Source organism: Nuphar pumila, chromosome 8, assembly GCF_984573655.1.
Source record: "Nuphar pumila chromosome 8, dmNupPumi1.hap1.1, whole genome shotgun sequence".
NCBI lineage: Eukaryota > Viridiplantae > Streptophyta > Magnoliopsida > Nymphaeales > Nymphaeaceae > Nuphar > Nuphar pumila.
The window spans coordinates 126,011,305-126,083,393 of record NC_143256.1 but is presented as its reverse complement, the minus strand read 5'-3'; the positions used below and the strand labels follow the sequence as shown (position 1 = coordinate 126,083,393).

Here is a 72,089-nt window from a genome sequence, read left to right as displayed (position 1 = left end):
TGTCCTCATTTCTTATAATTGGATGGAGATAAACCTTTCTGATGTGAACCCTTAGCAAGATGCCAAAGATCAACCAGATTTGGACAAATATTGATGCTATTTAAGATGCCATGGGTGAAAGAAGTTACTCACCATTTGGTGTCTTGCCAATTTATCTGTCCATTTTCTTGGAAGATGAATGCATTTACTTTGATTGGTTCAGTGCTTTGGTAAATTTTGGGAATATATAACCTTCTAGAATCTACCTAGTAATAAGATGACTTTTTTAAAATAAGGGTTGCCACAAAAAACATAATTCACCATCTAACACAAGTGATTATCCATAGCTTTTATTTCTTTTTTTTGGACTATCCTATTGCTGAAAGATTTTTACACAGATAAATACCACTATTTCTTTTCTTTTCTTTTAGATAAACAGATAAATACTACTCTTTTCTTTTCTTTTCCTTTTGTGTGTACGCAATGTCTTCTTGTCTGTCATCAATAATTCAAGCAGTTCATAGGTGCCCCACTTGGGGTCCATACTTTGGAGACATCAACCCTTTTCCAAAATAGGTGGTTGCCCATGAGATCATCATGTTAACTTGTGACATATAAAAGGTTTACTAGCTTTTATTGGGATGCCATGGAGCCAAGAACATAAACTATAACCCCCTTAATGACATTCGACTATTTAATAACATAAACTGTAACCTTGCTCATATTTCAAGGTTTAAAGGAGATAAATACTTTTATAAAGCCAAAAAAACATTTATGCTATCTTACAAATGTTTCTGCCCTAAATTGCAGTGCTTCTTATATATATATATATATATATATATATATATATATATATATATATATATATATATATATATATATATATATATATATATATATATATAACCTACCACCAGCCTATTAGACTTTGAAAGAGTTTCTTTTATTTTTCTAAAATCTGACTATACAAATGTGATCTACATGCTTGATTTCATAGGAATTGACTCTTGGATTCTCGCATCCGACACCAGGTACATTTTTATAAGATTTAAAATTTGACAGTCTATAATTTTAAAAAATGTTCAATGCTTAAAAAGTCATGGCTTTTATCCAAGAATCATGATCCAAGTATCATTTCTTAGCAAATCAACCCTGTCGAACACATCTTCAGGGTCAGATTTGTTGAAAACAAGTTACTACTTTTCCAGTATATATAAAACTAATTTTATTCATGTTTATACACACGAGCAGACGATTTCATGAGTATTTCTGTTATTAATTTAGTTTCTTCATAGTTTTAAAAACATGGAGGTTATTGTCGTAAATATGGAAACGAATGTATTCAAAATAAAGTAATATTTTGATATTCCACTCACTTAAATGTTGCAAAAAGCAGGTACATGTGCCATTCTTTCAAATATATTTCTCTGAATGACAAAAGAGGATTTGTTAGCATTTTATATGAAGGACTTATTATTTATCTTCCTGCCTTTGTGAAGTATTCTTGCTTTTGTTTGTTTGTTTGCTTGTGTGTGAGCTCTTAGGGTATGTTTGATCCACACTCTTTCGCCCAATTTGGGACGGTGCAAACGCTTGTTGAAACAAGCATTGGATGTTACGGATGTGTAGAACGCGTGTCCACCACGTCTTTGGAATGCTTTTTAACCGTTCTTCCCCTTTGTTACAAAAGGAACAGAACAGTAAAGTTTAAAAAAAACACGGGGGAGGGGTCTCTCTCTCTCTCTCTCTCTCTCTCCTGTGCAGCAGCCAGCCGAGGCCACCAGCGGAGAGGACATCGCCGGCCGGCAGCGATGTCTTCTTTCTTCTTTTTTTCTTTGTTCTTCTTTCTCTCTTTTTCTCCCTGGATAGGGCGCTCTCCAAGTGGATTCAGGTGTTCTTCACCGAAAAAGAAATCCTCTCGACGGTGCGGGATTCATCGGGGTGAAAGGCTCCAGGATTTGATGGGTATCCGGTGGATTTCTTTCGCATATTCTGGCAATGCGTTAAGAATGACATTATTAATGTCTTCGGTGAGTTTCATCGCAACGGTCGATTGCCGATTCATTCTCACATAGCCATTGTGTCGCTTATTCCTAAGGAGGAAGCTGCATCGGACATCTCGCGGTTCCACCCTATATCAGTGTTAGGGGGTTTATATCGTATTATCGTCAAGGTCTTGGCTAATAGGATGCGATCAGTCGCTCCTAAGATTTTTTCGGAGACTCAGTTCGCCTTCATTCCTAATAGAAGGATTCAACATTCCTTCATTTTGGTTACTGAAGTGTTGCATTCTTTCAAGATCAGTGGGGGGGCTTTTTTCACTCTTAAGCTTGACTTGCATAAAACCTACGACTCAGTTCATTGGCCGTTCCTTTTCAACATATTGGCGAACTTGGAGTTCGGTAGGCGCTTCTCTAGCTGGGTGCATGAGCTGGTAACCAATACCCAATCACAGATTCAGATCAATGGGGTGAAGGGAAAACAATTCGAACTTGGTCGTGGTCTTCGGCAAGGATGTTCCCTGTCTTCTTTACTCTTCAACGTCGTCTCTGAAGGCCATGTGGTTTTGGTTAAGAGGGCAGTGGAGTGTGGTCTAATTGAGCCTCTCGGTATACAGGAATGTCGTAGTCAGATCCTGACCTATGCCGATGACATAATTATCTTTGGAAGGGCTTCCATCCAACCAATGTTAAGATTCAAGCTTGTACTTCTTTTTTTCCTATCGATGTCAAGTCTATCAATAAACTATGATAAGTGTTGTCTGTCCATGGTAAATGCCCCTCCGTCAATGTCGGCCATGGGCCAACGGATATTCGGGTGCTCGGTATCGAAAAACTCTTTTTCTTATCTAGGTCTGCCGCTTCAGATCAATCGTGTAACAACGACAGCCTGGAGTGCTACTCTTCAAAGGGTTCAGAATAAAATATCGGGCTGACAAGCTTCCTACCTTTCCATCCCTAGTAGACTGACTCTCATCAAGCACATTCTAAATGTTATGCCAGAATTTTTTATGTCTATGTTTCTGATGCCTATGGGGGTTAGTAAGAAGCTAGCTCGGGTAGTGGCGAACTTCCTGTGGTCTGGGCGAGGCCCCAACAACAAGTGCCACCTGATCGAGTAGGGCACCCTTCGACTTCCTCTATATAGGGGGGTTTGGGAATCAAGGATCCCAGACTGAGGAGTATGATGCTCGTCGTGAAGTAGAGCTGGCTTGTGCACCAACTTGGGTCCACGTGTGCAAGAGTTCTTCTAGCTAAATACGAGGGTGTGGAATCATTGGTGGGGGCTACAAGCGTGCGTCAGTGAATAATGTCAAAGCTTCATCGATCATGGATCCAAGCATGGTTTGCAGTTTTTTCAAATAATGGAAATGTTGACTCACAGTCACAGCTTTTTCAATGCAACTTTGCTCCGAACAGATCTTTTCGCTCAAAATAATGTTGCCTCGCTCTCCTTCCTTCAGGGGTGGACCGGTTCCCGGCAAGCCTGATCTGGGGCAAGGAACAGACTCCTCGATCACGTTTCCTGGCATGGCTAATCTTACACCATCGGATGCAAACTAACAACTTCCTCAAATCAATCAGATTCCATCTGCTGAGTAAATGTGTGTTGTGCGAGGCGGTTGAAGAATCTACATTTCACCTTTTTGGGGAATGCACTGTTTTTCAAAACATCTTTAAGGTGACCTGGAATAAGCTGGAGGTCAGCGTGCACCAGGAATCATTCACCAGCGACTTGCTGTGGGGTCCCTAGCCAGTTCGTCATTGCAACAAATGACAGATTATTTGGCAAACTTGGCTTCTCTCATCCTGGTGGGCCGTATGGATGACCTGCAACAACGCTATTTTCCTGCATATTCTGGCAGTATTCAATAAACTGGTGAACCTTATTCTGGCAAACGTGTATGCCATTCTGCGCATCAGCATCCCTGATTTTCAGCGCAATCTGCCTCCATGGCCCCCTCATGATCCAGGGTGATGCTCGTCGACTAACTGTATCTGTATCTTGTTTTTCTTTTCTTTTTTGGGCTCCTTGGCATGTCTTGGGCTGTTTTTGACTTTTCGGCAAGTTCAATGTTGGTTGAACCTATTTCGTAATGTTGATGGTTATAGTTCGACTCTCTCTTTCTCTCCCTTCTTCTTCGTTCTTCTCTCTCCCTCCTTCTAAGTTTTTCATTCTTCGTTCTTCGTTTTTCTTCTTTTTAGGGCTTTGATTAGATTTTTCTTTATTAATTAAGGTTTTTTTTTCTTTGATTTTCATTGATTAAAGGTTTTTTCTTTGATTTTCATTGATTAAGGTTTTGAATCAAATTTCTTAAATTAGGTTATTCTATAGTTAATTTGATTAGGGTTAGGGATTTAAACCATTTTTTTTAAATTATGGCTCTTTGTAGTTAATTTGTTTAGGTTTTTTTTTATGATTAGGGCTTTGACTCAATTTTTTTTAAATTAGAGATTTTTGTAGTTAATTTGATTAGGGCTTTTATTTGTTTTTTATGATTAGAGTTTTGAATAAATTTTTTTAATTAAAGCTTTTTATAGTTAATTTGATTAGGGCTTTTCTTGTATTTAATTATGGTTGTTTTTTTATTAGGGTTTGAATTAGAAAATTTTTATTTAATTTTATAGTTTATTTTTCTTATAGTTTTGGATTTTTGATTTATTTATTATTTATTTTCTTGCATTTTAAGGTTTTATGATTTAATAGGGTTTGATAATTTTATTTTTGTAGTTAATTTGATTTTAGGGTGATATTTTTATGATAAACTTTCATAATTAGGTGTAATATGACATTGATTAAATCATTTATATATATCAAAAATATTAATTTTTATTTTTCTCAAAATGTTTTAGTTTTTAAATCCAATGTGAGATCTATATTTGGGGCTAAAATCCATAATGAACATGTTAAAATACTTAAAGTTGGGCCGATCCAGTTGTCCAATCCATAATAAAGTTATCTGACCCATTATCTATATGTGTTTATGTTGTTTGCACACTACATAAAACAAACATTGGACAAAAAAGCACAATTTCTTGTACAGTCCAATCTTGGATGAGGCATCAAACAAGCCCTTAAGAAACCATATACAAGGTGTTTTTCTCCTGTTCAATATACTTGAATTTCTCTTCAAGTAAAATAGTTCATGAAAGCTCCAAAGAGGGCAGGTGTCACCTAACTATTTATGGACTATGAATCTCACTTAACTTGAAAGGTGAACTAGATCTATGGTATGCTTGGCTAAGTTGAACTCAGACATGAAATTGGTGTTGCATGAAACTTAACCAATTCATCATGCTACATTCGTGTCCTAGTTGTCCACAAGGGTTCCATCTTCGGCCTAGGCGACCATGGTCAGTCACCCAACATGGGATGATCACTTATTGAAATCCATACGAGACATATCTCGCCATAAGGTTGAAGCTGGGTGTACTCTTTCGATGGGCAAAGGAAACCTTAAGAGTTTTACGAACCGAAGATCTGCCATTGTGTGGTTGGTGATGGGGCTTTCTCCTTGGCCTAGGACCCCCCCAAAAAATAAGCATTTAATGATCTATAAACTAAAGATTTTTTTTCCACTGACTTTGTTTTTCGGTATTTACATGGAGAAATCGCCATCAAAATCAAAGACTTAGCCACACTGGATCTGCCTGCCATACTTATGATCACTGTTCTGACTCGTGAGCTTATCCCTTGCCCCCGAGGGAGTCGGCTTGCACAAGGAGTGATGTCCATGGGATTTGAACCTACAACGCCTCCCTAGCGGCCTAGGCCCCATCCCACTATGCCAAACCCCTTTGGGGATCCTCTTACCTGAAATTGCGAAAAGAGTACGATGTTTAGGTCCGAGCATCACATAAAGTATGACCAAGTTCATGAACTACACGTGATTGCCATCATGTGAGACAAAATCAAACTCATAAACTCCAATGATTCCGCCAGTATGGAACAGTCGGGAGGGCAGGATATATAACTTGGTCATGTTTCTCATCATGGCTTATGTACCATAGTTGGTTTGTAGTATTATGAAAAAGTAGGGTAGAAAAAGAAAAGTAAAAAAAGAACCTACTTTTGAGCCTGAGCCTAATGGTGGCAATCTTTAAAGTTGTAGCCTTGTAGGGTACTTCTCAAATTTGAACAAGATGAAGAGGAAATATGATGGAGATTTGACAAAAAAGAACTGGATATTTTGTCATTAGTGTTATACTTTTAACATATTGTGATAAATTCAAAATATTGTGTTAATACAATTTAGACAAACACACCGTGGTCACATGATGCTATTTGCATTTTATTGACAAAAAATCCCAAAAAGAAAAAATTAGGGTGCTTTTGTATAGGAGGCAAAATCAATGGTAAAAATGATCATATTTAATGAGGGATTTTAGAAATCTAGGAGATGATTAACAAACCCTTTATGCTCACAAGGGCTCCGCTCATCTCTAGTATTGAGGATTTGTGAGTGTCACCAAGTTCATGGGAGATCACAATTTCGAAATCCATGGGTGGCGTCCCTTGCCGCAAGGTTGTTGGCTGTTGTAACCGATGGGCAGAGGGGACCTCAAGGGTTTTACCAACCGGAGGTCAGCCAATGTGCAGTCGTCCATGGGGAGGTTGGTTCCCTTGAATTATCCACAAAAAAAATTAATTTATGACATTTATAGGTGGTAACTCTAAACATGGTCAAGAGAACCTGAACTTGTTTGCCTTTTTAAGAAATCATAGATCTCTCATACCACCTATCATTTTCTATTTTCCTTCAAACATTTGAATTGTGGCCCACTGGAATTTCTATTGCCGAGATTTCTCACCTGGAGTATTCAAACACAATTATTTTATTTCACATATTTTAGATTATTTTTTATACTTTTAAATTTCCAAATTGGTTTATTTTTGCTAAGGTTTCAACAATAATAATTGAGAAAATGAAAATTTCAAAACTCTCCTAATAAATTCACAGCCGAAAATTGCCATTGTACAATTTGTCACTATGAACTCTTCAATATAAATAGATTGTTTTGGTCAGTATTTCATGTCCTTTAATCTTGAAATGGGAGTGAAAATGAGAATCTGTCGGCCATCTGCTAAGGAAACTCTTCAAGTACAGACTCAAATAACCTATATTTTGTTCTCTGATTCCAGAAAATAGTAGGTCTACCTTAGCAGTAAGTATGTAAATGGGTCAGATGCAAATGGTCTCGGATCGGTGTGACTCCAAATAACCAGATTTTTTGTTTTGAAAGGTAAGCTGGGGTTAGGCAGACCCCCTACCAGTTATACAATGATAACCATTGGGATTCAAACTTGCAACGTCCCAACACAAGGTGATGTGCACTAGCTGCTCCTACCAGACAAGCCGAACCCCCTTTGGTCAAAGAACCAGGTTTAACATAAAGAAAATAGGCAAGAACCGTGTCTGACTTCAAAGTTGTATAGGCATGTTTGGAATACCTTGTGATTCTTCAAGAGACTATGATTGCAAATCACAATAAACCACTTTCTCAAGTTTCCTGAAATGTAAAAGGGTGCAAACTATGATTGCGATTCTCGCTTGAGAATGTTCATTCTTTGAAACCTGTGATTCTTGGTTATATGACTGACATTGTGACCAACAATCACAGCTTCTACTTTCTCAGCTGTAATTCTTCCTACCCGCATGCGATCGAAGCAATTCACTATTTTCAAACAACTAAAGGCTAATTACCATAACACCTTGATTTTTCCAGAACAAGAGAGTTGATTAGGGTAGGTCTGGTAAATGAACTGAGCAGCTCGTGACTCGGCTATGTTCGGCTCATCACAAACTTATTTATAATTGGTTTGTATGGCTGGTGAGTCGAGCCACAAGCAGCTCATGTAGTCTAAATGAGTCGAGCATGAATACAAGGTATTTATATAGGTGCTCCCGGAGTATCTACTTCCACCTAATAGAAGCTTTAGATTGAAATTTCTTAATCTTCTTTTATTAATAGGACCCTATAGATATGGTCTATAAGCATTATTTAGTAGAAAACAAGTTTTAGATCATGTTATTATAGCATAAATGTATGTTTTTTAAGAACTTAAAAAATCAATGGCTCACAATGTATCAAAATTTCATGACTTACAAAATCTTATTTTTTTGTCCAAAAAACACGATCCAAAGCATGATTCCTATCAAATAAACTATGTTGAGTATATCCAAAAGGTTTAATTGAGATACAATATACAACCATGATTTCTACTATGTGGGAGTAGGTACCCCGGAGCATTAAAGCATTACTCATATATATAACTGTGGTAAATGTGGAAACATTCTATTGGATTTTCAGGTATTTTTTTCAAAATTTTGTCTATGCAGATGTGATCTGTATGTTTGTTTTATAGGAAACGTTTCTGAAAGTATTTGATTTCAATGCATGAATAGGTTTTTATAAGGTTTCAAAAATCAATATCTTACAATTTTTATAAAACTTCAAGGCTCAAAATACCATTTTTTCATCAGAATTTTGAAGAAACACCAGAAATCCAATAAAATGATTTATTTAGCACTGTGACATATGTAGCACACATATGTATTACCCATATATACATATATGTAATATTAAGTTTAATATAAAAAGAAAAGAATGCATAGAACACACACACACACACACACACACACACATATATATATATATATATATATATATATATATATATATATATATATATATATATATATATATATATATATATATATACACACAAAGAGAAGGATGAATGGAAAATATATACATAAAATATGGACCATTAAGAATAATATATATACTTTAAGTGTAATATAAAAATAATTATTTATATATATAAATAATATGAAATTTTTTATAAGAGTCAGCTCGTGGCTGGTCTCATTCAAGGATGAGCCGAGCTCTCGGCTCACCTAAACATGAGCAAGAGCCAAGCCATGAACTCCATTCATTGGTACATAACTTGTTCAGTTCATTCGGATCATTTAGCAGCCCTAGATTAGGGCATTACAGGGGAATTCGGTATTTGGCTAGGAAAGGGATTCACAATATATGGGAAAAATGTGGGTAGTGTCTGTTTCCAAGAAAACATGCAAAATCTCAAATTCTCTAACTTGTCACATCTAACCGTCATGCACCAAGGAAGGATATGGGGCTAATTAACCCGGCCACAGCGGACTCTACCAACTTCCAGATCTATTAAGACCAATATCCCTAATGTTAGGGGATCCATCAGGGAGGTCCCAACAGAGTTACTAGATTTGGTGCACAGTTATGAAAGGGTTAAAGTGATACATACATGTTGTAAATTCCAGTTTTTGGTTAAAAACTTAGCTCAGCTTGCTAGGGTGGATTGACCAACTATTGGAAAGACCACTCCCAAGATTGACACCCCTATTAAAAGAGTGCTTTTGTACAATTTACGTTATTGATCAATGTACTGGTAGGGGTTTGCCTGACCCGAGCTTGCCTTTCAAAAAAAAAAAAAAATTTGTCCTAGACGTACTGTACCCTTCACAGTAAAAACCACACCTAGCTTTATGTGTCTTTGATAACGTAAACAAAGGGTGGATTAAGTGTAATCACATTTCACACTTTGAGCATATACCGCTGCACCCTACTGCCCTCCTTCTATGAGATAGTACATCATGTCAGTTGTAAGGCCCATCAAAGGTGCAGTGGAACACAAAACTGAGCAATGCGATTGCACCTGATCTGCCGTCCATTTCAGGGAAGATCATGTGCAATGTGATTGCACACTCTTAGTGAACACTAAAAGTGTGCAATCACATTAGATCCAAGGGGTTTGGTGTAGTGGATGGGGCCTAGACTGTTTGACAATCTAGATTCAAATCCCATGGGCATCACTCTCCTGCCTAAGCCGAAGCTTGGCAACTCCCAGGGGTTGAGGGGTAAACCCTCGAAGTCTTACGTCGACGTGAATATAGACCGTAGTACGGCAGGCTGAGCCAGTGCGGCTAGGTCTCTAGGGCGGTTTCTCCATGTAAAAAAAAAAAAAAAGTATGCAATCACAATGCACTGAACTTGGTGGTGAAGTTTCAAACTAATCATAACTCACATAGGCTATGTCAAAGTCCATTGGAAAACACCACCTGAATCAAGTAGACTCAGGCAGAAAACACCATAAGACTGAGCCAACTAAGTTCAGCTACCCTTACACGTAAGTCAGGGTGGTCGTTGCCCAAGCCAATAAGTAGCATAGGCCCCGGGGGCAGGGGTCCTAGCCTCAGAGTTCTACGCTGCCCATACGACAACTGTATGTATAGCAGGCTGAGCCAGCGCGACCAGGTTTTAGTGCCAAGGGAGGTTTCTTCGGGTTATAAATAAAAAAAAAAAGTCAGGGTGGTCGTGGGGTTTCACCTGGGTAGGGATGGCAGTGGGGCGGGGTGGGGCGGGGGACAAGGTCTCCACCCCCGCCTCCATCCCCGGCGGGGAATGGATTTTATCCTCCATCCCCGCCTTCATCCCCGTTTCATGTCCTCCATCCCCGGTTCAAACGGGGATGAGGCGGGGTGGGGCGGGGCGGGGATATTGCGGGGAAAAGTGGTCGGGGCGGGGATCGTGGCGGGGAAGGGGCGGAGCGGGGAAAAGTGGACGTCCATCCCCGCCTCCACCCCCGGACGGGGATGGATTTTAACCTTCGTCCCCGCCTCCATCCCCATTTCATACCCTTCATCCCCGGTCCAAACGGGGCGAGGCGGGGCAGGGCCCCGCTTTCCCCCGGTCCACTGCCATCCCTACACCTGGGGTTTTGCTCGTTTGGGCGAGGGTTCCTCATTATCATAAAAAAAAAAAAAAACGTTCAGCTCCCCTTGACTGAAGTGGGCACAGACTCAACCCTGGGAACCAACGAGGGATCCAGCTGATCCGGATCATCTGGTGCCATCTGGACCCTCGAAATGAGAAATATCTATCCGTATTGGTTACATGTCACTTATCCCAATAAATTTTTTTGTGGCAAGGGAATACTACACGTAAGTGTTTTTTTAATCACAAGAAATATGATCATATATTACATTTTAAAATTTTAAGAAATTCTTTAAAAAAATAACAAAAAGAGATTTTTACATTTAACCGCCTATATTGTAAAACTTTTGGAATAGGCGCCTGTATTTTCAGCATACGGCTCGTATATCTGCTTGTATCACACTTTTCTTGCTTACATTACATTACTACTGACTTGTACACTTCAACAAAGCTACAAGCATAAGCATACGTCTTGTTAATCAAAATGTACAAACAGCCAACTTGCTGTCTTGGCTCTGACCCAGACCAAAGCCTGACCCAACCTGGACCTCACAAAAGCAGATCATGGCCTTGCTTGGCGGTTTTGACCCGCCCGAGTTATGGTCGCCAATACAAAACCGGATCCAGATCATCCATACCCAATCCGTTAGAGAGAAATGGGTTGCGACTAATTTCTTGAGAAACAAAGAGAGAGAAAGAGCCCATTGACTCATGGTGGCTGCCCAAAAGAGACCGTCAGGTTCAAAACCTAACCTAATCAAAACATTACGAGAACTCTTAACTTAAAAATATGAAAATATATGCTGAAATTCAGTGATGATAACGTAACAATGAAACATCAGGCAAAATACAATCTATACTAAAGTTGTTGGAAGATGCACAAAGTGAAGATTGTAATACGAACTTGTTGATAAAAAAAAATACTGTAAACTTCAAGTTGGTGAAGCCGTGTTAAAAAATAAAGAATAGATTGAATAGAAAGCAAATAAAAATAAATAAAAAAGAGAAAAAAAAAGTGTGCAAGCTTTTCTCATGGACGTAGGCCTTTGGTCGAACCAGTGTTATTTATCTATTTCTCCTTCCTAATCTTTTATTTCATTTTTATTCAATGTGGATTTTTTTTTTTAACATTCATCTGGATCGGCGCATGTAATAAGGGAGCCCACAGACCACGCACCTCCATAAATTGGATCACATCATATGGCATATGATGGGTCATGTGCCCTGACCCTTGATATCGATACCCCATATTATATCGCCCTAGCTACCAAATTCTGTACGCCACAGTTTAACAAATTTCATTTTTTTTTAGAATAATGAAAATGTATTTCCATTTATATGGGAAGAATTAGCGAGTCATATCACATAGGGCTGGTAAACGTGCAGAATGAACCGAACACACGCTGTATTTGGGCTTGGCTCATTTACCATAGAACCCAGCTCGGGCTCGGACTCATGTTTGCCCAAGCCGATAAAAAAGTTTACATTGAATATTTAAGATGAGAACAGTAGGATTTGAACATTACACCTCCGACGAATTAGACAAACAAGCATTTTGCGACAAATATTGCAACTATATTTCATATATTCATGTTTCACGAGCATACACGAGTTGGTTATACTCCCGGCTCAGCATCTATACATGCAACCCAGTCACGAACCAGTCTTCAACAAGCCAAACCTAGTCGATCCACGAGCTGCTCTCACGGTTCGTTTACCAGCCCTGTAGTTCGTCTGGCCTTTGGAACTCTATTTCTTGATAACCTGTTTTTTTTTTTTTGACAGAGAAAGCTGGGGTTAGGCAGACCCCTACAAGTTATACAACCATACCATTTGGGATTCGAACTTGCAACTTCCCAACACAAGCTGACGTGCACTAATAGCTCCTGCCAGACAAGCAGAGATCCCTTTGGTCCTATTTAGTGCTAACCTTGAAAGCATAGTCAAGGCTCACCCTCAGGAAAATATTAGCAAGGAAAAATCTCGTGATATGTGTGGATCAAGAAATTTACCCTGACCAAATCGGAATCCATGTTATGGACTGGAATATGAAACTGGATCCAGATCGTCCATACACGATCCATTACGCTGTTCGATCATGACACCCTCCGCGAGAATACTGAAGATGACCACGTCTCTGACCTTACCTTTCAAAACCATATATTTAATCAACAGCCCCTCCCTAACGAAGTCACATTTCTCCAAAACCCTCTGGGACACAATATTCTCGGAGACGACCAGCACCTGGCACTACAAGAAAATCATGGATTAGCGACGGCTTATATCCATCGTTAATCCATCGCTAAGCCGTCGCTAAACAGTTTAGCTACGGATTAACGACGGATTAGCGATGGATAGAGGCCATCGCGAATTTTTGCTCGCTAATTAGCGAAAAAACTTATTTGTCGTTAATTCCGTCGCTAATTTGCGACAGATTAGCGACGGACATTATCCGTCGCTAAATTTAAAAAAAAAATAAAAAAAAATGATCCCTGTCGGGCGGTATTCCGGCAGCAATAAGCCGGACTTATACCGCACCCGACAGGCATCGTCGTCCTCTGTGAACCAGCGTCGTCGTCCTCCGTGAACCGGAGGACGACGACGCCGAAGGCAGACCTTGCGTGGCACCGCCTTCGGGGGCAAGGGCTCGCACCCCTTGATCATCAGCCGCTGCGCAAAGATGTCGTCCGTCGGGCACGTCCCCCCGATGTCGTATGACATGTACTGCTTCAGCTCCTCCTGGAACCGTCGGCAGGCGTGACCCACCGGTGGGTAGATCTCCTCGGAGCCGAAGGTGGGCGAGAAACCCAGCGGCAGCTTGTGCGGACCCACCACGTTCCTCACCTCGTCGGGGACATCGGGGCCCCAACCAGCCAAGTGATCTGTCTTGGCACCATCATATTGTTCAAGGACCACGGGGTCGTTCTGGCCGCTATTGCTCCCCCGTTCCGGCAGCGACTCCTTCAGCCGAGCCAGCTCCGTGAGCAGGTTCTCGAGGAGGGTGTTGGAGGAGTGAAGCTGGTTCTGCACCTCGGAGAGATGGGCCTCGGTCGTGACGAGGCGATTTTGCGTGGTGTTGAGCTCATGGAGAAGCTCGTGGGCGTCAAGCACGATTTCCTTCCCTTTCCTGCTTTTCAACACCGCGGCCTGCTTCGTTGAATGCAACACGCCGATGAGTCCGCCCTCGTTCACTTCACAAAAAGGAAAGCGATCTGTTGAATAATAATAATAAAGAAAGAGATCGAGTGCGATCGATTTAAATCGAGTGTGATCGATTTAAATTTCGAAAGGGAGAGAGGGAAAATTTCGCGCTCGGTTTAAATCGAAAATTAGCGAGGGATTTAGCGACGGAATTTTTCCGTCGCTAATTAGCGACGGAAAAATTCCGTCGCTAAATCCCTCGCTAAAATGTTTTTCGGTATTGAGAATTAGCGACGAAACAATTGTTGTCGTTAATCCGTCGCTAATTAGCGACGGATTAGCTAGAGAAAACTTTCATCGCTAATCCGTCGCTACTTAGCGACGGATTCATGAAGAAAGTTTTCTCTAGCTAATCCGTCGCTAATTTGCGACGGAAAAAATCCGTCGCAAATTTCCGTCGCTAATTAACATTTTTCTTGTAGTGTGGATCCGCTCCAGACCCGGGAACTCCCGACGGTGGAGACAGACATCCTCACCGTTGACGTGGTGAAGCCCTTACTCCAGTAGGGTTGGGTGAGCATGTACCCTATCTCTCCCCGATAGCTGTCGAAGTCGCCCCCGCCGATCGAGATGGAGATGGAGCCGATCGAACAGCCGGCGAGGCAGATGGTGTGGCACCAAGGGTGGGGCATGTCGAAGTCCCTGATGAATGATACAACATCATCTCGGCATGTGTAGGTGTCCCATAGGTCAAACTCTGATATGCGGAGGTCGGTGCCCCACGTCATCACATTGTCGGCGTCCGTAAGTTCCAATGAACGGACAGAAATTGAGAGTTCTCTCTCCACCTTCTCCTCCATCTTCATTTCAATTTAGAGAGAAAGAAAGAGGATAAACGAAGGGGGGTGTGGAGGACGAAACAAAGGCATGCTTTGAGAGAGAGTGTGTGTGTGATTTATTGAAAAACAAAGAGAGTGGTGTTAGATGAATCGTGTGGGCCTACATATGTTTAATTACATATTATATGTTGTCCAAGGTTAAGGCCCATATAAAGTGATCACATAGGGTTGGACCATATGATATATCTCATATGGTATGGTTATATTACCTAGAGACCTCATGTGCCTTCATTTGTCAATTTTTTATTTTTTGATGAGTTAAATTGGAAATAGATTATAAGGTGATTACAACTAGGTTATAGTTTTCAAAACCATATATAGTGGACGTTCTCTTTTGCTTTTCCATCAAGAAAGACAATTACCACTCTCTCATTAGGTTCAGAAAAGAAGGCAAGACCACGTATAGAGGTTCTAAAAGATTATACCCATAAAATATCTACCGAAGCACCAATGGATTTAGGTACACTTCTGCTTAAAGTTTAGTTTCTGATATTTGCAATGATTTAGCATGAACAAGTTAACGATCAAATAAAGCATTTTCGCGTTGTGTTCAATGATCTGTTGTTATTGGTTTTCAACGCAGACACTGTTGGGTGCCTGTTAGGGGTGGCAAAATCTGACCCGACCCGCCAACCCGCTTCTTAGCCGGGTTCGGGTTTGGATTAAACGGGTTCATGTCATAAATGGGTCGACCCGCCTAACCCGTTTATTAAACGGGTCGGGTTCGTGTTAGGGGTATGCTAACCCGCCAACCCGTTTGACCCATTTAATAAACAGGTTAGGCGGACAGGTCAACCTGTTTACACGAACCCGCAACCCATTTATATATATATATATATATATATTATGTATTATATGTATTTTTTTTGTTGGGTTGGTTATCGTGTCTATGTTATCGGGTCGACCCGTTTAATAAATGGGTCACTGTGTCGTGTAATCGGGTCGTGTTGACTTGACCCGTTTATCAATCAGGTTAATCGTGTCGTGTCGGGTTACCCGTTTAATAAATGGGCCATGTTCGTGTTTGCCACATCCGACCATTTAATAAACGGGTCATGTTCAGGTTGAGGTATTCTGACCCGCCAATCCGACCCGATTGCCACCCTTAGTGCCTGCACCATTCTCAAGGAAAGGGGAAAGATTGAATCCCCTTTTCCAAGTTTTTTTAAGATCAATGGTTGGGCACGAGCAGAGGAGGGCCGATTGGCACTCCTCGCATCGTTCGGAAGTGCCCAAATGCAAGGAAGGGCCGATCGGCCCTCCCCTTAGGGTTATCAGACAGGCGGGAGGGTCGATCGACCCTCCCCCTTCTGTCTGTCATATCGTCGAACGACGAAGGGCCCTTCCCTTTTTTTGGATCACCAGAATCGACATGCTGGAGGGCCGATTGACCCTCCCTCCCTTTCAGTAAGTCGGACGGGGGGGGGGGGGGATGTCGCCCACTCAGATCGCCGGACGATGAGGGTGGACACCCATTCAAACCGAATTTTTATTCACTAGATGGGGATATCGCTTTCTCAGACAGTCTCTAGATCAAATCGTCGGACGGTGGGGGTGGATGCCCATTCAGACCAGATGATTCTAGGTTCGGCGACAACCCAGGGCCATTTTCGGCCTGCACCGGGTATTTCGAGGGTCGGCGGTAATCGGCATCCAGTTTTGCCATCCGTCGGTGGCAATCAGAATCCAATTCGGCCCTCCACCGGGGGCATTCGAGATCTAGTTCTACCTTCCCTCGCAGCATTCGGGTGAGCCGATTCGACCTTCAGCCGATCCGGCGACCTGGGTGATTCATTTTTTTTAGCCTGTGTATCGCAGTGCAGGGCTGACTCCGGCTTTAGCTGATACGACAACTCAGGCTGGTTCAGCCATTAGGCCTAGTTTCGGTTCAGTTATCAGTCGACCGAGCTAGGGCCGATCCGGTCTTCAGCCGATCGAGTTGGGGCCGATTCGGCCTTCAGCTGACAGACCTGGGACCGGTTCGACCCTCAGCAAAGCCAGGTTCAGCCTCCAATTGGGGCCGAGCCGATTTTTTGTTTCTTTCGTGGGGGCGGCTGACCCAGTTCGGTTCTTATTTAGTTGTGGGGATTAAATTGAGTTAGCTGATGCCTTTGTGCATTGGGCCAGACCAAGTTTGACCTTCTGCGCTGTTCGGTCCCCATCAGGTTAAGGGTACTAAACTGGCTTGTATGGGGGCCAGACCCGTGCTGGGTCTGGTTTGACCTGACCCGCAGGTCGGGCCTGGTCAGACATATTTGATGGCTCAGCTACCTCTTCGACTGTGGTGTATTAGGGTCTGACCCGAATCAAGTCAGGCCTATTTTGACCCACCAGTTGGGTTGGCCCGATCCTCGTGGGTCGGACCCTCGCACGTGCCCTGAAACTCATAATAAATAAAAAAATTTGGATTTTATTATTGAATTCAGGGCCGTTAAGTATGCATATTGGGTCCCTTTAGAGGGTTGTTTTCGGTTACTTTTCGATCCTATACGGATTATGGTTATATATATTTTTTGTTCATATGCATGTATTGACATATTTGAACTATGATATTCTTTTCAGAATAAGGGTATAATATTCTAAAATGAGTTGATTGAAACATGTTACCAAAGTAACCTCTCTTGTGTATATTGACTTATTTGGAATATTGTGATGTTTATATATTTGAGTTTCATGCGAATACTGATCAGCCCAAAGGAAGATTACTATTTAGCCGAGCCCAAATATATATATTTTTAGTAATAAATATAGGATGATTGTATGGTTTTTTATGTGAATAACGAGTCAGTCTAAAGAAAGACTCATTATTTGACAAGATTAATTATACATGTTTGATTACTGTGATGAGATTACCACTTACAAGTTGACATTTGTGTCAAAAGACTAAATGTCAATGTTGTAGTGGGTATCTTGTGATGGGTTCACCATAGTTTAAATATGTTAGTTTATGTTAACGCATGTAAATATGTATGTTAATTGTGAGCTTGTTTTGTTCTTAATTTAGTTAATACTTTTGTTTCTACGATATCTGCAAATATAAATTCAATTTCGATTTTGAATAGCTCTAACTTCAAAAACTAAAAAAAGAACGTTATGATTATTCTCAGATGCATGAATTTGGACCTTGCACTTTGAGAGAATCAACTACCTGCTCTTACAGATAAGAGTTTGGCTGAAGATAAAAGGAACCATGAGCGGTAGGATCGATTCAATTGCATGAGTCATATGATAATGAAACGTGCAATTCTAAAAACCTTAAGGGGCACTATGTCTGAAGAGGTTAATGCCAAGAGGTTTAATGAGAAAAATAAAAATCATTTTCTAAAAATGAAAAGGGTGAGACAAACACTCTCCTTTCGAGTTTTGTTTCAATGAGGTATAAAGGTAAAAAGAACATTAGAGAGTACATTATGAAAATGTCCTATTTTGCTTCAAAACTAAAGGCACTAAATTTAGAATTGTCTGAAGACTTATTTGTGCACTTAGTTTTGATATCTCTTAATGCACAATACAGTCAGTTTAAGGTCAATTATAATTGCCAAAAGACCAAATAGACTCTTAATGCGCTCATTTATCACTGTGTGCAAGAAAAGAAAATGATGAAGCAAGAAAAGACAAAAAGTGTTCACTTGGTAGTAGTCTCTAAGGATAATTTTAAGAAAAAAAAAGAATAAAAAAGTTGCAATGGATTCTCAATCGTAGAAGAAACAGAAGAGACATAAGAATCCAAAGTTCAGTTGCTTCTTTTACAAATGAGAGGGTCACATGAAGAAGAATTGTACCAAATATCATGCTTGACATGAAAAGAAATGTACGCTCCTTGCTTTGGTTTGTTCTGAGGTTAATTTAACTTCTGTACCCAAACACACTTGGTGGATGAATTATGGTGCTATCACTCACATAAGTGTATCCATGCAATGTTGCCTAACTTGTCGAACGCTAATTGATACTAAAATATTTATCTGTGTGGGTGATGGCAAATTAGTTAAAGTTGAGGCAATATGGACATTTAGGTTATTATTAATGACTGATAGTTATTTAGATTTAAAAGAAACATACATTATACCGTCATTTAAACAGAATTTTGTTTTTATTTTTGTATTAAACAAAATTGGTTATTCTTGTTTATTTAAAAATAGTCAATGTAAATAGCAGATGGAGCTATTTCTTGGAAGAGTGTCAAGCAGATACTCATTACATCTTCTGCTATAGCAGTAGAGTTCATAGCCTGTTATGAGGCATTCAATTATGGAATATGGTTATGCAATTTTGTCACTGGGCTGTGGATTTTGAATAATGTTGAAAGACTGCTAAAGTTATTTTATAATAATAATTCGATAGTGCTATATTCCAACAACAATAAGGGCTCGTCGAAGTTAAAATATATTGACATTAAGTTCCTTGTTGTTAAAAAAAGAGTTCAGAATGGTCAGATATCTATAGAATATATTGGCATAAACTCCATGATTACATATCCGCTTAACAAAGGTTTGCCACCCAAGGTCTTTCACGAGCATACTGCTCGAATGGGTGTTTTATCATTTAATGATATGCTGGTTTAGTGAAAGTTTGTATTTGGATATTCTATGATATAATAAAGTTTTATTTTACTGCTTTAGTATAAAGTTAAGGTTTCAGTTTCATTTTATGCTCATTTGTTGTGATCTCACTAAAGATTAAGGTAGGACTAGTTGGAAATAAGCATGTTTGGATCACATTACATGTAATTTTCATGCTTCACATCCATTCTTAATCAATGTCATTTGGTTACGTTAATATATGTGGTCATTGATGGGTTTAATTACAATTATTGTAATGAAGACCGCTTTGGTTCTATATTGACATAATCAATGAACCAGATTGTTAGACATGCCATATGATATGGCAGTGCTTTTTAGCTCATAAGGTTATAATACATGATTGCAAGGTGACATATGCGGCCAAGGTTTTATAGACAAGATGATTAAGGATGACCATAATTTGACGGAAAGTAGTATCATTGCGTGCCATTCAAACAAACTACCAAGTAGTAAGCAACCATGTCTTCCAGATCAGTCTCCACTGCTTGCATCGTCTAATTTCAATAGGGCCCAGGAGCAGACCAAGCGCAAAAGACTCCTCTTTGACAATTACGTTCGGAGATCTCTTTCTCTCTTTGACAAAGAGAGAGAGAGAGTCGGTTGTCTCGTAGAGGCTGCCTTGTGTACGAAGCAAAGGCAGGAGGAAAAGAGATACCAAGACTTTGACCGAGTCAAACATGAATTGTGATCAGGTGCAATTATATTGCATAAAAATACGATATGCTGCTGCACCTCAGTGTCCTCCATCTGCCTGCTCCGTAAGAATTTATATGTTCTAGAAGGGTTTGCCTTGTTCGGCGTGTGCAATAAGAGAGTCCGCCTCCATAAAATGGATCGGGTCACATAACGTATGATTAAACATATGTGCCATCCCTGACCCTTGATACTGATACCCAGATTACATCGCTTCCATCCCCACCCATAAAGTTTTTCAACCACCAGGGATGGGAATTATACAACAGCTTCTTATGTTACAGCTAGGGGTGTCAACGGGTTGGGTTTGACCCAGACCCAACCCATACTAAACCGTGATAAATAAGATGACCCAAATAGAATCGGGGTTGGACCTGAAGGATCCAATTAATACATAGAGCCGGGTATGGTTTATGAAATTTTATACCAGACCTGGGCCTGATCCGAGTTCTGTTTAAGATCTGCAAATTTTCATTGTAAAAATGATAAAAAAATATTATTTTACTGGGTCTGGTTCATATAGTCCTTATAAGATTTGGGTATAGTTCCGGTTATAGCAGGTCCAATTAAACATGGGTCCAGACCCGGTACCATAATCTCAAATCAGGTTTGAGTTTGGTTCCACCAGGGGTCAAACCAAACCCTACTGGTTGCCGCCCCTAGTAACAGCATTTGGCCAGCAGGGGTGAATCCTTTTCCCAAATCTGCTTTATACGTAGGGGTGGCAAAATCTGACACGACCCGCCAACCCACTTCTTAGGCGGGTTCAGGTTTGGCTTAAATGGGTTCGTATCATAAACGGGTCGACCTGCCTAACCCGTTTATTAAACGGGTCAGGTTCGTGTCAGGGGTATGCCAACCTGCCAACCCCGCTGACCCATTTAATAAACGAGTTAGGCGGGCGGGTCAACCCGTTTACCCAAACCCAACCCGCCAACCCGCCCACCAACCCATTTACCCGACCCGACCTGCCAACCCGCTCACTAACACGAACCCGACCCGCCAACCCGCCCGCTAACCCGTTTATCCGACCCGTTTATTAAACGGGTTAACCGTGTCGTGTTGAGTTATCCGTTTAATAAATGGGTCAGGTTCGTGTTTGCCACAGCCGACCCGTTTAATAAACAGGTCGGGTTCGTGTTGAGGTATGCTGACCCACCAACCAGCCGACACGACCCGCCAACCCAACCCGATTGCCACCGCTATTTATATGGAGTTTTGATACCTCTCCACCAGCACGAGTTTTTGCTTAGTTGGTGTCAGTTTTTCTCGCCGAAGCAAGGAAAACCCCAGGTGGAGCTGCATGATCACCCTGCCTTACGTGGCTCACCTATAATAGCTACGGACACACCCGTGTGCCCACAGGGTTTGATCTGTTGCCTTCGTCTCAGCACCCTCACAGCCATGCTGTTGGCTACCACGGGTTGAGATGCAAAAAAAACATGAAAAAATTTTAATTTCAAAAATCATGTTTTTTCATTGAAAAAACACAATCCAAGAGTCGATTCCTATTAAATTGATCTTGTAGAATCCATTTATAGGGTCATATTTAACAAAAAAACAACTTGCATCAATTAGATCCAAGAGGGTCGAGACGAAAGGGGATGAGTGACATTTTGTGCATCACACTATAGCATATTTCTTTTTTGATGATGCAAATAATTTTCACTAATATGGGAAGAATTAGCGTACAATATACAGCAAATTTCATGTGGCCTTTTGCACCCTACCTGTTATAGGGTTGGCAGTGGACTTGGGGAAAATGGGGCCTCGCCCCACCTTGCCCCGTTTGAACTTGGGGTGAAGGACATGAAACGGGGATGGACTTACGCTTTCGCCCACCCCCTGCCTCGTCTCTGTCATGGATCTCCGCTTTGCCTTGCCCTGGCCCCTCCCCCCCCATCCCTGATCCTTTTTTAGAGATGACAATTGACCGAGGAGAAACGGGGCCCCACCCCACCTCGCCTTGTTTGGACCGGGGATGGAGGGCATGAAACGGGGATGTAGGTTAAAATCAAAACCCGTGCGGGGATGGAGGGTAGGATTTTGAGAAGGGGCGAGGGTGCAGACCTTGTCCCCCGCCGCGTGCACTGATAGTCACGGCTCTTTTTCGGGAAAATATTATTATGGAAAAATCAAATAATATTTTGAAAAATCTACTTCTGGTGGTAAAAAAACGTAAGACTATATACGAATACAAAATATAAGTAAAAAAATATGGATGATAAATGAACTTCACCACGATTTTTTTTATCACAATAAAAGCATGATATTTTCATAATAATTGATATTTTGAACAATGCATAAAATCACAATAGCTCCATGGCACAAAGACTTCAGAAAAAATAAATAATGCATTCTATATTATCACTCTTCCCCCTTCCATGCCCACACCATGAACTTTGTGCTCCAAGTAATATATAACATACAACTAAACAAGACCAATTACATCATTTACATTACTGACTTGGACACATCAACGAACCCTCACTTAAATAGAAATCCAACTTCCTATCTTGGCTTGGATCTAGACCATAGCCAGACCCAACCTGTACCCGACATGACCAGATCAAGGCCTTCCTCGGTGGGTTTGACAGACGAACTTATTGGGTCAACCAATATATTATCTAATCTAAAGCCAACTCGGACCTGTTTTTTATTTATGGACCATGAAATTTAGCGGAATCCAAAACACGGTCTCGAATATGAAACCAGATCCAGATAGTCCATACCCGATCCATCTGGACTATTCATGCATGACATCCTCCGAGAGAATACTGAAGACGACCATATCTCTGACCCTGCCCTTCAAAATCATATATTTTCTCAGTAGCCCCTCCCTGACGAAACCACATTTCTCCAAAACCCTCTGTGACGCGATGTTCTCCGAATCGACCAGCCCCTCGATCCGATCCAGACCCGGGAAATCCCTGAAGACGGTGGGGACCGCCAACCTCACCGCGGACGTGGCGACGCCCTTACCCCAGTAGCGCTGCGCGAGCACGTACCCCATCTCTCCCCGGCACGCGTCTTCGGCTTTGCCTATCGTTACGGAGATGGATCCGATCGGACGGCCGGCGACGCAGATGGCGCGGCACCAAGGGTGCGGGATCGCGAAGTCCCTGATGAACGATACGGCGTCGTCTCGCGACGTGTAGGGTTCCCACCGGCAGAACTCCGCAACGCGGCGGTCTGTGCCCCACGCCATCACATCGTCGGCGTCCGTCAAGTCCATCGGACGGAGAGAAATCGAGAGTTCTCCCTCTACCTCCCCCTCCATCGGCCCTTTTGTCTGGAGAGAGAGGATGTGATTTATTCAGAAGCAAGGGGGGTGCTGATGAAAGAGAGGGTCCGATATATATATATATATATATATATATATATATATATATATATATATATATATAGAGAGAGAGAGAGAGAGAGAGAGAGAGAGAGAGAGGTGTCTTTTGACCGTTGGGCATAATGGCTAGCTTGTGTGACAAGCAAAATGAGGCCGTCAACTTCAAAATTGGCGTTCAGTCAAACATGACAGATCCGATAGGAAACTTTTTTTTTTTTTAAAGGCAAACTGGGGTTAGGCAGACTGTTACCAGAACAACAGCCGCCCCATATGGCAGATGGATTCCGATCCTGTGCCTGTGTTCATTTACTAACAACTCATGATTTTTATCCCACCCCTCTCTCTCTCTCTCTCTCAAGCTTTTAGGGAGTGGATCCAGATTTGGATAAGCAAGCCTGTGTTCAGCTTGTCTCATTCAGAAATGAGCCAAGCCAGGAACTCGGTTCACAGGTAAAAAAGACGAGCTTGAACATGCCCTGTTCAGTTCCTTTGGCTTGTTAATAAGCAGAATTTATCATGATTGTGTCACGACAAATCCAACAAAATTTAATATCTCAAATCCGACCTGTTGACTCGACCAGTTCAGGCAGTTTGGGTTTGGCTCATTTAAGGAAAACCTCCTATTTGGACACGACGTGAGCACTCCAGCAGATTACCAGCTTACTCATTCTTTAAAAAAGTTTGTTTTATAAGTATGTTTTAAACTTTGAATATATATAATCCATGCCTTATATAAGAGTAATGCGCTCTTTCTGCCTACCTTCTGGTTTTACACTCCTAAAAAAATCATTGTTTTTTGGCATTTTTTCTCATATCTAACACCATAGATGTGATTTATAGGTTTTGTTGAGTGGAAACCGGCTTTTGGATCACTAGAATCTGACCTATATACAAGATTTTTTCGGTGATCCAAAATCAATGGCCATGAAGGTACCTGTTTTTTCCGGCTAATAAAACATGGTTTTTCGTCGAAAAACATGATTCAAGAATCAATTGCCACTAAATCGAGCATGATAAACATATCTAACGGTTCAAATCTATCATAAAATACTTCAAAACTATACTTGAGTATACAAGAATGGTAATACACTAGCATTTTTTGGCCACTGGCCACATTACACCATGAGATTGGCTGCAACTGTCAGGGTCATACCAACCAGCATGGACCCTGCTACCTGATGGTTTTCGAACAATCTGATGCCGAAAGGATGCAAGTCAAAGAGTGAAATGTTTAATGTCAATTTGGGTCTAAAATTGTCTCAATTATAGTAGTAAAGGGCATTCATAAAACTAAACTTTTTATGACCAATTACGGGCTGTGATAAGACCAAATATGGGCAGAGGACATCACACTCTTTAAGATGGTATTCACTTCGCCAATTTCCAGCAACACAATGACCCAAAAATAGTAGAGTACATAGGGCTGCCTATACACAAGAGTATACAGAATCATCCCCTTATTTATATATATATATATATATATGGGGTACCTTTGTCAGTTTTGAAGGATTAACCTTTCAAAGATGCTATAAAGAGTTTTTCTGGTCTCAAGTTGATCCAAATGTACGGTAAGATCCAATCACAGTACAAATTCAACGGCTAGGATGCGATGCGGTGATGCCTTGGAGGTCAAAGACACGAAAGAGGGACCAGGCAAGAGTTTATGGTAGAGGTTAGGCTACCTTTACCACCGAGGTGGTATCCCGTGTGGTAAACGGGGTCCTGTGCCGAGCTGAAGGCCCAGGATCGAATCCCTCTACCACAGGGGGCGGCAGTTGTTCTGGTAGGGTCAGCCTAACTCCAGCTTGCCTTTCAAAAAAAAAAAAAAAGGTTAGGCCACCTTTAATAAAGGTAGTAGAAAGAAACACATGATGAAAAGAAAGTCATATTTGTGTTCTATTGCCACGTGTCTCAAGTTAATGCTTATGCACACGTGGCAGCATGATCGAATTGGATTCATTTTTGGGCACTATCGGCTGTTATAATCGCGTCACCACTCAGGGAACGGCCTGTGGGGGTCAAACCACGGACAAATTATTTGATAAGGTTCAATTGAAACTTGGATCCGGTGTATATAGATCTGGATTCTGATTGGCAGGATCGAAGTCTAACTTTATTTGCAAACGAGCAGGGTTGGTCGGAGCTTGAACACCTGATGTCGTCTCCAGGTCAGAAGGTTGTGATGGTATGAATCATGCCTTGCCTTAGCTGGACCTAGGGTTGTCAACAGGTCAGACCTTTACCAAACAAGGTCAGTCTGGATCCAGATCTAACTTTGAGGTGTTGGTATCGGGTTGGGACCTAGCATAGAAAAAATCAACCCCAGGACTTATAGGGACTACATAAAATAGACACAGTCTTTACCTGTTGATATAATAATTTTTATGTTTTTACATTGAAAATTTGCGGATCTTAATTAGAACTCCAGTCAAAATTGGATTTGGTATGAAGTTTTATACACCATGCTCGGTTCCATATGCTAATCAGATCCTATTGGTCTGACCCAAATTCTTAATCCGACCTCTTTCTTTATTGCCAAACTGGATCCTAGATCCAATACGGGTCGGGACCAGGTCATGCCTCCTTTGACACCCGAAGTCGGACCTGTTTTTATCTAACATGTACAATGCCACAAATATCAGTGCCGAGATTTTCTTGAGAAGAAAAATCTCACAAATTTAAAAATGTATTTTTCAAGAATATATCAAACAAAAATATTGGCATGCATTACATTTAAAAAATAGAGAATTATTAATGTAAAAGCTTAAGGGTTTTATTGCATTAATATTGTGATAAAATAGTGATATTTTCAAAATATCACCAACCTTTGTTACACAGATCCAACATAGCCTTAAGGAAAGCCCAAAAATAAAAACTAAAAGGAAATTGAAAGAACAAAATACAACAATAGATTTACTCAGGTACATGATCACTTACGATAAAACTATAAATGATCAAATCTCTAGTACTACCCCTAAGTATCATGTAATTTCTCAAAAGACCCTCCCTAACAAACCCTGCTTTCTCCAAAACCCTCTGAGATGCATAATTTTCAGCGTCCACTAAACCTTCGACCCTCTTCAAGCTCGGAAATTCTTTAAAAATGGTTTTGAGCATCATCTTCACAGCCATGGTGGCTACGCCCTTACCCCAGTACTGATAGGCTACAGCATACCCTAGGCTTCCCCGGCATCGGTTGCTATCTTCGCCGATCGTGACCGATATCTTTCCGATCAGGCGTCCATCAAGGCATATAGCTTGATACCATGGATGGGGGACGATGAAGTTTTGAAGGTAAGATTGGGCAGCTTCTCTTGATGCATAGGGGTCCCTACGTAAGAATTTACAGACACGATCATCCATCGTCCATGTCATGTAATCTTCAAGATCCGAGAGCTCCATTGGCCTAAGGGTGATAGCCAATTCTCTTTCATCCACCTTCGAACCCATGAGAGAGAGAGAGAGAGAGAGAGAGAGAGAGAGAGAGAAGGGTGTGTGTGTGTATATATATATATATATAGAGAGAGAGAGAGAGAGAGAGAGAAGGGTGTGTGTGTATATATATATATATATATATAGAGAGAGAGAGAGAGAGAGAGAGAGAGAGAGAGTTGCAATTCAGTTTTATATTCAAAGTCTTGCAAATTAATGACAGATTTAGCAGCCTTTTGTTGAACAAATTTCATGGAATTGGACCAACATGGGTCACCACTAGACCTACTCACTACAAGGCCACCAATGGTAGGTCATAGGTGCACAAAACTGGATGCTGTAGGTCTTTAATGCTTCTAGAACTTGATGATGTGCTGTGGGTTTGACCTTTGAAAGAACCTGAACCGTGGGCGGGCATTGGTGATTCACTCACAGGTTATGGTTGAGAGAGAGAGTTTATTTCTAGAATGCAATGTCACAAGTACACGGGCAAAAAGACACGAGACACGCTAAGCAATTTTCTATTCAAAATACAGGGGGTCAGGACACGAGGGCAAGTTGAAGAATCCCTGTGACACAGCTATTGGTACCCTTGAATAATATGTGCTATAACTCAGTGTCCACTCATCCCCCATGTCATCCCCATAGTCCACCCAATTCGGGATATCAGTGATAACGGGTCGGGTTTACCCAGATCCAACCCGTATCAAACCCTATAGGGTTTGTGTTTGGTGATAAATAAGAAGACCCGATTAAGACTTGGGTCCGGACCCGATTTCCATTAATACATGGAGCAGGGTATATAGCTTGTGAAATTTTATACCAGACCCAGGCTAGACCCAAGTTCCGATTAATACCTGAAATTTTCAATGTAAAAATGATAACAAATATTATTTTACCGAGTATGGCCTGGTCTGGTTCGTGTAGTTCATATTGGGTTTGGGTATGATTTCTCTTATGTTGGGTCCAATTAAACCTAAGTCAGGACCCGATACCATACTCGAAAATTGATGCCAGGTCTGGTTCCACTTGGGTCCGAACCAAACCTGACCCATTGACACCCAACCAGTGATTCTAGTTGTTTTGAACAAATCTGACTTCATATGTCAGATGATAAGATCTTTTCTGTTTTCAGTATATGCTAGAGAGACCGCAAGCTAGTGCACGTCACCTTGTGTTGGGATATTGCAAGTTCGAACCCCAAATGGTATGGTTGTATAACTGGTAGAGAGGTCTGCGCTTTCTCTGTAGAAAAGAAAAAAAGAGAACTGCATTCGCTTAATGAGTCGGCCCCATTGCAAAGTAAATATTGGTATTAATTTCTGATAACGGGGGAGAAAATATAAATTACCATTGTGATTCGGAAGTCGTAGGTCATGTTGGCCATGACTTATTTTGATGCCCAAGGTGGGTTTCGAACTTCTGATGTCCTGTCAACATTTACAAGTCACCCCTGACAGATGAGCAGAGCGCTTACGGTCACAAACACTGTTTTTTTTTTTTCTAAGGCAAGCTGAGTTAGTCAGACCCCTACTAGTTATGCCACTATACCATTGGGATTTGAACTTGCAACAACCCAACACAAGGTGACGTGCACAAGCTGCTCCTACCAGGCAAGTGGAGGCCCCGAACACTTTCTACTACTCGTAGAGAAAAGTTTTTCATCGACTTCAACCTTCTAACGGAAGACATGCACCCTGTGTATCGAACCTGCAACATCCTTTGACTTGAAGGCTTTAGTTTAAATCAATCTACCTGTCCAGGTGAGTGGAGTTCTTGTGAACTCAACCCAAGAGGTGTTAACTCCCAACCTTATTTGCAAAAGCCATATTTAGATCCATATTAGGGATGCAAATGGGTCAGATCCAAGTTGAAAGTTTTGCAATTTTTGGCTGCTCCGAGTCTAACTCCCTCAGGTATTTAGCTGCTCCGAATCTGAGTTTTACCTTGTAGGGAGGTGGGGCCATTAAGTGACCCGGTTCTTGGTGAGGGTTTTCCTTTGTCATAAAAATAAATAAATCCATGTAAATGTTTTGGATTAGGATTGAATATGGTCAATAACAGATCCGACTACTAATACAATGTTGCCTAAACAGGTTTAGATTCTGATTCGGATTCAGATTCAGACTCAGACTCAAACGGTGAAATGCTCATACCAAATTCGCCTTTTTACATGTAATCGGGCTCGGTTATCCATAAAACTGCATACTCATCGGATTCGGTAGCAAGCAACCAAAGCCATATCTTCATCCCTTGGCATCCCTAATTGCAAGTTCTATTCACGAGCATCGAATCAAGAAAATGGATAAAAGAACCTGTATCCAATGCCCCTTGCTCCAGATCCAAACGATCTGAAATCGCATAACCAAATTTAAGTCTAGAGTGAGCAAACAAATCGACGGCTTAAATACCCTCATCATTCCACCGATCTCTCTCTCTCTCTCTCTCTCTCTCTCTGCGATCCGGACTCCGGAGGAAGAGTTTTTCCTGATTCTTTGGGCACTCAGGTACCCCTAATCTCTATTACCCTCAATTTTCCTTGTTCTTGTCTCTATCTTTTTATGTTGGTCTGTTAAAGTTTCGTGTTTCTGCCCACACCGAATGGTTTTCATTTTGATATTTCTTTGGTTTCCTTCATGTTTGTGTGGGTGTGTTTTGATTGGCAGGCTGGAGGATAACCCCTGTGGGATTGGAATTGGAGACCCCTTGGTTGTGATAATTGGACCTAACCATCCAGCTACCTCATTCGATCCCAAAAGAAGTTTCTCAGGTAGTTGATTTTTTCTTTTCTTTGGAATTTGCCTTCATCTGTTTTGCTTTTTTCATGGAATTGGACGGTTCGAGAGTTTTTGTTGTTTCTTCTTAGGCAATTATCAGTTTCGGTTCTTTGTTGATAAGTGTTTTTTTCTCCCAGGAAGTTTTATTAAGTACTTGGGCGTGCACTTGGGAACCGCCTATTTTCCAATATTATTGTTGGCTATTTACAAGCCTTATATCTTTAAGAAAATCTATAGTTTCTCTTTTCATTTCAAGAAAATTTTTGCCTAAGAGAAAATGAAAGAGAATCGATGTTTGTTTCCATAGATGCAAATAGAAAATCAAGACCTAATTTGAAAATTACCATTCAACTGGATGCCCCGATTTGGAGCCAGTATCTTAAAGGCAATTGTGGTGCTCATTTGGTTCTATCATTATGAATCAAACAGTGGCTGGCAAGCTTTTTTTTTCCAAAATATAGTCAGTCCTTGCGTTTGTGTGTTTTTCTCTCACCTAGTTTGGAGCTCTACAAGAGGATTTGGTGCATAATAAAGCTATTTGTGGTTGAGGTGTAAAACAGGAGGTTTCGATTTTTCTCTCTCTTGGTCTGGTGGTCTAGATGTAGACTGATGATATTCTTAGTTGCTAGATTGTGCCATCACCTTTTCTCCCACTGGACTATCTTACTTTCCAAGGTTGTGTCACCAAGCAGTTGTGCCCTTAGTTGATGGTTTGAAGTTGATATAAATTAGGGTGCACAAATATGGTAGATAACAATTGAGAGTGTTGAGTTGATTCAGTTTGGGTCGTATGACCTTTAATCAGACAATTCAGCCATTGAGGAATATTATGATACTATTAAACCAGTGTGGTTTGTATGAAGCACCACTAAGGTTCAATCTGCAAAACCAAATAAGTATTGGCCAAGATGGGTCCATGTTTAACCCCAACAACAAAAGACAAATGGTGTTACACAACAATGGGAGAGCAACAAGTAAGCGAGAGAGAGAGATTCATTCCAATTATAGTTGCTTTCTTCATATATGTCACAATACATAAAATTATGTGGTTAAAGAAAATCTATGATAATGATAAAGATGAAACATGACATGGCATTGCCAATGCTGATCATTCCTTCGTTTGGCAAGAATGAAGCTCAGCTTCTTTTTTGGGAAAGTAACTCTATTATGCGTAAATCAAATATTTAGTGAATGCATAGTATAAAATAACTCGGTCTAACCATAATGACTTAATTAACTATTCATCCATCATCATTATCATAATAATAATAATAATAATAATAGATTACCAAGTATATATTTCAAAATTATTCATTAACCTCCCCTTTTTTCTGTTGCAACTTATCGGTTAATTATATGATAATTTCTTAACATTCCATACGTAGAAAATTGAAATAGATAGACTATAAATGACATCTCTTATGCTAATGATACCATCTTCTTCAATTGAATGACTGGTGAATAAAATTTTCTTGAAAATTCATATACAATTGTGGCAACCATAGAAAGAAAAGAAAAAAATTTACTGAAAAAGAAACTATAGTCATCGATATTGTCGATTTTTTGAAAATATCGTGATAATATCAGTATTTTAGTGTAAGTTGATCGACAATGTATCGCAATATTTTCAAAATATTGCTAGAACTATTTTTCTATTTTCATACCGCAATAAGCCTTATTTTTCTATTTTTTGTTTCTTTTCTGTTTTGAAACCTTTTAGAACTTTTTTCTTTATTTATTACAAGAAAAATAAAACAAAACTTATTGTTTTCTTATCTTTTTATAGTTATTTATATTTTTTTGATTTTTTTAAACTTACTGCGATTTCTCGAGAAAGGCCAATTTTTGTGCCCCGTCAAGAGCAGTGATCGCGACCTAACTGGCGGTGCTAAAAAAACTACTTATCCAGGATTGTCTTAGACGAACGGGGCTGGTGTTTTACAACAAACTGTAGACCATAGTACAGATCTTGTGCTGTTGTGGCCTTGCATCAGAGGAATTGATGATCTGTCGCTTTGTAGGTTTCAGGTGGAACGGTTGTCATATTCATAAAATTTATGGATCCTATTGGGGCCTTATTAATGAAAATAACCAAAATGCCAAAGAAACTACAGTATTATAGTAATGCCCATTTCATTGAACAGATTTTTTCGGGGAGTCCAAAAATTTGTTAGCACTTTTATATTTTGATATCTGGCACCATATGGATCAGGGTTTAGTGTTGTTCATCGAGGCCTTACTTTCTCCAATGGTGTTTTTTTACCACCCATTTGATTTGTATTTTGCATAGTTGGCAAACTCATGACGAGCTTGGATCGGACCCCTATTGGGTCACCGAGTCAGTGGGTTGACTCGGTGACTCGGACGAGTCTGGACTCTATATTTTATAGTGTAAGCACATGAAGAAGACATGGAATAACTAAACTTCAAGCTAATATATCAATGGCTAAATTACAAAAACATATAATCATACATGATTATTAACTTTTTTCATTGAACAACAATATTAGATTTTTCATAACAAGTGACTTTATATAAAAATTATGCATTAAAATAATAGAATACATGATAAAAAAATTATTTAATGGTTTGGATCGGCAGTCCTGAATTGTGACCCAGTTGGGGCTCGATCCAGGTCGACTCAGGCGATTCCCGAGTCGACTTGCCGGGTTTGCCAACTATGGTATTTTGTTTTATGCCCTATTTTGGATTATTTTCCTTTTAATTCATTTGTTATTAAAAAGAGTGTGCTTTCAAATTATATGATTTTCTAAAGTTGTCTTGGCTTTTACCCCTATGGCTCCATTTCATGACTGTCTTCTTTTCTCCTCCTTTGTTCTGGTTTTAGTGCTAGGTTTAGCTCAAGTGGGAACTAATCAATGCATTTTTTTTTGCAGAATTTTCATTCTTGAACTCATCTATTCCGTAAATCAGCTTGGTGTATTTCATTCAACTTGAAGTTTCTCTGCAAGTGGCTTGCATTATCCAATTGACAATAAATAGGCGCTTCCTTTACTTGGTACAACTTTTTTTCATGATCTTTCTCACCTCTGTATAGGTTCCAGAATAGTTCTAGCTGCACCAAACCTCAGGAAAGCCCATTAAAAATGCATCTCGTACATAATTGTTTTTTTTGTGTGGAATTTGCAGGTTTTCGTTAGCGGTATAATGTTCAGAACTTCATGCTTTCCATGCTATGATAGAGGAAGGTTTCATCTTCAACCATCTTGGAAAGAATAAGGATTCCATTGCATGGAAAATTTTTAGGAATTGGAGCTTTGTATTTTCCTGAAGTGGCTAATGGAAGACAGTTCCTTATTACCTATTGAGCAACCTTTAACTGAAGATCAGCCCTTGATTGATCATCCTTTGGGAGAATATCATCCCTGGTCTCTTGGACAAACTTTGTTGGTTGGCCAAGAGTTTGCAAATGTTGATGAGTGTAGAAGAGCTTTAAAAGAGAGTGCAATTGCTTTTCATTTTGATCTTCGAATGGTGAAGTCAGATAGATGTCGTGTCATAGTCAAGTGTGCCAAGGAAGGATGTCCTTGGCGTGTGCATGCTTCAAAGTGTCCAGGTGGTTCGGTGTTTACGATAAGGACATTGCGCGGAGAACATACATGTGAAGGAGTTCATAATGCACGCCATCAACAAGCATCTGTAGGTTGGGTTGCAAAATCTGTTGAAGAACGTCTTAGAGATAATCCTCGATATAAGCCCAAGGATATATTGAAAGACATTCGTGAACAACATGGAGTTGCAGTGTCATACATGCAAGCTTGGCGTGGTAAGGAGCGTAGCATGACTGCTGTTCATGGATCTTATGAAGAAGGATTTCGCCTCCTTCCTGCTTATTGCGAGCAGATTAGAAAAACTAATCCTGGAAGTATAGCTTTGGTTGTTGCCACGGGGAAAGACAATCACTTTCATCGCCTCTTTATATCTTACCGGTCATCAATCTATGGCTTCATAAATGGTTGTCGCCCACTCTTGGAACTAGATAGGGCGTATATCAAAAGCAAGTACTTGGGGGCTTTGCTTTGTGCCGGTGCTGTTGATGGTGATGGCTCAGTCTTTCCTCTGGCATTTGGCATAGTCGATGTTGAGACAGATGAGAATTGGATGTGGTTCCTATCAGAATTGAGGAAACTTCTCGGAGTCAACACTGAGAACATGCCGAGATTGACAATATTATCTGATCGGCAGCAAGGAATTGTAGATGGAGTAGAGACACATTTCCCAACTGCATACCATGGATTTTGTTTACGCTATCTTAGTGAGAATTTCCATGATGAGTTTAAGAACACAAAATTGCTCAATCTGTTCTGGAATGCTGCTTATTCACTTACACCAGTGGAATTTGAAGCAAGACTGGTGGAGATGGAGGGGATTTCACAAGATGCTGTCCAATGGATTAACCGTTATCCACCTCGGCTATGGGCTGTGGCATATTTCGAAGGATTGCGGTATGGCCATCTTACTTTAGGTATAACTCAACTCCTGAGTACCTGGGTTAGTGACACTCTGCATCTTCCAATAATCAAGATAATGGAATCTTTCCGTAGTCGGCTAACAGACTGTTTTAATGAGCGGCGCGATAAAGGTATGGCATGGTCGAGAATACTTGTACCTTCTGCTGAGAAGCACATGTTGGAAGCCATGGCTGATTCTTGTTGTTACCAAGTTCTTCGCGCAAACGAAGTTGAATTTGAGATTGTATCTACAGAACGAACCAATATTGTAGACATAAGGAGCCATTGTTGTTCATGTCACCGCTGGCAGCTTTTTGGCCTACCATGTGCGCATGCTACTGCTGCTCTTCTGTCTTGTGTTCAAAACGCACATCTGTTTGCAGAATCTTGTTTCACAGTTGCAAGTTACCGGGAGACATATTCTCAGATTATATACCCTATTCCAGATAAAAGCCTTTGGACGGAAAGAGCAGAAGGGAGCAAAGATGGTGGTGCTAGTGTTGATATCGTCATTCGCCCGCCGAAGACCCGTCGGCCACCTGGGCGCCCGAAGAAGAAGCTTGTCCGTGCAGACAGCCTTAGTCAAGTAAAGCGGATTGTGAGTTGCGGGCGTTGCAATAAATCAGGGCACACCCGGAAAAAATGCCAAGCACAACTTCTGGAGCAGATGTCCTTGGGCTGAATTCTGTTGTAACTGTATCTTTCTATAGTGAACTCATGTTCCTTAATTTATGCCTTGCCATTTATTAAAGTGCATTGCTTTCTGATTCTTGCTACAGGATTGTTGCATAAACTTTTCAGTGTCTACAAGCTCTTAAAAACGGCTTAGCAACAAATGATTGAGCTCTTCCTCACTTGCATATTTTCCATTTTCTTCTTTGGCTGTTCCTTTAACAGATTTAGGATTTTTCATTGATAGGATTAGGGGTTCAAACAGTGTAGCTTGAAGAGGCAATAATTGCCTAGAAAGATTTGAGGCGGTCTTCTGTTTATTATCTGCTGTAATTCAAGGACCTCTTCTGTTCTTTAATGCACCTTTACAGTAGTCACCAATTTTTTTGTCTTTGTTATGGGGGATGATGATATGGACATGATATACAAAACCACCAAGGCACCTTTCTAAGGGAATTAAAAAGAACCAATTTCAATTTATATATTCTGCCAAGATTTGTGTGATAAGTTTTATGCTGCTGTATTCCTGTTACAGTATCACCAGACAGGAAGAAATGCTTGCTGGATTTTCAGCCATTTGCTTCACATCCTTCGCCAGTGCTGTTCTTGGTATAAGATCTACTACCCAGCCTGACTCAGTCAGGGTCAAATTGATCATACAGCCTGACTCAATAGTGTGCATCACTGCACTGTAGCTCATATAGAAACTCACACCAAGAAGCCATAATAAATGCATTTCTTTAGCAGAATATGTGCCAGATAATGTAGAAAAGCTGCGTAAATGAATATAGTGATTTCTCCCGGGAGTGGGAATAAGGGACAATAAGTTTTTGGAAAAAAAATGCTTACACCAAAATATATATGAAATTCACATCAACAAATGTAGACATCCTGAAATCTTTTGAAAAATCTAGGTTTTTTAGTAAATCATGCCAAATTTTCAAAAATACATGGTGTTATTGCGATATTTTCAAAGGCCGATATAATACTTAAAAAATGCGATGATTTTCTTTTTTGGTTCATATCGCCTACCCCAATTGTTTTGGGATGAAGGCGTAGTTGTTGTTGTTGTTGTGAAACCAACTGCAGTCCAGGTCATGACCATCCATCTCAACATTTCTCGAATTGGACACCATACCCATCTCGAGAAATGCTAAGATGGGTGGCTGTCAAGCAGGTCGCTGCATGCTCACCATGAAGCGGCGCTGCACATATTGTGAATACTTATGGTTAATGGGAACTAAATTCTAGTCAAATTTGACCCGCATCCGCATTTCCTATCCGGTTTACTTTAGGTGGATGTGGATCTACCCTGACCTGAACCATATTTGTCTTGTTTCTAAGATTCAAACCGATCACGAGGACGAAGAAAAGATCAGGTTAGGAACCCAGCGTGTCATACATCTGATACGGGTCAGAAACAGATCCAACTCATACTGTCTGATCTAGGTAGCTTATATTGGAACATGGATCCGTCTCAAAACCAGGGTTGGGTCTACTTGGTGGCTTGGAATCATATGTACTCATTTAGTCAGATCGGGTCCATATTGAGTCTGTTTTAAAAAGCAATAGTTTTACCCGTTTTCCACAGATCCAGTACCTCATGAACTCAGATTAGGTTCAGATCCGAGACTCTATTATGAGATCCAAAGATCCTGATTCAGCACTGAACTAGCCTGTTTGGACAACTCAGATACAGTTCCCGGTCAACCATGACCAAATCCACATCTGACCTGTTTTCATCCCTAGTCCAGACACACCTGGGCCATGTCACTCTCGGACACAGGCCTGGTTGTTGTTTGACCCAAGCCTAGTATTTTTGGACAATCAATCGGGTCTAACCTTTTTAAAATAATCTGCACCCAGAACCAAGCCCGACCCAAATCAGCTTCACATTGAACCAGGCCGAGACTAATTAATCAGGTTTGTTTCCATAACCTGACCCATACCCGGCTCAGTAGGACCCTGGTTTGGATTCCATAGTTTTCAACCGAGTCGTCTCTGCTTGTCATTTGACTAATGTTAGAAGTGCATCTTGATAAATCTCCCCAATATTTCTCTCTCTCTCTCTTCTCTCTCTCTCATGGCTCCCCCGAAGAAGACGAAGAAATACAAGAAGAAGAAGAAGAAGCCCCAGAAAATTTCGAAATGCGGAAGTATCAGTATCAGTACAGAAGGGAAGTCTGGAGAAACCGATTGGTGGGAAGCATTCTCGCTCAGAATGTCTTCGTCGGGTATGCATTTTTTGTTCTTCTTATTAGTAACCAAAAATTACTTGTCGTTTTTGTTGTTTAATTTTGTATCTGTTACTGAACTCTCATATGTCAAAACTAAGTTTTGAATTATTATGAATGATGGGTTTGAAGAATTTGAACTTTTTTGAGTGATCAATGCGAGTATTGAATCGAAAAGAACGGGAGTAAAGTTTGTGGATAATCGATACTTTTCGTTTTCTTTCGTATGATTGATGTGAAATCTGTTATTTTGTATTGAACGTGATGTTGGGTTGTGAGTTTTCGCTTGAATTTTTTCATGATTGTTCGATTTCAGATTGTTTTATATTTGATTGGAGGGTGATTTTGTTAGTCTTAGAGACTTAAGATCGAGTTACAGCGGATTGCAAATGGAAGATGATGGTGGTCTAGTTTTTCAATTCAGATGATTGAAAGACTCGAGTTTCCACTGGAAACACTAGAAATTCGATTCCGAGATTGCATTTTGTGGTTGGAGAGCAGGTGAGAAGAAAAGTAGTTTTTCTCAATTATGTTTTCTACAACATTTTACATTAGTTTGAGAGAATTTGGAAGAAAGGTTGTCATGCAGTCATGCTGTTTGGATATGTGGGCTGCTCTATGGGTACCCGCTACATGCTTTATTTTAGATTGTGGGTAATTATCTGTAGGAAAACTCACATGAATTTGTAGGTGCAGTAATGGATTGATGGGGACTACAATTGTTAATGGTGCACAAATTCATCTTCGACACATAATTATGCGCAGTTCTTCAATCATACGAGGTGGGTAAATCTTGTTATCTGCTTTCTTGGTGAGGTTGCTGCTCAGAATGGAAAAACGCATCATGGTACCAGTGAATTTTAGAGATGACCTTGAATTCAGATTCAAGAATGTGAGGTATCTGCTGTGTTGTAGTCATGCTCAGGTGGTTGCCTAGGTGCTGGCTCTATGTGTAAGCAAAGGCTGTGCCTACATGAGTACCTAAGGGGAGAAATTAATGAATATTTTTAATATGATACCAACCAAAAAGTATAATCATGATTTAGTAAATTCACTTTATTGTCATACTTCTAAATTTCTGAATCTTAAGTACTTTTTATTCAAAATTTTATTATAATTTGGATTCTAGGTAACACCAAAGCCTCAGCTAGGGCCTAGGAGCATCAATTGAACATTTGACCTATTAGTGTCTTAGTGTTTTTCAAAAATACATATAGGTACCGATATGATATGCAATGACTCTGAATGTCTTCATTGACTGTCATACGAGCCAATCTGGGACATGGTGTGGAAGGTATTTATTACTTCAAAACACAGATCATTGGAGAGCCTTTACTTCCTATCCTGGATTCTATGTGAAAGGATTTCACTTTTCTCCAGGACTCTGTATGGGACGATTTGTATGATGATCCAAAGATTTTCCTGCTGAACTAGATATTAGTCAACTTCAAAAATTTTGCAGATAAAGACTATGTTGTGTTGAAAGGAATCTATTTATTCATCTGTCTATAGGAATTAGGATACACTGGCCCATAGTCCACAATCATAGGTTGATAATAATTTACTAATTCTAGTAAAGGGGATATGTGACTTACCAAAAGGAATTCTGGTACCAATTTGCCTATGGTCACAATCATAACATTCTCTCTTTTGAATGGAAATATGGTGATGTCAAATATTGTGAGTAAGGCACACCAAAATTAGTGGGTTTCCATCTCGGAGAACTTCTTTTGAGATATATATTAAGCAATAATGAAAAACAATGATAAATGCACTCTGATATGGCATGGAAGGATGAGGTTAGCAGCAAAGGAATGAAGCAATTTTTTAGCCATCATGAGTGTTGGAGGCCACTAAATTTTTACTCTTGACACTGCTACTCATGGTGGTAAATTTTAAAGGTCACCAAGAAATAATGATAAAAAACAATGAAGGAAAAACATATAATCACCCAAATTTGAACAGAAAAACATAAAATGATGTTCTCTTTTTGTGAAAAGATTGGGTTGCTAATGGAAAGTTTCACTACGAAGTCACTTTCAAGCTTGAGAGATGGCTAAATCATTTCATGGCTGTAGGGATTGATCATTGCAATACGTGGCAGATCATGAATGTATCTCAAATAGGATAAAAGAATCATTAACATTTTGGAATTTGTTGCTACTGGTTCTATGCTTATCTAAGGAACTGAAGTAGTAATTAGCATAAACTCATTGCACTGTTTTCAGTTTGACATGTTTCTGTGTATATTGTTCATAAATTGCCATTAAAAGGCATAACATCAGTAATCAAAGCTGAAGACAACATTGTTTGAAGGATTCATCAACAGCATTTCTGCAACAGCTTACAGAATCCATAACTTCTTCCTCCGGTTCAAGGTAGAGCAAGCTAAGGGGTTGACATTTCTGTTATACCCAGTGTTATTAAAAGCGCGCCTCAAGGCGCAAAAAGCGTGTCTCGCCTCAAGGCGAGGGGCTTTGTGCCTTGAGGCTCAGGCATAAGGCGCAAAAGCCTTGAGGCGCACGCCTCATACGCCTTGAGGCGTACGCCTCAGGGCAAGGAGCGCCTCAAGGTGAGGCGTACGCGCCTCACCTTGTTTTGGTAAATTTATATTTTTTCATCCATTTTACATTGAAAATTTGAGGATCTCAGTTGGAACTCGGGTCTGGCCCATGTATGGTATGAAAGTTCACAAACCATATCATATATTAATTGGACCCTTCAGGTCTGACCCGGATTCTTTTTTAACTTTTTATATATTATCAATCCCAAAGCATTGGCACCCCTAGGTGAAAGGTGCTTGCCTGAATCAACTTGATTGATTGAACTTGAAAGGTAAAGTTCTTGAATTAAGTTTTGAGCCTCAAGTGAACCTTATTGGGGCATTTGCACAAGAGCTCCAAACCAAACCAGTTTTTGTCCTTTTAAATCTTTTTTTTTTTAATTAGCCATGGAGAAGCTGTCGCTATGGCTTTGACCTGAGTCATTGTCTGCAGTATAAAGCTGCACGAGTGCCCTTCATCTTACCATTGAGGATAGTTTCTCATTTTCCTGTCATTGCCAAATAAAATAATTAATAGAGAAGAGTTTGTCTTTCTATGTTGTTCTATTTTAATCGAGTATCTGTATTTTGTCTTTTGGATTTAATTTTAAGCATACCATCTTTGTGGTCAGTTGTTGCTTAGTTGATGCTTCTAGTTTGTGATGCCTTTGGATCAGTATGATTTTGATTAATCCACAACAAACCAAAGGATTTCCTACATTAATCTTTTTTGTATATGAAACATCATGAAAAAGTATTTGTTACAAGTACAATGCATGCTATAAATGTAATCAACATCTTGTTGGACGAGTTAGAACAGGTAATGGATACAAAATTTTGGTGTTACTTTGAAGCAACTATTTGGTCTTTCTATTTAAAACAAATAATTTATGAACTATGTCACATGGGTGCGGGTGCAGGTGCAGGGATGCGGCACTTTAAAAAAACATGGGTGCAGGGGTGCGGCAAAAAAAATCGGACTCGGGTCGGATTTGGATCCGACCCGGATCCAAACCCGTGCTTATTTAAAGCACGTAGGGAGAAACCCTCCCCCACGTGGAAGCAGATCAGGTCATGCTGGACATGAGCGTTTTTGCTCATGCACACATCGTGGCCGTCTGTTTGCATTTTTGATGAATGCCATGTGGTTTGTTGACTTTTTAGCTTTTTAAAATGCAAATCGGATGGCCAAGAGCAAAAACGCTCATGTTCACCTGATCTGCTTCCCCCTCCCCATGTTGCTCACTCTCTCTCCTCTCTCGCCTTCTCCCCCCGCCACAGGCTCCCTCTCTCCCGTTCGTTTTTCGGCCACCTGACGCCGGCAAGTCCCACGTCCGGCGAGCCACCCGACAGCGGTCCTTCCTGTGACGCTGTCAAGCCCCTCTGCCCCCCTTTCAAGTGAGCTCCCTCTCTTCTTCTTCTTCTTCAGGCGAGCCTCCCTCGACGTCGTTTTTTTACATAAATGACCTTGGGTGCGTTGACTGCACCCAGGGTCGGGTTGACCGCACCAGGTGCCGCACCCGCACGCACACCCGCGTCGCGTCGACGCGGGTGCGACACATGGTTAGCCGAATCCCTGTGACATAGTTTATGAAGTTGTTACCAAGCTGCATCCTATGGTTTGCACCCAAGTTGTCCATGGTGCAAGACCTGCTGCAGCTTGAATAAATCCTTAGTTAGTTATGTATCTAGGTATCCCTTGTTTAGGTTTCTTGTTCCTGGCAGACTTGTATAAGTATTTTGATCCTTGTATCATCTACTAATCTCTACGGAGTTTATTGGATCATGTGCCATTTCGATTTATGCATATTCTTTCTTCTTATTTTATTCAACATCGGATCTGATCCTTTTTTTCCCTCATATAAGTGTACTGTCTGTGTTGCTAGACATATCTCGATAAATAGAAAAGTATTGTGACAAACCTATAATTTTGTCAACAATTTTTTGAGACACCCTTGATGTTAGCAAAATAGTGTATGCTAGATAAGATATTATAAAATGTATTTACCTCTTTGAGGCATGTGTAGCATTAGTACTTTTTAGCCATTTGGATGGTGAGGCACATTGCAAACATGAGTGTGTATCAGGCTGCATGAACTTGAAAGCTTGTTTCTTGCTTTGTATGTTTCTTTTTTCACGAGGAGGGAGAGTAGTTAGAGAATTTTGGTTTCTTAGATACTTATGTAGATCAAGTTGTTGCATTAATGTTACTTTTACATGTTAATCTCATATTTTTTCAGTATTTATTTGAGATTTTTTATTTCTTGTTGGTTGTTGCTTCGTCAATAAAGCATTTTTTATTTATTTATAATTTTAGATATTTTTTATAGTTTTTTTTAAGTTTTCAAAAATTTTTTTTTTGAGGCTTACGCCTCGCTTCAGATTTTGGTGAAGCGCCTCGCTACGCCTCAACGCTTTTCACAACATTGGTTATACCTAGTAGGTTGTCTCAATGTGTAAACCACTCCCAGTATGTCAAATGCTGGGTTTTCTCAGGTACATGGATGAGCCAAAGTTAATTCTTCAGTTCTTTTTGATAATCAACTCATCGAAGTTGATTGTGAATCTTCTAATATGAGATCAGAGATTCCTAGAGCTGTACAAACATTAACTTTTAATACAAGTAATTATATGTCACAAATCCTAAGATGTTCCATGCATGAAATGGAAACATTGCATTTCAGAATCCATAGTAGAAGATTCAAAATATTTCCTTTTCAAGGTGAGTTGATTAGATTGGTCAGGATAAAATCTTGTTGAATCATATGTTTTGAGTGCTTTTGTCTAAACTTAGGACACAACAGGCTTTTTTGATGGAATAAGGTTTATTTCTGATGTTAAGATCACAGACCGACATGACCTAAGGGACTGATGATCTTACTCAATTGTTTAAAGAAAGAAGCCGACTAGGACCTTGGATGATTCATTATCAGACTCAAATGGGAGATGACCTTTTTCTAATATTGACAAATACTGTTATCTTTCGTTGCTCTTGCATTGAGTGCTCAGAAGCATGAATTGGTGTAGGTTTGGTTCTGTTTCAAATTCATTATATATGTTGGCTATTCCAAAGGTCATCGTCTATATGATGTTTGATCCATAAACTGTAACTACTGCACATCAAAATTGTAATAACTTCCACAGAAAGTGTTTCCTGGTCTATACTTAAGACGGATATGTTTCATCTATGTTTAGCAACTTGATCAGAACATGAAATTGGATGAGAGTTGTCAGCTTTGCCTTTACTAATGCCAAGACTAATATGTGCCATTATATTCAAGAGGTCTGCAACTTGCATATTGTTAAACGCTATGTCACAGGGACTCGACCAACTGGGTGCCGCACCCGCATCAATGCTATGCGGGTGCGGCACCCGGTGCGGTCAACCTGACCCTGGGTGTGGTCAATGCACCCAGGGTCATTTATGTCTAATTTTTTTTGGCCGCACCCCGTACGCCCGCACCCAAGTTTTTTGAAAGTGCCGCACCCCTGCACCCACACCCATGTGACATAGGTTAAACGTGAGCCGTAGGTTGTCTGCATCTTTTAAGCTTAGCATCTAAAAAAACCTGAAATTGTAAATCCATGTTACAGGGTCAACAATATCCGATGAGGAACAGAGGTTCAAACATTTCTTCAGAGTGTCAAAGAAAATATTTGAATACATTTGTTCACTTGTGAGGGAAGATCTCATTTCAAGGCCACCATCAGGCCTCATAAACATTGAAGGAAGGCTTCTTAGTGTTGAGAAACAGGTAGCTATAGCTCTGAGAAGGTTGGCTTCAGGGGATTCCCAGGTATCTGTTGGAGATGCATTTAGTGTTGGACAATCTACAGTTTCTCAAGTAACATGGCGGTTCATCGAGTCCATGGAGGAACGAGCAAAACACCATCTACAGTGGCCAGATGCTTGTGCAGTAGAGAGAATCAGGGCCCATTTCGAGGCAGCCTTTGGAATGCCTAATTGTTGTGGTGCCATCGACGCTACTCACATCATTATGACCCTTCCAGCAGTTGAAACTTCAGAAGAATGGTGCGACCATGAGAGAAACTATAGTATGTTTCTCCAAGTGGTAGTGGATGACAAGATGAGATTTCTGGATATTGTGACTGGTTGGCCAGGAAGCATGACAGTTTCTCAGCTCCTGATGTGTTCAGGATTTTTCAAACTCTGTGAAAGTGGTGAACGTTTGAATGGTGTAGCGAAAGCATTGCCCAGTGGAGCACAAATAAGAGAGTATATTGTTGGCAGTGCAGCTTACCCCCTGCTTCCATGGCTGATCACCCCCTTTGAAGGGAAGGACCTCTCTGCTTCAACGGTGAACTTCAATGCTAAGCACAAGCCTGCATGGCAGCTTGCAGAGAGAGCCTTGGCACAGTTAAAGGGTAGTTGGAGAATTCTTCACAAGGTTATGTGGAGACCAGACAAGCACAAGTTGCCTAGCATAATCTTGGTCTGTTGCCTCTTGCACAATATCATTATCGATACGGGTGACACTCTAAGGCCGGATGTTGCTCTCTCTGAACACCATGACCCAGGCTACAAAGAGCAATGCAGCCAGCAAGTGGATACTCATGGTCATTCCATGAGAAACAATCTGTTGTACTGTTTATCTTCAGTATAGGAAGTCATACTGGGGTTGATCAGCCAACATGGATCACGCAATCTATGTTTGTCCATCAGAAATTCTCTGCTATATATAATGGACCATAAAGTTGCTTTTACACTATCAATATTCCAAATTATCCAAAGAAAAATATACAAATGATTTTGTAATTCCTTTCTTGCCAAAATTTTCTTGCAAATAGCACTGCTAGAGTAGAATTGACATGTAAATAATGTCTTAAAATACTAAAAACGAACAGAAAAATCAGTCCAAGATTTTTCCTATAATTGTAGGAAAATTCCATTTTAGGTGCCCACCTTTTGCCTCTAAACCCAAAAAAGAGTCTCACGTTTCTGAATTTCCTGATATGGTCCACTGTTTTTCTGAAACTGTAAAAGGAGACCTACTCCTACCTTTGATCATTTACTCAGGTTAAATCTCAGTTAAATTGAGACAAATGACTAAAATGCCTACCCTTCTCTTTTTTTATGAGGGTAAATAAATAATTTTCACTTTCAAAGGGGCAATATATAAAAATTCAAAAGAATAACATTTACCAAGAGTTTTGAGATTAATCTGAGGAGTCTATTGGCAGTTTTCAGAAAACATGTTGCCCATATCAGGAAATTGAGAAAAGTGTGGCCCATTTTTGGAATTAGGGGCAAAAGGTTGACCCTTATATAGGACCTTTCCTATCATTTTTTACTAGAGAAGAGACAATTGTTGCTGTAGATTGGGGACAATAAAAAATCAATTTACTTTTCCGTGAGATGTCCTTTTTAATGATAATTTCATGTTAATTTTAATATGGTAAAATTTAATCGTAGCTTTTAACTTTTGAGAAATTATTTTAAAATGGTATCACAATATTTGGGAAATTATTTGAGGGACTGAAACTGTTTATGTGTCTGACTAGAAGGGTCCGCTGGAATTCTATGGGTTGGTCCTCAAGGAATACCGGGAATCAATCTGTGCTTGTTTAACCGGCTTCTGTCATTCTCATTAATATTAAGTGTTTGTTGTAAGATCCTATTCTCCTCCCTCTCCTTGGGAATCAGTGTCGGGTACATGAAAGGGCTAGAAGTAGCGACGAGTTAATCAAAAGTAGCAAGTTTGCTCCGTAAGTCAACTTTTTTTTAAAACAGGCCAACTTGAATTTGGTTCCATAGCTCTAGAGTTCAAATGCTATTATTTTTAACATTGAAACAATGCATTTTTTTACATATATACGAGTTAGCTCAAACTCAGCTCACTTTTTACATAGAGAAACCACTTTGAGGATAGGAGACCTAATCACTCTAGCTCAAACTCAGCTCACTTTGTAACGCTCCAAAATCTCAACTTAAAAAAATCCTTAGATTTTTAGAGTAATTTTTTTTTTGAAATATTGAACAAACAAAAAACTATAAGGAGAAATAGTTGAAAACTTTGAGCGGGTTACAGGATGAACAACAAGTAGAAACATTACATTACTGTCGGTTTACGAAATGAGACAGAAAAAGATATACATTATTCCCTTTACAAAAATGTCTCTCAAAACAAGGGATTTTCCCAAACCAACTGTCAAGATCACAAAATTCTAAAGTGTAGGTTCAATTCTCCCTCGCACATCGATCACCATCGCACCACTAGCAATCATCACCTGCATCTCCATAAAACGTGGTTAGTACTCTTGCGAGTTGGTGAGATAACATCCATAACTAACCATTTTATGAAAATCATAAGCACAACTAGCATGATTGAACATTTACAATCATTTATACATTCCATTAACTGACATGTGAGCAATATAACCGTGAGCAGAAAAATACAACATTAATCACAAAGTTAATACTAAACAGTGAGCGATCTCATCGTGTAACAAACATGCATCTAGATTCATAACTCAGTGTAATTAAGCAATTCAACAATTTAGTAATTTAAGCAATTAACTATGACAGAAATCATCAAACTCATAAATCAGAGGTTAACGTGTTAGTTTAATTGATGTCTTGATTACTCCTTTCGGGTATGCGAAAGAATCTTGCATAGGTAACAGATTTCAATCCACACTCTCCAGAGTGAACTGTTTAGTGAATGTGCAACCGGACAGTTTATCTCACCTAGGCTTATTTCACAACATTTTTTCCTTCCGAGGTACTTAGGCCCATCTGGCCTTATGTTCCCCGCAGGGGAACACGAATGTCGTAACAAGGTCTAGCCCGCCCATTTATGTTCTCTAGCACAACAAAGCTAAGTGGAGCACTTCGTCGGTGAAGGCGACGTTAACATTCATCATTCAGGGGTGTATGACATTTTTGAACAAGTGAGCTTGACTCACGAGGTGGGTCCATCGCTCACACATAACTCACCATGGAGTTTCAACATTCAACAAGTCTCAAAGGATAATTATACCCCTATAATGTGCCCCAAGTCCCCCTTACATTTCGGGACAGATCAAGTATCAAGTGTGCATCATGTGTCAGGTGTGAACGCACACAGATTCATTTAATCATTCATCGCATGCTAAGAAACATCATTAAATATAAGATACTTGATGCTTAATTCAACACATTTTAGTTCAGTGACATGATGTGCCAAGGTGTATGTGAAACTATCAACATCATCAAGCATTCAGTCGTATATTTTCATGATTCAAAATATACGCACTATATCGTTTCAAGCAAGACATATTGTTTTGCACATGCTTCTATAGATAATTCACATTATTGTCGATGCAATTACCATTCGTCACACCTCATGAAGTGTCAATCCACATGCTCATAATTCGTTTCAAACAGTAAATTACATGTTATAGAATCTGACATTTGTTTTGATAAAGCAAGTCTTACTCGTATAATTCATTCAAGTGACAAACTGTGTGATAGCATACTTCACTTCATTGACATGTATGTGCAAGTACTGCAGATATATTTTTGAAAGTTGTCAAGCATGCGATATTTCTAGCTTGTTTTACACAAGCTGCCATAAGTATTGAACCCACAAGGGAAGATCAATATCGCACCGAGAGAAGCACTGATATACGTGTGTAACACACAGGAAAGATGCAGCAAGGACATGTTGCCCTACATGTGCCAAAGTATGCAAAAAAACACAACACATCATGCTGCTAACATGCACCAAAGTATGAAAAACAATACATTGTGCATACGGTGTTGCCAGCAAGTGCACATTGCTGTGGGAAAACACAATACACTAGGTGTTGTAAAAAAACATGACGAAACAGAGTGAGCTTGCAGCGATGTAAGCGCTGCCCAAGAGCATGGGGTTTTATAAACTATTGCAGCGAACCAAGGGCTGCCACGGAGCCCACTACTGTGGAAAAAGCTATAGCAATAATGGTGCTGCCACGTAGCACCATCATTACGGGAGGTTGCAGCCAACAATATGCTGCCATAAGCATGTACCTATATAGCGAAAAATGCTGCCAATAGTGCCGGTTATGCCGAAAGACATGCATTAAGTAGATTGCTGCAACTTGACCCTATATTGCTGGTTTGTTGCGGCATAGAACACGCGGCCATGGGGCACGATTATGCCGAAAGAGATGCAACAAGGTAAGTGTTGCCGAAAACACAACCATTGTGCAGGAGAATGCAACGAGAGGCATGCTGCCATGCCTCCCATCTCTGCGGAACATACACAACATATAGAGTGCTGACATAAAGCACAAAACTGCAGAGAGTTCTAGCACTTAAAGGTGTTGTCACCAAGGTGCCGTCAATGCGAGGACATGCAGCAGGCGAAGGGGATGCCAAGCGGTGCCAACACTGCGAAAAAATTGAAGCCAGCAAGGAGTTGCTTGCTGAGTTATTCATACAGCGAGAACGACAACAGCCTAGTGTTGCCACACCAGGCACATCTGCAGAAAAAAATTGCAACAGTATGGTGCTGCCATACACACCCATGTATAAGGGAAAATGCAGCTCGTTAAGCGCTGCCGGGTGTGACGTGCAGGAAAACAGGCACGAACAACTAATGCTAAGGGGTGGATTTGTAGGGGAAAATTTTTGCAGCGACGAAGTGCTGCCTCCGAAGCTCACCACTGCGAAAAAACAAGTGCAACAAGGCGTGCGACAGGAAGCAACAATATCTGGTGCAAACAAGCTGGAACAAGGATGGGCTGCGCCACGAGGGCTGCAGCCAACGCCCGCTAGGGCTGCATGGTCTAGCCGAACAACATCAAAAGATAAGGTGGGCTGCTGACTGGGTCAGGTTTGACCCGCGTACCCCGACCTGGTCCGATTACGCTTTAGATGGGGGGTGCAGACCATGCGGCCTGGAAGGAGGCACACAACCAGGTTGTTGGGTGCGGACAACAGCTGGTCCAGGTTGCTCCAACGAGAAAGGCGCCTGAACACAGGGCACCAAAATGAAGAAGGGACAAGATGACGTTGCAGAGCTCGGCCTGCAGGTCCAGACTGGGTCTGGAGCCATGACTACATGCAACCACACCACACTGGCTGTAGCCCACCACGCTCGTCAGCAGCGAGGTGCAACAAAGAAGGGGCCAACTCTGCGGTATGCTGGCTGCCGACCAAACAGGGGAAAAGGGTTGCATGATCCAAGGTCATGACCGGTCTGGACCGAAAGACTTAGGAAAGTGCTGGAAAGAGGTGTTCCCTGCTCTCAACGCAGCAGGGACGTGCCCAACCTCTTCCACACTACTCATCCGAGCACGAGGGCCACACTGCTAAGGACTGGCCGTGGGTACCCATCAGGGTTTTTGGGTAGAAAGGAATGAGTCGGGTGGTGCTGGAACCGACATCCCTTGCACTCGACGCAGCAAGGAAGGGGCCAAACAAAACTTTCAGCCCACCCCCACACAGTTGGACCTTAATGTGCAAGGTACCAACCCGCCATAAGCAAATAGCAGCTAAAAAAGCGAGCATGGTGCGTGTGTGAACAACGTGAACAAAGCAAACAAAAACACAACCCCATTGAGGTTCCCAAATCCGCCTAGCTCCCGTATGCGCACCAAAGCATTCAGGAAGCTTGCTTCATGCTAGGAACCTTATATTTTTTTCTAAAATGGTAGCCATGAAACAACCAGAAGTCTCACCTAACCGTGTGGAGTTTCTTTTTTCAGATGGTTGAGGAGGCAACAACTCCTCTTTGCTTAAAGTGTAGAGGGGAGTCCCAAATCGGTACCCACCCCTACACCAGAGCACAAAGGGAGGAAGAAGGAAGATGGGCTCACAGTTTGGAGAGAGAGAGACCCCAAAAAATGCCCTTTTCCTCTCTCTCCTCATTCTAAAAAATATTTAAATGCTAGGGTTTTGTAATGGGTGGCTGAGATCAATTTGTTAGATCGGACAACTAGAGGCTATTTCACACCCTTATAGGCAATGATGTTTTTGAAAACTCTGAAATATGCCTATCCCAACCGTCACTTAGCTTATTTTGTTTGAATCTTTTTAATTTGTTTTTCAAAAATGCCATGGCGCTGCCGCCCCCTATAGCCAATGAGTCTTCTTTCTTTGAAAACCCAACAAAATATTACAACTGGGCCACCGCCCAGCTGGTCAAACATGCCCAGCTAGGGCTCCGCCCAGTGAGCCCTAGCTAGGGTCTAGGTTCGAGCTTCCGAGTTGAGTCCAAACACCACAAACATATTCGAATTTCATTTTATTTAGAATTATACTTAGGTTTTTTTTTTGAAATAATCTTTCTAAACTCCAATATAACCTAAAGTATATTTTTTTTTAAACCCAAATCATGTCTAAACTTCTTAAAATCTTTTGAGTTTAGGCAATTTAAACTTTCTATGCATTTTTAATTAAAAAGAACTTAGGAGTTCAGTATAATATCATTATGATATATATATATATATATATATATATATATATATATATATATATATATATATATATATATCCGTTCTAGGGTTTTGTATACATATTTGTATATATATGTATATACATACTAATACGTATACATGCATATACATGTACACATGTATATGTATGCCATAAAAAATAATATGAAATTCTATCATAAATTGAATTTTTCTCATAAAATTAGTGGGTCTTACCTCTAGCTCATGATGAGCTAGAGATGAGCTCGACTTACCGCAACACCTCATATTTGGTTCGTTGGGCTGGTTTACCATCACTTCTGGGGCGAGATTTAGACTTTTGAAGCGAGTCGGTACTCAATCCGAAACATATATCCGATACAATGCGGCTCGCTAATCGGTCGCACAATTCGACTCCGGTCTCCTCCGAGTCCCGAGTCTTCAAACCGGTCGCGTCTATTGCCCGAATATGCGTTGGCGTTGTAACTCCGTATAAGGCAGGCACCTGCAGTGCCTGCACATGCATCATCTTTGTGCCTAAAGCCGACGCGTTAGCTCTTGAAATGCAATCCCATCTTTGTTCTCATCGTTTCCACCAAAAGAAGCCGATGGTTGAGATCCTCGACTCGCCTTTCTGGTAATCCCTCCAACCACCAACCACCAACCTCAAATTCTTTTTTGGTGGTGGTCTTATAAGAATGATGAGTTTTTGTCAAGATTCTTATGTACACATTAGTTTTTATGCACTCTAGAGGTAGATTTCTCTCTGATATGCTTATTTTCTCAATATCCGTTTAATTTTGCCTTTTTCAACTCGATTACATGCATAAATTGAAACTTGGTATCTTAAATTGGTCTCCTTTATAAGGATTTTTGAACAATTTTTATTGTTTTTTTTTGGGTTTATGATGGGGTTTGATGTTTCTTATGACTTTAGGGATTAGTCCTCTTATTTTGAAGATTTACTTAAGTTGGTTTTGTACCCTTGAAAAATTCCATGGGACTTAAGGGTAGAATGATTGATACCCTTTGATATGGAATACATTTTGGGCTTGATCATGAACTTGGTATTTTTGGGATTATGATAGGTATTCTTCATGTATGGTATATTTTTGACGCATTGGTTCTGTAATGTTTCTGAATTGCTCAAGTTGGTTTCTACATACAAATCTTCGTGCAGTTAGCGGATACTTATCAATCATGCTGCTGTTAGTGACGTATTGCGCTTTGATATGCCTTTGCATCTCTACATTTCCTTGCCATTTTATGCTTGATCAGGCCTTCGGTTGAATGTTTGCACCACTAGTAGGTGTTTTTGTTAGGCTTTTGGCACTTTGCAATTTGTATTGGGGTTTTAGGTTTATGATGGGATTGATGATAATATGTGCATTATCATGTTATGTTGTGGAATTTCTTTACAGTGTTTTTTCAATTTTTATTTGATGAAGCGCTAAATTGTTCTTTGATATGCCTTCATATAGAGATTCTCTTGCAAATTTAGGCTTCATTACAGAGACCAAGGGGAATATGGTGCTTTTTTTTTTCCTGAGATGCTTATTGTACAGTTTCATTACAGCTTTTTGGTTTTATGATTGTATTGATTCTACGTTTTCTATGTATTTCTCGTGTAGGTTGTCTAATTTTTATTGGGTGGTTTTCTAGTGATGTATTTTTGCCATTGTTGCTTCTTTTTGCAGTTAATGGGGCTGTTATGCTCTAACTGTTAGGTTCCTGCAAACATGAAATTGTAGGTATCATTGCTGAAGTTATGTTTGTTCCAACTAATTTAAGAAGATTATCATGTGACAATAAATTATAAGAACAATGGTTGCATCTTTTGAGGCCAAATACACACTACAATATGATATCTATGTGAGCCTTAAAAGGAAGTTGAAATTTCTTCACATGGTGTAGATGTATCAAATTTTTACATCTATGAGTTGTAGCTATAGAGTTGAATGCAGTAGGAAATTTTCATGCTAAGTTTTTCACATGAAGAATTTGGAAACTGGGTGAGGGTTTTGAAACTCTGAAAGTGAGATGCTTCCAGCTTAGATGATTTTAGATGGTGAGAAGAGGTTGAATCAGCAGAAATAAAACAATTGCAAGATGACCTGTTGGTTGCACATCTGATGGAGATTTAAAATTTGTCTGCAATCTAAAAGAGTTCAAGCTACAAAAGACACCTGGGAGCATCTGGAACATGTCCAACTGATCTAGAAATGCTTGCTTATATCATCTGGAGCATGCACTTTGTTCAGCCAGGCAAGGAGGAGTGGCATTTAGCAATTCAATTATTACATGTCTAATATCTGAGATGAGTCAGTGTTGGTGGAGTGCAGTGGAATCTGAGGCACAAAGAGGACACTACATCTCTTTTAGTTTCTCGCACTGTTAGTATCTCATTCATCATTGTCAATCATGTCAGCAAGAACTATTGAAGAGAAGGGGATTTTAGATAGCCTGCTGATATTCTACAGTTTCTTTTATACAGTTTTATTGTGTTTTGTTTTCGGATCATGGTCCTCCACCAATAATTTTAGATAAATGATTTCTTTTTCACCTTGTTCAAATGTATTTATTGTTCAGCAAAATTACTTTTGGTCTTTGAGAATTTTCACGAAATGATTAGATAATGGTTATGTAAAGCCCTCTTCTCCAAATAGAAGAGAGGACCTAGCCACCTCTTGTGGTTGCTTCTGCTGAAATGTTTAATTCATCTATTTCTGATGCAAATATTACATCCACCATCATCTGCCAAAAAAATTTGCAGAATGATATCTATATATTTTATTCAAAGTCTGGCAGCCTGCACTTTCTACAATAGGTCTGATTCTCCTGTCGCCTTCATTTTGTCTTGGATGTTTCTAAAAGTAGTTATTTCTATATCCTACTAAAGCTGTCAGTTGTTTTTCCTAGGATATTGTTTAACTCAAAAAGATTCCCAGTGCTTAGATTCTATTTCAAAGGTTTGTGTTCTATGTCACATGGGTGTGGGTGCGGGGATTCGGCACTTCCAAAAAAACCGGGTGCGGGGGTGCGGCAGGGGCAAAAATGTATATATATATATATATATCATGTATAGTGTATATGTATGAATGTATGATAGCTGTTAAGGTCCATGACATTTATGCCCAACTTACTTTTTATTTTTTTTTATCTTATATGGTTGTCCCCAAAGATAAAAGTAATGAGTTGTGGAGCCTGATTCATTGTTTTTTCCCTTGCAGGAAGGGGGGTCCGGGGGTTCCCCCCGGCGTGGGTCCCGCTGCGCAGTCAGCGGGCGGGGGTCCAGGGGGGGCGCCCCTGGTGGGGGGTTATAGCGGGGCAGCGCCCCCCTCCCCCCCCCCCCCCCCCAAAGTTTTTTTTTTTTTAAATTCCGCAGCCCATTTCATAGGGCAAAAAATTTAAAAAATAAAAAATAAAAAAATGGACAAAAATGACCCTGGGTGTGGTCAACGCACCCAGGGTCGGGTTGACTGCACCCGGTGCCGCACCCGCACCCGCGTCGAGTCGCGTCGATGCGGGACTCGACGCGGGTGCGGCACCCTGCTAGTCGAATCCCTGTGACATAGTTTGTGTTTAATATGTACTGTTCTTGGTAGGTAAATGTCTGAGCAAATTCAATTTGATAAGCTGCATCTGAAGAAATCCATACTTCCTTTTAGCTTTTGACCCTTTCATAGAGATGATTTTAGAGAAGCTTCTTTTGCTGACATATGGTATTTGCAGCTAAAGTTATTGCTTTCACAGAAAGTTGAGTTTAGAACAGTACCTTTGCTGATGTCAAATTTTTAAGAACTCAAAAAAGGGTTCTTGCTCTCACACGGATGATTTTAGAGACATGACATATGCGGATACAGTATTTATGAAAGGAGTTCTGAATGGCATGTAGAAGTGTGAAAATGTTTCTTCAACTGGAGGTGACATATTCTTATTATATAGGCTAGAATCATAGAATATGCTGCAGGTATCATTTATATGATACTTGATTTTCTGATTCTGGGAAGGAATATATACTATGGATTAGATAATTATGAAGATGCACCCCACAGGTGGTGTTCTATTGCATGTTCAACTTTGTAAAAAAATGGTTGGAATCCTCACCATATGACATTATCTTGTCTAGCTACGGCATATATTATTATTCACTATGAATTAATTCCAACATGCACTTCACTCTACACATTGCTACATCACTCTGTGTTGTTGATGTTGCTGACACAGTGGGTGATGGATTATTGGCCTTGACTTTTTGGATCCATAAATAACTGGTTCAGATCTCTCATAATGAAATATTGCAAAGTTTTTTCTCTGAATATATTCCTTTAGTTAGAATCATTCTCAATCAGTCTGTTATAGCCAGCAAAACCCATATGATAAGATCATGAGATAGGTAAATGTCAAAGTTGTACAGAATGCCTTGAAGAAATTCTTTACACCTGGTGGATTCTAGCTAAATATTTATCCACAGGATGCCTTTTTTTCGTTATCATTCAGTGCCAACCATTTCATGGGTATCTGCACCAATCCAAACATGCCTGTGTGCTTGTGAACACACACAAATAAATGAAATCTATACCATTCCATACCAGAGTTAAGTTTCTTAGGTGGGAAGCCCGCTTCCCGGAAATTTGCTTCGGAAGCACGATACTCCCGCTTCCGAAACTTGATGGGAATCTTGATTCTCCCACGCTTCTCTTATGCTTTCCACACGCTTTATCTATTCTTCTTATATGTTTTCTTACTCTACTTTTCATGTTTTTTATGTGTTTCCTCTCACACTTCTCACTCACTTCCATGCGCTTTCTCTAAATTGGTACTCATTTTTAGATTTTGTTACAAATTTAATTCTTACACTAAAAAATCATGAAATTTAAAAATAGTCACTTTTATTTTAGTTTTTATTTGCGTTCAATTTCTATTCCCATTCAATTATTGTATTTCTTTTTTTTATTCCTCGCTTCCGGCTTCCTATACATTTTAAATGCATCACTTCTCACTTCCACTTCCTAATCTGGCAACCTTGTTCCATACACTATTTTTAAATGAGGCTGATCCTTTTCTTTACTAACAAGAAGTTGAATCCCGCAATCAGGCACCTAATGATCATTATGCATTTAGATAACATGGGATTGTCTTGGTTACCTATTTTTCAACCTAAAGTCTAGATTCTATATTGGTGCTTGGCACTAATTCTCTGTATCTCTCTGTATGAAATTATGTTTTCAAAGTCTTTTCATGGTGCAGGAATTGAGCAGTGTTTTCCAGTAACCAGTAAGTTTGACTGCATTTTAGCTGAACATTGGGCCTGTCTGAAGCGTCTAACTGACATATAGGTGATCCTGGTATTATGTCTGGCCTGATTGATGGCCTTCCTGATGCTGTTGCACTTCGCTGCCTTGCACATGTTCCCTTCTACCTCCATCCCCAGCTGCAGCTTGTCTGCCGCTCATGGAGAGCTGTCCTCCGCAGTCCTGAGCTATTCAAGGCTCGTATTGAGGTTGGAGCAGCTGAGGAGTTCCTCTGTGTGACTGCCTTTGAACCGGAAAACTTGTGGCAACTATATGACCCCCTCCGAGATATTTGGATGACACTTCCACCTTTGCCATCGAAAATCAAGCACCTTACAAACTTTGGGGCTGTTTCTGTTGGTGGAAAATTGTTTGTGCTTGGTGGTAACAGTGATGCTGTGGATCCACAGACTGGGGATCATGATGGGATTTTCCCCACCAATGAGGTATGGTCCTATGACCCAATTCTTCAGCGGTGGAGCTCACGTGCACCAATGTTGGTTGCCCGGGCCATGTTTGCTTGCGGCATGTTAGATGAGCGGATAATTGTTGCCGGTGGCTTCACTGACTGCAGAAAATCCATCTCCAGAGCAGAGATATATGACCCTGAGAAGGATAGATGGGATACAATAGCAGATCTTCAACACACCCATAACTCAGCTTGCACTGGGGTAGTGATCTCAGGAAAGTTCCACGTGTTGCATAAGGGATTGTCGACAGTGCAGGTGCTGGAATACTATGAGAATCGTTGGGTGGTGGAGGACTATGGGTGGCTGCAGGGACCAGTGGCTATGGTTGGTGGGGATCTGTATGTGTACAGCCATGGCATGATCATTCGACAGGCAAAATGGCAGAGGTCGAGGAAGGCAGTCTCACCAGCAACTGATTTGCAGAGCAGGATTGGATTTGCACCGGTTGGACTAGGTGATGATCTGTATGTCATTGGGGGAGTGGATGGTCCGGGACAATGGAACCTTCCAATCAAGTTGCTCTCTGATGTGGATGTCCTTGATGTGAGGAGTGAGAGACCGACATGGCGACAAGTGTCTCCAATGACACGGTGCCGTGGAACGGTAGTTGGATGTACATTGCTGAGGATCTGAGCATGGGGAGGGGCTGTTCATGGTCTTTTGCATCTGCATTTTGCTCATTTTCCTCTTTGGGGATTTGATGTAAGAGCTTGTGTTTTGCCTGTGATTGTATGTCATAAAGTTTGGTTGGGCAAGGGTTCACTGTTTGGCACATGTAGGGACAAAGCACCATTTTGAGTGGGGGAATTGCTACTGTTATCAACGGCAAGTTTTGTTTTATCATTGCATGAGCTGGTTGATTTACAGTTTGGTAAGTTTATTTTGTTGAGATGCTGATCATTGAATTCGATATGGAAATGACTGCATGAGGTGAAATATGCCATCTTTGCCATACCATACATGATTGCATGTGTGTGAGATACACAAACACCGTGTGTGTTTTTTGGATTTTCATATCTTCTTGTAATTGCAAAACACAATAAAAGCACTTTCTCAAGATTCATGAAACATGAGAGTGTAAACTGTGATTGTGATTGTCACTTGTGAATGCTCCTCTCATAAATCCTGTGAAAGTTGGTCACAAGACTGACCTTGTAACCAACAATCAAAGTTTTTGGATTCTCAGCTGTTATTGCTCGGCCCACTTGTGACCAATGCAAACATCCTCAAGTTTGGTTTTGGTATCCCATTGCCTGATTCACATTATCCGGACACGGTAGGTAGGGCTGTCAACGGTCAGGTTCGTCTTGGGTACCTGACCTGAACCAGACCCAGACATCTGGATATGCCCATAAAAATGCTGACTCTAAGTATAGCAAGCAGAGCCAGCGCTGCCAGGTACCTGATCTTGGGGGTGGTTTCTCTATGTAAATATAAAAAAATAGTTTTTTGGGTCAACCTGGCAATTTGTACCCAACCCGATTCACAGAAAAACCAACAAAGTTTTCGTTATTAAATCTTATATTCTTTGTTGAAATAAAATAATATTTGGGCATCTTAGTTGTTTTTTGTTCTACCAAATAATAGTCATTTCACTGAGTGGTCTTAGGAATAAGCACGGCTTGAAACAAAGGATAATCAGATTAAAAAAAGAAGTTGATTGTAATTGTAGATAAGTTGGTGGCCCTCTTGTGATAGCTGACAAGTTGAGCGCCTTTCATAATTTACTGCCAATAAAAAGTTAAAAACTGCCCATTTTAGTTTGTGCAAATGGATCAGATCAGCCAAGATCTCAACCCAAATCCGATACATTATTCTAGGATTTGGATCTTAAAATAAAGATTCAAATATAGATTTCAATTTGATCCAGACTTTCTTGACGAGACTTTTCTGTGGGTTCGTGTCAGTGTTTTTGTGGAATGTACTGTAAGATGTGAATCAATCCGATTCATTTTCACCTTTTAAATGTACGAAAATACAAACCCTGTTTTCAACCCTTTTCTTGTTGGATCCGGTATGGTCATCTCAAGTTTCGATCGGACTCTGCCATATCGGACCTAGTTCAAATTCGTACAATGACACAGATATACTGATTTGGATCCGATCGGATCCGTTAGCCCCCAGTGAAATCAAAGTAGAAGGGCATATGAGAAATAACATAAACCCAAGGCCACCCTCTCGAAAACCCCCAACGTTTCAAAAACCTTCATCGTCTCTCTCTCTCTCTCTCTCTCTCTCTCTCTTGCGCGGGCAATGGATCCCCTCTCTGCGCTCAGAGACTTCACGACTAGGGGAGATCTAGACCAGATCGTCCGAGTTGGCGACGAGTTCCGGTTCGGCAATGCGTACTCCTTCCCTTGCAACTCCGAGACGGCATACCGCTCGAAGCAGGGCGGCCTCTACACCCTCGAGTCCCTCATCTTCTACGTCCAGAACGTCCACGTCAAGCACACCGACTACATCCAGCTCGCCCGCTCCCGTCGCATCCAGCCCGTCACCTTCACTGACCGCAAGCCCCTCCTCGACTACCTCCACGGCAAGATCTCCTCCACCGACGCCGTCGAAACCCTCATCGTTCGACCCTCCTCTCCCGCCGCCACCGATGCCTCCGGTCTCCACTCCGCCTCCGCCGCCACCGACGGCGTCCCTCCCGACGACGAGCCACCTCCTACGGAGCCGCCCACCGCGAGGGTTAGGGTTTTGGAGGGGGCAATCGGGTACACCAGCGCGATCAGGGTTCTGGAGCGGCCGCTCAAGGATCGGGAGGCACTCCTCGAGTGTAGATCGAGGGATTTCTACGGGATCCTCGTCGCGTCGACGAGGAAGGACGAGGATAGGTCCCGCCGGGACGGCGGGAAGGAGAACGGGGAGGAATCGGGGTTCGATGGGCTGCATTACGGGCGGGGGAAGGAGCTCGGGAAGGCGAAGCTCTTCGGCGGGAAGGCCGGCGAAGGGGTGCCGATCATCCTGGTGCCGAGCGCTTTCCAGACTCTGATCACGATCTACAACGTGAAGGAGTTCTTGGAGGACGGGGTCTTCGTGCCGACGGACGTGAAGGTGAAGCAGATGAGGGAGACGAAACAGGCGAAGCCCGACTGCGTCACGGTGCAAAAGAAGCTCAGCCGGGACCGAGCTGTGGCCGCCTACGAGGTGCGGGACAAGCCCTCGGGGATGAAGGCGGAGGATTGGGACCGCGTCGTGGCGGTGTTCGTGCTCGGCAAGGAGTGGCAGTTCAAGGATTGGCCGTTCAAGGACCATGTAGAGATCTTCAACAAGAGTAAGGAAACGAAACCCAATTAATTCTTTTCGTCTTCACTTTTCCTTCTTTTGGGGGTGGGGTCAGGCGATTGGAAAGTTCTGATGATAGTGGTAGTTTTAATTGCTGAAAAGTGGTTGATTCCGACATTAAATTCGTGTGTGATACTCTTTTCTATTTTGAGCGTTCGAGGGTTTACTGATGCTGTGATTGGTATTGAAGTTTGTTCTTTGGGAGCTCCCATTACCAGCGTTGTATATCTGTTAGGTGTGATGGAAATATTTTAGGCGAGGCTAGATATGTCCTGTTTGTTAAAATTGCAGAATGTCATGAAAAGTAAAGGGGAAGAAATTGTTAGCTTGATAGAAATTGTGACATTGGAGGATCGCAGGGACGCTCAGATTTTGTGGTTAAGGTTTTGAATTTGTTAGTTTTGCTCTTTCTTGATGCAGTAATTACAAGCTTACAGTTTGTTATCGTTGATTATCCGACATCACGTGCTAGGGTAACGAATATTTAGAGCGATACTACTTTTGCTATAGAATATTGACTTTATATTGTATTTCCGGTGATAGTTTCAAGCTCAAGGTATTCTTGGAGATTAGTATCACATTTCCTGGTATCATACTGGTGTTTTGCACTTTGGAACTTGCTGACTTGATCTTAATTGACGCAGTTACAAGCATCTATGGTCATGGCAACCTTCGTTCTCTGATTAACTTGTATGCTTCCCAATTGAAAGTTTGAGCCAGATGTAGGAATTATTGGGAACTAAAGCCTATCAGTATAATGTTCTTATCTTATATTTCACATTGCAGGCCCTACATCTGTCAGATTGTCGTTCCTTACTATTCCTTCAAGTTTGAACCTTGTTTCCTTGTCAACAGCCATATTATCTTGATATATTTAATTCCTTACATTGAAACTGTACTGAGATATTTGAGTAACTGGGATTTGCATCATCATTCCCATGATTGAGATGATTGTGAGCATCAGATAAATTGCTCACTGAGCGTCACTTGAAGATCTCTGTTGTGAAAGTTCTTTAAAAGCATTCTTCTTTATCTTCAACATCTAAACTTGATCGAAGGTGTTACCCCACCTAGAAACTTAACCTGAATTTTCAAAAAGCTTTGGTCAATGACCCTTTTAACTTTCTTTCTGTGCCATTGATATCTGAGTGAGTTTTGTTAATCTTCTTGACTTGTAAGGCTCATCGCATTAAGTGGCCTCTGCTTGTTGATATTTCCATCTTTGATGCCAGCAGTGTCATTTCATGCATAGAAATCATCATATCATGTGATGAAAGTATCATTGGATATCATTTCATATCATTTCATGCATCATTTTGTTCCTAAACATGTTATTTTATCCATCAAACAACGTCCTTAATTCAAGAAGAGTTCATTTCATTATCAATTTGTCTGACCTGAAGGTGTCATTAGAATATTTCATCTTATTTAGGCAGTGATATGGCTTCTCGAGCCTTGTACACACACCTGTGATACGGGCATCTTGCACCTGACTCAATTTACATCTGTTCCATCATGATAATGTATCCATAATCATAAGGTCATTCATGGTTCCTAATCATTCATGCAGTTTCCTGCATTAGTAACCTTTGTGCTTGTGCAACTTCCAAAATGTTCTAGGATTTAGGCCCCAGTGCCCCACCACATAGGGTATGAGTCACGGAATATTTAGACTTTCTTAGGACCAGTGCTGATTTTAGTAGCCCTTAGGATGTAGTCTTAGCATGTAATTGGTGATTTGATCTTTAGGACTAAATAATAACAATTGATGATTTCGTTAGAAACACTTGTTGGTCAAGTTTGACACCAATGCTTCCCAGTAGCATTGTTTGGCTTTTATGCTGAGTCAACACATTGGTGTTTGTCGTGCATATTTGCAAAATATCATTTGGATTTGATGAGTTCTGTTTTGGACTTATTTTTCAAATAGTGAATGACCTTCTTCTCTATCATATACAAGCCATAGTTGCCCATAAGGGCTTTGCTCATTGGTAGGACTTGTGAATGTCACCAAGCTGAATGGTTGCCTTGAGTTCAAAGAAATACAAGTGTGTGTCCCGTGCTGCGAGGCTGAAGCTGGTTGTACTCCCTGGTGGGCAAGGGGGACCTGGGGTCTTTACACCAATGGGCTTGTGAGTGAGTGAGTGAAGTGGTTTTCCTTGGTTATCCAAGAAAAGAAATATACAAGGCTTAATTGTTTTATATCAATGTATGGTGGATTCTGCAAACTTATTGTTGTTTCCACTGCTTGAAGTGATTGTTACGACCACAAAGAAATGATGAATCCCAGCTACGGATATGTAAGGGCCAAAACCGACAAATGCTTTTACCATGTTTATCTTATTAAGCATCTGATGTTGTTATAGTTTATAGTTTGGTGACTGTGATGATGTTTCTGACTGAAGAAATTAGGCACTTTCCTGGCAACACTGGTTATTGGTGTATTTATTATAGGAAAATCTGTTAGTGTGCATTCTTTGTCAGGCAATTTCTTGGCTATGTCACATGGGTGCGGGTGCGGCGCAATTTCAAAATTTTTGGACACAGGGACACAGTTATATATATATATATATATATATATATATATATATATATATATATATATCCAGTGTGTGCATACATGTGGATATTGTCCTCTAAAGTTTGGCACCAGCATAAGTGTTTTTACAAACTTTGCAAATTGTACTTTTGCCCTTGCAGAAAAGGTGGTTCGGGGGCTCCCCTCGATGCGGGTCCCGCTGCGCGGTCAGCGGGCAGGGGTCCGGGGGGGTCGTAGGGGGGCAGCGCCCCCCAAATTTTTTTTCTTCTGGGTCTTATGTTTGAGACTCATGCTATATATATATATATACAACAAACAACAACAACTACGCCTTCATCCCAAAACAATTGGGGTCAGCGATATGAACCAAAAAAGAAATTCATTTTGGGTCTTCCACATGAATCCTTTTCCTCCAATCATTTCTATCCAATGCCATGTCCTCGGTGAGGTTCAAAGCATTCATATCCTTTCCGATCATCTCCATCCAAGTCTTCCTAGGCCTACCCCGACCTCTTTTAACTAATCTATTTTCCCATTTCTCCAACCTTCTAACTGGAGCATCATTAGGCCTTCGCCGAATATGTCCAAACCACCGTAAACGATTCTCTCGCATCTTATTTTCAATGGGTGCAACACCTACCTTCTTACGTATCTCCTCGTTCCGAATCTTATCTCTTATTGTATTTCCACACATCCATCTAAGCATCCGCATCTCAGCTACACTCATTTTTTGAATATGATGTCTCTTGGCAGCCCAACATTCCGTACCATATAGTAAAGCGGGTCTAATAGTCGTCCTATAAAACTTTCCCTTCAACCGCAATGGCATTCTACGATCGCACAACACTCCAGTTGCACTTTTCCATTTCATCCACCCAACCTTTATCCTATGATTTACATCTCCATCAATTTCTCCATACTTTTGAATGATGGATCCCAAATATTTGAAATAATCATTCACCGGTATTTCTTGCTCACCAAGCTTCACTACACTCCCATCCCTACTTCGTTGCTTACTAAACCGACATTCCATGTATTCAGTCTTACTCTTACTCAACTTAAAACCTCTAGCTTCCAATGTCTGTCTCCATAAGTCTAACTTAGCATTAACCCCAGCTCTAGACTCATCAATCAAAACAATATCATCAGCAAACAACATACACCACGGTACATTTTCTTGAATTGATCTCGTAAGCTCATCCATCACTATCGCAAAAAGGAAAGGGCTTAAAGCAGATCCTTGATGTAACCCAACCGTTATCGGAAAATTGGTTGTCACCCCTCCACACGTGCGGACATTGGTTACTACTCCTTCATACATATCTTTAATTATACTAATGTACTTGAGAGAAACACCTTTCTTCATCATTGTCCACCAGAGAACGTCCCTAGGTACTCTATCGTATGCCTTCTCTAAATCAATAAAAACCATATGCAAATCTTTATTTCTCTCTCTATATCTTTCAATAAGTTGTCTAAGAAGATGTATAGCTTCCATAGTTGATCTACCAGGCATAAAACCAAATTGATTCTCCGATATCGTGACAACCTTCCTCAACCTAGACTCAATCACCCTCTCCCAAAGTTTCATAGTATGACTCATGAGTTTTATACCACGATAGTTTGTACAATCTTGTATATCACCCTTATTCTTATATAAAGGCACCAAAGTACTCTTCCTCCACTCATTTGGCATCTTATTTGTTCGCCAAATCAAGTTAAAAAGATTTGTCAACCATTCTAAACCTTTCTCTCCCAAGCATTTCCAAGCCTCGATAGGTATACCATCTGGGCCAACTGCCCTTCTTGATTTCATTTTCTTCAAAGCCTCTGCAATTTCATTCTTTTGAATCTTGCGCATGAAGTCACGATTTATCTCATGAAAAGGAATGGAGAAGTCTCCAAGATCTTGAGTATGACTATCATTAAATAGCTTATCAAAATAATCTTTCCATCTCTCCTTAATCTCCTCATCTTTGACTAAAACCCTTTGCGTTTCATCTTTGATACATCTAACCATACCCAAATCCTTCGATTTCCTATCTCTCATCTTTGCAAGCCTATAAATATCCTTCTCGCCTTCTTTGGTATCCAACTTGTCATAAACCTCTTTATATACCTTAGCCCTCGCGTTTCGAACAATTTTTTTAGCTTCCTTCTTTGCTATCATATACTTCTCCAAATTCTCATTATCACGACTCTTACTTAGATTTCTATAACACTCTCTTTTAACCTTAATAGCTAATTTGACATCCTCGTACCACCATGATGTATCCTTACCTAGTGGTGCACCGCCTTTAGACTCACCCAATACCTCCTTAGCCACTTTTCTCATGCCACCCGCTATCTTATTCCACATTGATTCTGAATCCTCCTCGAGACACCAATTAGCTTCCTTAACTACCTGCTCTACAAACATTCCTTGTTTAGCTTCTTTCAGTGACCACCACTTAATTCTAAGATCTATCCTATGTCTATCCCTTTTGCGGCATTGTCTAATTCTAAGATCTAAAATTAAGACTCTATGTTGTGTAGCTACACTTTCTCCCGGTATAACCTTACAATCGATGCAACAACCCCTATCTCTCTTTCTAAGTAGGAAAAAATCTATCTGACTTGTATTAACCCCACTTTTAAATGTTACTAGGTGAGACTCTCTCTTCCTAAACCAAGTGTTTGCTACGATCATATCATAGGACAAACAAAAATCTAAAATCCTTTCCCCACTTTCATTTCTTTCTCCTATACCATAGCCTTCATGGATACTCTCAAATCCATCCTTACTAATGCCTACATGTCCATTAAGGTCACCGCCGATGAAAAGCTTTTCTCCATAAGATATCCCTTGTACTACTATATCTAAATCTTCCCAAAATTGATGCTTAATGGAATCATCTAAACCTACTTTAGGTGTATATATATATATATTTTAAAAAAATATATATAAAAAGTTCATTTTTTTTGTTTTTTGCCTTAAAAATGAACAAAAATAGACTCGGTCAATGTTGACCGAGTCCAAAACGTGGACGGACTCGGCCTCAGTGCGTTGACCGAGTCCGACTCTTCGTTGACCGAGACCGGCCCGTGTCTGAAGCCGCACCTGTGTTCGCACCCGTGTCAGGGCGTGTTGACGCGGGTGCGTCGACCCCCTAGCCGAGTCCGTGTGACATAGTTTCTTGGTGACTATGCCTTCATTCAACTAATGTACAGATATGCAAGTTTTACCATTGACAATGCCCTTTTGAGATAAATTTCTTGCATCTGATTGATTGAGTGAGTCCACTGAAATGAAAATGCTTATAATCCAAGGGATTTTAAATAAATGGAAGAGTTAAATAATGAGTAATGTCAACATAACTTAACTTGCAGACACAAACTTATGACTGCCCGTGACACATATGCACCCATACACACCTGAATACATGCATGCAGTATTTGTTAACTTGTAGCCCATGCATAGGTTATTGGGTAAGGACCGTCCTTGTCAAGGCGGTTTGTTTGTTCAGACGGTAATTTAGGCTCATCAAAAACGTCCTTGTCAAGGCGGTATGCGTCATCACCCTTACCCATTGTTCAATCTTCTCCAGTGAATCCAGATAACAGCAAATGCCTTGAAAAGACGGTAAGAATGCTGTAGTTATATTGTAATTCTAGTGTGTAACTTACTATGAACCCATTGATCAACTTGGATGATTTTATTAGTTAGATTAAATATGAGTTTGGCAATGTTCCCATTTCATGTCTGTTGGTTTGCTTAATATGGTGATTTCTGGAATTGAGAACCCTTAAAAGAGGTGTTTTTTGGCATTTTGCAGTAATTGGATTCTTTATGCGTTTTGAGGATGACAGTGTGGAGTCGGCAAAATTGGTGAAGCAGTGGAATGTGAAGATTATATCTGTGAGTATGGTGTTCACAAGCCCATTTATAAGAATGTGATGACCAACGGAAGGGGCTTGGACTGTTCTGAGCAACCTGATCCGTCGCATGCCCTTGTCGGATCTTGGGTTTATGATTTTTTAGCTCTGCCTTCAGGTTTAGTTTTATTCTGAATTAGGAAACCATTATAAGCTAATCAGAATTTGGTAAAAGTGTGGATCGGTGTCTTATACAGTACAACCTTGCAGATAAGCAAGAACAAACGGCATCAGGATAGGGCTGCAGCACTTGAGGTATGGGAGAAGCTGGAAGATTTTGTCCGGTCACGATCGCATGGTTGAGCACAGAACAATGTAAAGTATTGTAAGCTGTTGCTGCCATTGGATTAATTTTTTATCCTCTTGGCAGGACTAAGCAAAATGTGAGGTACATTAGCTGCTAGAATTTTCTTCTCATATAAATAAAGTGATTCAGATTTGAAGCAGTGGATCAGCCGCCATAGACCTTTGGCTTCTCTATCGAGTATTGTGATGCTTCCACTCCAGATTGTGCTTCCAAGAAGATGAAAGTGAAGGACAAATTTGCTGAAACTGATATCGGCCACGTGTGGAGATGTGAGCATGTAAGAGCTATCCTGTTCTCATTGCAGATTAGAGGTAGATGCTGAATTTCTTTTGGATTGTATGATCATAAGATTTAGAGATGCACTTTGGGGATTTATTGCCATTGGAATCGGTCTGTGTATTATTCTCTTGAAAAAACATCTGGGCATTGTAATCAAATGTGCCAACATTTTTTACATAACGGCAGTTGCAGAGCTTTTCATTATTTGTTGGTAGTTTCAATTTCTTGAAATAGGATTCAGACTGCAACTGATGGGTGCTTTTCCCTTGAGGAAATCAGTTTGCTATTTTGTATTGCTGAGCCTGGTGTTATTGCATATGAACCAAATTGCAGGTGGTTATTTGCTTTTGGATTTTGTGGTGGGTTTAGGCGATTTCGGCATCCTTTTGAATATTATGATAATGTGTTAAAAACGTTCTTTTCTTCGTGAAGCTCTGGGCATGTAAAAATCTTCTTCTAAACAGTCCAGTTACCTTATTCTCCCCTCCCCTTATGTATTATTCTTAATGAAAATCTGCTTAGGTAAATATATAACCTACAGAAAAGTGAGCTAAGCCAACCAATCTTGCTTGTACAATGAAAAGAGCCACCGGTTTACCCCTCCAGCGAATCAATTTAGCCAAAGGTAGCTCATGCTGAAGTTTCAATCAATATCTACGCCAGAAAATTAAGAACATGAATCCAGTAACCCAAACAAGGGGCTCGGACGGATAAACTATTTATAACAAAATGATTATATCTGTTGATAAGTTGTAAAGTATCATAGGCTATGTTGCAGGGATACTTTAATATACGGCGGTATACTGTCCCCTTATGTATCATTTTCTTTTTGAAAGGCAAGCTGGGGTTAGTCCGACGCAGTTATTATTCAACATACCACTGGGGTTTCAACCTGCAACGTCCCACCACAAGGAGACGTGCACTGACAGGTCCTACCAACCACGCAGAGCGCCGTTGGTAGTCCCCTTATGTATTATTCCTAATGAAAGTCTGCATAAAAATGGCGCGTCTGGTTGGGGCTTTTCCATGTGACAGATCATAGGCTTTTACCCTCTATTCTTTGTGTGGTAATCTGTTGCGTTAATGTTCTTAGTCCCACATGGAGCACCTTGTAGCATTTGATTCTTGACATGGTTCTAAATGCCCGTCACCGAACTGACATTACCGCAACTCCATCCATATCAAGTGTTGCTGTTGAGCTTGAAAAATAAGGAATGACTATCTGGTAATCCACAAAAGGCTACAGATGAGCCAAGTCGAGTCCAACCCTGGTCTGTTTGAGCTCAGCTCGGCACAATAACTACCAGGATCAAGCTCAAGATGAGCTTAACTCAAGCTGAAATACTTGCTACCAGCAACTGTACCATATTATCCAGCAGAACCACTAAATTTTCAACTTTTTTTTTGGTTGGATCAAGCGTTGCGGATATATGGTTAATTTGGTCATATTTGCATGTTTTGGATTCTTAGCTGTGTTGATTTTTAAGAGATTAAAAAAATCATACCTTTATGGCCAGTGTGCTGTTTTTTTTTTGAAAAGCAAGCTGGGGTTAGGCAGACCCTACCAGTTATACAACTATACCATTGGGTTTTGAACCTGCAACGTCCCAACACAAGGTGACATGCACTGGCTGCTCCTACCAGACAAGCGGAGCCCCCGTTGGTACCGTTCTTAATAAACGAACAGTGGTGAATGCATCCATGGGTCAGAGTCATCAACATTAAGCTTACAATCAAGGTTGCCAGAGGAAAACAGAAACCGGATTTGGAAACAGGAAACAGGAAACAAGGCTTTTCAGGTGCATGTGAAACGGGAAACGATTAGGAAACGAATCGAGAAACAAACAGAGAAAAGAACTGGAACACACATGAGAAACGTTTAAGAAAAAAGAGTCGTAATAACAATAAATTATTGATTCTTTGAAAAAACAATAAATTAATGAAACCAAACTTGAGAAATATGTATTCCACAAAAGGGCTAATGAAACACGTGAAACGTTTAGAAAACACTTTGGGAAACACATTTTCCTTAAACTTTTTGGTGTTTCCCAACATTTCAGAAACAATTTCTTGAGAAACTTTTTTCCCATCCTCTTATAGCAATTTTGATAACCCTGCTTACAATCATGAGTTTCTACTAGAAAGACAGTAAAATCTCGGTATTGGACTGGGTTTTGAGCCATAGCCCAGCAGAAACCGTGCTTAAGCTTGAACCTATTGGTGGGCCACAATCTGGTCAAACCTGTTCCTTGCTGGGCTGGGCAATGAGAAGTTCTGTGGCCTTTCTATAGGGGTGGCAAAATCAAACACGACCGGCCAACCCGCTTCTTAGCCGGGTTTGGGTTTGGCTTAAACGGGTCGACCCACCTAACCCGTTTATTAAACGGGTCGGGTTCGTGTTAGGGGTATGCCAACCCACCAACCCGTTTGACCCGTTTATTAAATGGGTTAGGCGGGCGGGTCAACCCGTTTACACGAACCCTCAACCCGTTTACACAAACCCGTCACCCGTCAACCCGCAATCCGTGTTATCGGGTCGACCCGTTTAATAAACGGGTCACCATGTCATGTAATCGTGTCGGATTGACCCGACCCGTTTATTAAACGGGTTAACCGTGTCGGGTCAGGTTACCCGTTTAATAAATGGGTTGTGTTCGTGTTTGCCACATCCCACCCGTTTAATAAACGGGTCGGGTTCATGTTGAGGTGTTCTGACCCGCCAACCCGCAGACCTAACACGATTGCCGCCCCTACCTTTCTATAGGTCAGTCAACATAGTTCGAACTGTACCTGTGCCCATTAGCTTGTATCATTAGCTTTATCTATTTCTTTTATGATCTCATTTACTTATTTTATACTGAAGTTATTTTTAAAATTTGTCATCAATTTCAGTTTAGTTTAATTATTTGATATTTTTAATATAGTGATTTAAAATTGTTGTTTTATCCGCACACTCGCACAAATACTATTCAAGTACCTCTTTGACACCTCTGTGCTCTTTAGGTATCCGCTCTGCATATTGTGTGTGTGTGTGTGTGTGTGTGTGTGTGTGTGTGTGGTATCTGCTCTACAAGGCAACCGGAAGGAGTGAAATTCATTTCTCACCTAAGAAGGTACAATTATCAAATGATGGGAATCCCCATATTCTTGGTGCATGTGGCTCTTTTTACCCTAAAAGACTGAAATGCCCCGATAATGCAACTATATAGTACGATATAAGATCAAGTTCGTGGTATTTGGTCTCTCATTAAAAATTGTTGGTAGCACAGATTTTCAAGAAACCTAGGTTCAAATCCCATGGGCGTCACCCCTGCGTAAGCCAAAGCTTGGCGTAACTAAAAACTATTTTATTAATGCAAGGAACCTATGTTAGTTAGCCCCTCATTTTTATTATGAGGAAAGTGAGACAAAACGTTTGAAATTTGTACTGGCAAACCACCGACTCAGATTTTATACAGTAAACACAGCAAAGCATAGCTAAATACTCAGATTCCAATACGACCAATGTGTTCTACTTACATTAATAAAATAGTTTTTAGTTATGCTTATCTTAAAAAAATGTTTAGTCATACTAGAACATGCAAATCATTGAAGGGCAGAGATTGCATGAACTGCATATAGTGATATTTAATCTCTGTCATGTTGGCCATGCTTAGACTGCACGCTGGCAGCTTGCTCCAATTCACATAATTTGAGTGATATGTAATGAGCCATAAGACATGACTTGAACAATCTTTTAGTGCATGTAATTTTGATTCTCATTTAATATGCCAATCGGAGTTTGAATTTAAGGACCAGCTTCTTGGATGAAGGGAAAAATAGGAAAGCTCCTACATCACATGGATACAGACATGGGAGCAGGACACTATGGGGATACGTTTAGTATGATACCATAATTTTCAAAAATTAGGACACACGGACAAGACCATACACACACATAGATGTGTGCGTGTAAAACAACACTTTTAAATCACTACATTTAGGAACATCAAATAATGAAATTAAGTTGAAATTGAAATGTAATATAATTGACGACAAATTTTAAAAGAAAAATAACTCAAGTGAATATGAAATAAGTAATTAAGATCATAAAAGAAAATATATAAAGCTAACAGCAAAATATTGACTGTGTGCGATAAAATATCGTATCCTGTCAGTATCCGAGTGTCGTGTCGTGTACAAGATACACATGCTAAATGAAGTGTTTGTGCAACATAGGTGAGATCCTTATCTAGTCTAGAGATTCAGTGAGTTCGACTAACTCCAGCTGCACTTTGCAAGGCAAGGTTTTCTGACTGTAAAGTGGTCCGACCCATCATGCATTTTGCTCGAATCAGACATGGTTTCTTTCTCAACAGATTATAGCACTGATGCTGAGGTTACTTGCAACTCGATGTATCGATGCCAATGAGTCTGAATGCAGCACAACATAGAAGGACCAACATGGCTGAAGCCTTGTACCAAGAAAACAAGAGTGGAGCACGCCCAACTTTGGCTTGAGTCAGGGTTGATTGAGCCAAAAGTAATTTCTTCAGAATTGGTTGTGGTTCATGATCCATCTGTCTTCGAGGAAAGGAAACTCAAGTTTGTCAAGAAAAAAACAATGGTGCAAAGAGGCAATTTGGCACGTTATAACAATAAGAAAATCAAACTCACCTACCCATATTTTATAAATATATTAGATAACTAAACCATAAACTAAGAACAACAGTCAAGCTCCCACAAATAAGTTTCAAACTCCACTGCATTTTTTTAATGAGTCACCACCTGATAGGTTACTGTCAAAGAAAGATAACAAAGTAGGAATGGTTGCCCATCTATAAACCCAATTGTTTTTGTCTCTTTTATGACAACTTCCACTTCTGTCTCCTCCTCACCTATAAATACTCCGTCCTAGCTAGCCATTGTCACAACCAAGTCCAGAGCTCTTCATATCTTCGGTCTACTGGAAAAGAAGCACTAAATTTCCGGCGACCGACTCCTCGACTTTTCCTTCTTCTCAAATGGCTGTCAAGTTGGGTTTGGTCTTGGCCATTGTTTGCACATTGTATGTGCACACATATGCTCAAGTCAGCTGCACCCCCGCACTCGTTGGCCTTACACCTTGCTTGAGCTACATTACCGGGAACTCATCCACACCTGCACCAATGTGCTGCTCACAACTTGATAGTGTGGTCAAGACCCAGCCCCAGTGTCTCTGCCTAGTCATTGGGTCCAATGCCGGTGCCTCACTTGGGATCACAGTCAACCAGACCCAGGCACTAGCACTCCCTAGTGCTTGCAATGTGACAACACCCTCACCTACACTGTGCAGCAGTAAGTGCCACTAATCAGACCAGTCACATTTTCTGCAAATTTTGCTATGTACAGTTTGCATGTAGTACCTAAGACATCTGAAAATCTAAAAATTTGTGGGTGAGAATCAACCAATTGATGCAGAAAAGATGAATATATGCATTATTTGTATGTCTCTAGGTTCCCATGGAATTGATTAAAATACCGTCTTGGTATTTCATCAAACCAGATTGGGGTATTTTCTATTTTTTGGTATGCCAAAGATTGAGCCTGACATTTTTTTCATTTTTCTCTTTGACAGCTCTCAGTGGCTCACCCACTTCTTCTCCTGCTCCAGTTGATGCACCACCAAGCTCAGTCTCGACTCCAACTAGCTCACCAACAAGCAGTCCTAGCCCATCAGGTAACACAAAGAATTCAAAAGAGTATTTGACCTTTAGATAGTGCAAATAACATCCAAGGATTATAGATCCAAAACATGCACAACCTGTGTGGACCCTGATCCAGGTTGAACTTTCTTGAACCCTACATGGTTCAGGGTTCAGATTTGGTGGGATCCAATGTGGAGCCTTTTCTGATCCAAACCAGACCATGTTTGGTGTTTGAAAATGAGATCAGATCAAGTAGTTCAATGGCGAAAGCATTTGATCGATTGGATCCAAATCCCAAGGATCTCTTTTGCATCGAGCTTATGCTAAGATGGAGGTAAACAAACACTGAATCTCAGCTTTATTCGGAAACAGGGATCTGAGATTCAGATTTAATTTAGTTGAAAGA

The 72,089-nt window shown here is 40.6% G+C and overlaps 4 protein-coding genes across 6 annotated transcripts; all 4 read left to right on the top strand.

Annotated features, from left to right (window-relative positions):
- The first annotated feature begins 29,162 nt into the window (after positions 1-29,162).
- On the top strand, positions 29,163-34,924 carry LOC149830659 (uncharacterized). The gene is made up of 4 exons (XM_090015894.1): positions 29,163-29,331; positions 29,491-29,594; positions 32,499-32,620; positions 32,752-34,924. The coding sequence occupies exon 4, from the start codon at positions 32,902-32,904 to the stop codon at positions 34,753-34,755; it is 1,854 nt and encodes a 617-aa protein (XP_089872020.1). The 5' UTR covers positions 29,163-29,331; positions 29,491-29,594; positions 32,499-32,620; positions 32,752-32,901; the 3' UTR covers positions 34,756-34,924.
- Positions 34,925-36,874: 1,950 nt separating this feature from the next.
- Positions 36,875-44,298, top strand: LOC149830658 (protein ANTAGONIST OF LIKE HETEROCHROMATIN PROTEIN 1-like). The gene is made up of 2 exons (XM_090015893.1): positions 36,875-36,979; positions 43,116-44,298. Exons 1-2 carry the CDS (start codon positions 36,967-36,969, stop codon positions 44,144-44,146), a joined length of 1,044 nt encoding a protein of 347 aa, XP_089872019.1. The 5' UTR covers positions 36,875-36,966; the 3' UTR covers positions 44,147-44,298.
- A 6,140-nt stretch (positions 44,299-50,438) lies between these two features.
- Positions 50,439-56,564, top strand: LOC149830657 (F-box/kelch-repeat protein SKIP30-like). 2 transcript variants are annotated; one of them, XM_090016661.1, is made up of 2 exons: positions 50,439-50,562; positions 55,176-56,564. In XM_090016661.1, exon 2 carries the CDS (start codon positions 55,279-55,281, stop codon positions 56,320-56,322), a length of 1,044 nt encoding a protein of 347 aa, XP_089872787.1. In that variant the 5' UTR covers positions 50,439-50,562; positions 55,176-55,278; the 3' UTR covers positions 56,323-56,564. The 2 variants fall into 2 exon arrangements, with proteins under 2 accessions (XP_089872787.1, XP_089872788.1); XM_090016662.1 differs by having other exon boundaries at positions 50,551-50,562; positions 55,265-56,564.
- A 1,078-nt stretch (positions 56,565-57,642) lies between these two features.
- LOC149830656 (protein CDC73 homolog) lies at positions 57,643-66,355 on the top strand. Of its 2 annotated transcripts, XM_090016660.1 has the most exons (4): positions 57,643-58,966; positions 65,332-65,414; positions 65,642-65,686; positions 65,802-66,355. In XM_090016660.1, exons 1-4 carry the CDS (start codon positions 57,943-57,945, stop codon positions 65,805-65,807), a joined length of 1,158 nt encoding a protein of 385 aa, XP_089872786.1. In that variant the 5' UTR covers positions 57,643-57,942; the 3' UTR covers positions 65,808-66,355. The 2 variants fall into 2 exon arrangements, with proteins under 2 accessions (XP_089872786.1, XP_089872785.1); XM_090016659.1 differs by having other exon boundaries at positions 65,642-66,355.
- The last annotated feature ends 5,734 nt before the right edge of the window (positions 66,356-72,089 follow it).

Excerpts from the sequence above, each read along its gene's own strand:
- LOC149830659 (XM_090015894.1), top strand. The coding sequence starts at position 32,902 with ATGGAAGACAGTTCCTTATTACCTATTGAGCAACCTTTAACTGAAGAT.
- LOC149830657 (XM_090016661.1), top strand. The coding sequence starts at position 55,279 with ATGTCTGGCCTGATTGATGGCCTTCCTGATGCTGTTGCACTTCGCTGC.
- LOC149830656 (XM_090016659.1), top strand. The coding sequence starts at position 57,943 with ATGGATCCCCTCTCTGCGCTCAGAGACTTCACGACTAGGGGAGATCTA. Across the intron at positions 58,967-65,331 it reads TGTAGAGATCTTCAACAAGA|TAATTGGATTCTTTATGCGT; the intron begins GTAAGGAAACGA and ends GGCATTTTGCAG. Across the intron at positions 65,415-65,641 it reads GGAATGTGAAGATTATATCT|ATAAGCAAGAACAAACGGCA; the intron begins GTGAGTATGGTG and ends ACAACCTTGCAG.